This window comes from Megalobrama amblycephala, linkage group LG1 (assembly GCF_018812025.1).
Source record: "Megalobrama amblycephala isolate DHTTF-2021 linkage group LG1, ASM1881202v1, whole genome shotgun sequence".
NCBI lineage: Eukaryota > Metazoa > Chordata > Actinopteri > Cypriniformes > Xenocyprididae > Megalobrama > Megalobrama amblycephala.
The window spans coordinates 33,579,089-33,642,376 of NC_063044.1; the positions used below are offsets into that span (position 1 = coordinate 33,579,089).

The 63,288-nt window shown below is 37.0% G+C and overlaps 2 protein-coding genes across 6 annotated transcripts; both read right to left on the reverse strand.

The window, feature by feature from the left end:
- Positions 1-27,085: 27,085 nt before the first annotated feature.
- Positions 27,086-40,727, reverse strand: LOC125268294 (zinc-activated ligand-gated ion channel-like). 3 transcript variants are annotated; one of them, XM_048190376.1, is made up of 10 exons: positions 40,654-40,727; positions 40,484-40,546; positions 40,184-40,317; positions 39,633-39,677; positions 39,175-39,281; positions 35,985-36,157; positions 35,731-35,855; positions 33,885-34,095; positions 28,156-28,311; positions 27,086-28,068 (listed from the first exon to the last, which is right to left on the reverse strand). In XM_048190376.1, exons 2-10 carry the CDS (start codon positions 40,536-40,538, stop codon positions 27,890-27,892), a joined length of 1,185 nt encoding a protein of 394 aa, XP_048046333.1. In that variant the 5' UTR covers positions 40,539-40,546; positions 40,654-40,727; the 3' UTR covers positions 27,086-27,889. The 3 variants fall into 3 exon arrangements, with proteins under 3 accessions (XP_048046333.1, XP_048046341.1, XP_048046323.1); XM_048190384.1 differs by having other exon boundaries at positions 27,086-28,065; positions 40,184-40,320; positions 40,654-40,725; XM_048190366.1 differs by having other exon boundaries at positions 40,184-40,320; positions 40,654-40,725.
- A 3,524-nt stretch (positions 40,728-44,251) lies between these two features.
- Positions 44,252-60,272, reverse strand: LOC125268310 (5-hydroxytryptamine receptor 3A). 3 transcript variants are annotated; one of them, XM_048190411.1, is made up of 11 exons: positions 59,683-60,267; positions 58,345-58,403; positions 58,197-58,259; positions 57,409-57,560; positions 57,262-57,306; positions 56,682-56,788; positions 55,287-55,456; positions 54,826-54,944; positions 50,370-50,580; positions 49,780-49,947; positions 44,252-45,818 (listed from the first exon to the last, which is right to left on the reverse strand). In XM_048190411.1, exons 3-11 carry the CDS (start codon positions 58,249-58,251, stop codon positions 45,520-45,522), a joined length of 1,326 nt encoding a protein of 441 aa, XP_048046368.1. In that variant the 5' UTR covers positions 58,252-58,259; positions 58,345-58,403; positions 59,683-60,267; the 3' UTR covers positions 44,252-45,519. The 3 variants fall into 3 exon arrangements, with proteins under 3 accessions (XP_048046368.1, XP_048046360.1, XP_048046354.1); XM_048190403.1 differs by having other exon boundaries at positions 59,641-60,266; XM_048190397.1 differs by lacking the exon at positions 58,345-58,403 and having other exon boundaries at positions 59,641-60,272.
- Between the last annotated feature and the right edge of the window lie 3,016 nt (positions 60,273-63,288).

Sequence of the window (63,288 nt, forward strand, 5' to 3'; positions counted from 1 at the left end):
GGCAAAGTCCAGAAATTCCACGAACGACCCTCGGGGTCCATTGGCGAGTAAACTGTTCTTTAGTGGTTCGTTTAATCCATATGCAAAGAAGTCAATGAGGGCACAGTCCGGCAGATCAGATAAATAAGCAATATCCAGAAACTTCTGAATGTGGTCCTCCAGGGTACTATTACCTTGACGAAGGCGGATGAGACGTATAGCTGGGTCCATGCTGATGCTGGATGTGACAGAAACACTCACAAAAGCTGCTGGATCTTGGTTTGGTGAAGTCTTCTGTAACGAAGTGGGACTCAGGCAGGGATCCAAGTGCAAAGCTTTTATTAAAGTGAGCGTAGTCGTACAGGCAGGGTCAATCAGGAGCAAACAGGAACAGCGAGGGACAGGCAGAATCGTGGTCAAGATACAGGCAGAAGATCAGGGCTGGCAGATATCATTCACAGAACAGGATGGCAAGGCAAGGGTCAAAGGCAGGAACAGGAACAGACAGGGAAACAGGATAAACACAGGGAAACAGGATAAAAACAGGGAAACAGGATAAAAACAGGGAAACAGGATAAAAACAGGGAAACAGGATAAAAACAGGGAAACAGGATAAAAACAGGGAAACAGGATAAAAACAGGGAAACAGGATAAACACAGGGAAATAGGATAAACACAGGGAAATAGGATAAACACAGGGAAACAGGATAAACACAGGGAAACGCTTAGAATTGACACACAGGGTAATCAAGACTTCGCGGTGAGGTGATGTGTGTGACAGTCCTTTATAGTCCTGGTAATGAGCTGCAGCTGGGTGTGGTGATTAGTGTAGTGATTGGTGGAGTGAGTGCAGGTGATTGGCAGAGAGGATTATGGGGAATGTAGTCCGGGAAGTGACAGGAGCAGACGGTGATCGTGACAACATGTAACAGTATCAGACTATTCATGCAGAATAAATAATTTTAAATCTTATCCCGAAACACACCATACATACAAGCAGTTTGAAAAAATGGAAGGTCTGGTCACAAGACAAAAGTCAAACAGCAAAAAGTCTTATTCTGTAATACATCTTTGGCTTTAATCCACTGGTAGTGTAGGAGATAACTTCAAGTCTAGTACAGTTAAAGGTTTAAAATATAAAAATTAATACCTAAACAGGAATGTGTTTGAAGTGCAAAAATAACATATAAATGTAACTATATGAGGTTAAGTTTACTTTTAAAAAAAAAAAATCTAAATAATGCACAAATGTTCAAAGACAATATAAAATCTAATTCTGTAGATCCAAATCACCAAGCTGAATTGTGCAAAAAAGAATTCATAACCTTCAAAATTCATAACCTTCTGTGTTGTCAATATAAACCATCAACCAAATGAAAGTAAAAAATCTCTGTTCTGGTGACACTGACAAAAATGATTTAAATTATGTCAATGAGGAAAAAAAAAAAGAAAAAAAAAAAAAAAGAGAGAAACATATTTTGTCCAAGTGGTATACAAAAGCCTCATTGCCATTTGCCACTTGCTCTTTGTGGTTAATGTTTTCCAAAAATTTTGTATTCTCTTACCTTCATACATTTGTGTTTTTGATGTTTTTTTTGAGCATTTACAAGATAGGAATCTTTCATCTAATGTCAGACGTGTCAGCACAATAGACATCACCATGCTCAGCACCAGATTGACCAGACAGAAGCAGAAGTGATAATCTTTGGAGCAAAATACAGAGCAAATAATAATTTACCTGTGCAAAAAATTGTACATGAATAAAAAATAAATTGTACAATATTACTGTCACATGTCTGTTTGTTTTGATTCTCTGTTTTTCATTAGTCAAATGTTTTCCTTTGTTCAGTTTTTCCTGCCACTCTTTAGTTGTCATAGAATATATTTGAGTTTCTGTTCAGGTGTGTCTTTTAATTATCTTGTATTTATACCCTATGTTCTCCCTCAGTCTCTGTTGGTTCTTGTTTATAGTTCTGTGGTTTTCTTCTGTGTTATTCCTGTTTCTGAGTATTTTGTGATTAAAGTCTGCCTTCCAGTATTCTTCCTCATCATGAAAGTTTCTATACCATGTTATGTAACAGAAGAATCGACCAAACAATGATCTTGGCTGAGGACCATCTTTGGAGCCTGCGGCAAAATGATTGGCCTTTGGAGAGGTATGTGGAGGATTTTCTTGAGTTTTCCCATCAGGTGAGCTGGCCTGATGCCTCCCTCAGTGCGTGTTTTCGGATGGGACTGGATGGGTACACAATTCGTTATAGCGAGCCAGCTAGTTATTTCTCTTTAGTCAAGTCGATAAATCTCATTCTCTATTTCAAAGGTTCAAATTTTGAAGTAGAAGAAGTTAAAGTAAAGGAGTGTCTTCTTCATCCAGCCTCACCCAATTGGCCTCACCAAACACACTTGGCCTCACCAGCTCACCCCACCCCATGCCCTCCACATAGAGCTCCAATAGATTCGTCCAATCCTGCCCTCCTGTGTTTCCCGTGTCCAAAAATGGGTTTCTAACAGCGCTAAGTCCACTTCACTTCCTCTGACTACAGCTCCTAAGGCCATCCCAGTCCTCAGCCCAGTGAAAATGCAGGCTGCATCGCTCGCTAGCCCACAGGCCACACTTCCAGAGTCTCGTCCTGTCATAGCTGCCGCCATTCCAGAGTCTCTTCCCAACATGGCTGCTACCATTCCAGAGCCTCGTCCCAAGATGACCGCCATTCGTGAGTCTCGTCCCATCATCAGCCCTCGAGTTCGTTACAGAGTCCGCTCCAGGGGTCTCATTTATAAAGCGTGGCGTACGCACAAAATGGGGCTGGAAACGTGCGTACGCCACGCTTTATAAATGAGACCCCTGGAGCGGACTCTGTAACGAACTCGAGGGCTGTAGCCATCAATTGACTCTGGTCAGGGGCTGGAGCGGACTCAGGGGCTGGAGCTATATCTGGGCTCCAAGACATCCCCTCATACTCCACCAATACTCCTAGGGGCACATGCATGGCTGCCATGATGGGACGAGACTCACGAATGGCGGTCATCTTGGGACGAGGCTCTGTGCCAGTTCCCACGCAAAGGTTGTGATCTATAAAAAACAAACTTGACGGGAGAATGTGCGCACCTTTAAGCAAACTTTGAGCCGTGCGTACGCACATTCTGGAGACAAAGGGAATTGGCGACACCGATGGTGAGCTGAGGGACTGACGGCAGATGAAGGAAAACCACTTTAAATCCTCATTATGAATCAAAATCATAAATACAGTGCATGTTCACAATAACAGTTTAAATAAATAAAATAATTATTTAAACTCGCATGGAAACTCACGTTTTCCTTTTGATATACACATTTATATTACACTTTCACTATTGCTGATAAGCACTGAAATTACATTACGCAGTCATTACAGAGAAGTTAAACAAAAATTATATGAATTTAGATAGTAGATGTGCTATTTTCGATCACTTTTCCTGTGACACTCTGCTTTAATGACAGCGAGGAGCGCTAGGAGCACAACATCTGCAGTTTAGTTTAAAGAGGAATTATTCTAAAATATTTCAGCAAAACAACGATCAGTGATGCACACTTAACTTCGATATTATGGAAGACACTGCTGGATTCGGTGGTCGAACAGTCCATTGTCCAGTTTGAAGAGATCCAATGATAATAGCTTACTACATAACCGCAGCTGCACGGAGGTGTTGATGTCGTGTGAAGGATCTTCAAACAATTATCACTGTATTTGAAGGATATAATTTGAGGAAAATGGCAAGATTTGCACGCTTCCTTTTTTAAAATACTTTGTCAGTGACGCGCTGAGACAGACAGTTGTATTTACACTGCAATAAATAAGTGGGACGATCTGTTTCTACTACAAATAGCCTATAAACATCCTAAAAGATATATTCACCTTATCAGTAAAACTGCATACATTTGATTTGAATTGTTTAAAACTATTAAAATACTATTTGGTCAGTGGAAATGAATGAAACAACTCTATTCTAAAACCTTTATCTGAAGCATTTGATACAATTTTGTTTTTATGGATATTTTGATATATTTATTCTAAAACATAAAGAGGATATTGGATGATTTTTATCACTGTAGTGTATTGCACAAATGGCATTTTTAGTCCATATCTAATATTTTCCAATGTCTTGTACCTTTGACGGTGTTAACCATGGTGTCACGTGGTTGGGAACGTGTATGGAAATGTTATGCAGATGAAAAACTAATGATATGCATAGTAAAACTAGGCGTCATAAGCTCCATATATGGTGATTTCGGGGAGGAGACGGGGTGGAGAAGCACGTACACACAATCTTCCGCTGACTGGGATTTATAAAAGGATTTGTGCGCAGGTTCTGGCGTACGCATGGTTTTATAAATCTGAATTTTTTTGTGTGTACGCAGAATCTATATAAATGAGACCACAGATGGTTCTCCAGAGTCCGCTCCAGACTCCCTCCAGGTCTACAACTGACTAGCTTCTCCCGGCTCTGCCCTGGAGGCTTCATACCTGTCTGCACCTCCACTCTCACCATCCTGTCAAGACACCAGGATGCCCTGGTGCCTTTTCATCAGGGACACTACAGTGCACTGTCTGACAGTGCTAGATCTCAGTGCTGCTTTTGACATTATCGACCACAATATTCTTTTGCATAGACTTGAAAATTATGTTGGCATTAGTGGAATTGCATTGGCATGGTGTAAATCTTACTTGTCTACTTAATGTTATCAATTTGTAGTCATAAATGAAGAGATGTCATATCAATCACAAGTTCAATATGGAGTACTGCAAGGCTCAGTACTAGGACCGTTGCTTTTCACTCTGTACATGCTACCCTTGGGAGATATCATTAGGAAATATGGCGTTAGTTTTCACTGTTAAGCTGATGATACTCAGCTCTATATTTCTTCACGCCCTGACGAAACTTACCAGTTCACAAAATTAACGGAAAGCATAGCTGATTTAAAAAAAATGGATGACCAGTAATTTCTTACTACTAAATTCAGAAAAAACAGAGATTCTAATTACTGGACCATAAACTTTTTCACGTAATAACCTTGAATACTGTCTAACACTTGATGGCTGCTCTGTTAAGTCTCTGTCATCAGTTAGGAACCTGGGTGTGCTCTTTGATACCAATCTTTCATCAGCCACATTTCTAGCATTTTTTAAAACCACATTTTTCCATCTTAAAAATATATCTAAACTATGACATATGCTCTCAATGACAAATGCAGAACAGTTAGTTCATGCGTTCATGACCTCAAGGCTAGATTACTGTAATGCTCTACTGGGTGGTTGCACTGCTTGATAAATAAACTACAGCTCATACAAAATGCAGCAGCTAGAGTTCTTACAAGAACCAGGAAGTATGATATTAGCCCATATTAGCCCGGTTCTGTCAACACTGCATTGGCTTCCTGTTAAAAATCGTATAGATTTTAAAATCTTGCTAAGTACTTACAAAGCACTAAATGGTTTAGCTCCCCAGTACCTGAGCGAGCTCTTAACTCATTATAGTCCTTCACATCTATTGCGATCTCAGATTTGAGGTCACTTGATAATACCTAGAATATCTAAATCAACCGCAGGCGGTAGATCCTTCTCCTATTTGGCACCTAAACTCTGGAACAATCTTCCTAGCATTGTTCGGGAAACAGACACACTCTGTCAGTTTAAATCTAGATTAAAAACGCATCTTTTTAACCTGGAACACACAACACATTATCAATTTATGTTTTCAAATCCGTTAAAGGATTGTTAGGCTGCATAAATTAGGTCAGCCGAAACCGGGAAGACTTCCTATAACACCAGATGTACTTGTTAAATCAGAAGAAGAATAGCATTTACGCTAATATTAGTCTCTCTCTTTATCCTAAGGTTTTCCGTAGTCAGCCGGATCCGGGCCGTATCCAGGTGAGATAGAGGACCTGCGCCTAGACACAACAACAACGCAGCCCTGAAGTGTCAGTAGAGATTTTGTCAACTAGATCATCCCCTGCGAAGGCCTCATCGACACGACAGCCAGTGGCACAGATCCTCAACAAACCATTCCATACCAGAGTGATGAATATGATCCTCAACTAGATGGAACTGGAATCTAGTGCGCATTAGAACTGAAAGCTGCCTGAATCATAATCATGCACTGTTCGCTGTTGGCCAGAGGAGAACTGGCCCTCCGACTGAGCCTGGTTCGCCACCTGATGTCTCCTGTTGTAGTTGGGGTTCCTTGCCGCCATCGCCTTTTTCTTGCTTAGTTGGGGACACTTGACATTTGATATTCAACAATGTTTTAATCTGCCTGCATTGACACCTTTTATGCAAACTGAACTGAGCTGGATGATGCACATTGCTGTAAGCATCACATAAAGTATTGAATGAAAATGTCTCTGAAACGTGTATTAGTCAAATATTGCATTTATTTCACTTCAGCTGTGATAAAGTATGCAAACGCAGCATGAGCGTCACTACGGGAAGCAGAATGTGTCCGACTTTACTTCTCCATTTTCAGCTCCTCCCCGCTTGCATGCAGCTACTCTCGCCAATCAGTTGCATCCAGCCGCAGCTGATGTCAAACTTTATGCTTAATCCAGGAGCCATCTTAATTTAAGGAGTCACATGGATACATATATCACATGATCAAGCAAACCAGACTATAGCAAATAATCCCAACAAAATATTTTACAACATGCTACATGAAAATATTTCACATTGTAACAGTTTTTGTTAGAATCACCACCTCTTTTTGAACTAGTCAGTCTCTGAAAACCACAAAATCTCATGCCAGTAAGCTTGTGGCCAGCATCTGCAAAATGTCTGGCCACAGGAGAATGAATATGTCTGTCTTACAGAACTCCTGTGCTCATTGATGTGGGTCTTCAGCTGACGGTTGGTCTTACCAATATATTGTAGACCACATGGACACATGATAAGATAAATAACAAAAGACGATGAGCAAAAAAAAGTCTCTCTGATTTTGTATGTTTTCTCAGTAGTGGTGCTCATAAAAGAGTCAGTTTTGATGGCATTTTCACAAGCTGAGCAAATCTTATATGAAAAAAAAAAAACAATAGAGTGGTCCGAAGTTACATATTTGTTCTCCTTGATGAAAGTGTCCGAATTGACCAGATAATCATTTATATTAAGTCCCCTATAATATGAAAAAAACTTGAAGTAATAATTTTCTGTATGACAGTATCAGTCTCTCACATCATTGTGGAGGAATTTTGGCCCATTCTTCTTTACAACATTGCTTCATTTCTTTGAGGTTTACGGGCATTTGTTTATGCACAGCTCTCTGAAGGTCCTGCCACAGCATTTCAATCTGGTTGAGGTCTGGACTTTGACTGGGCCATTGAAACACCTTGATTATTTTCTTTTACAGTTATTCTGCTGTAGATTTGGTGTTCTTAGGATCATTATCCAGTTGCATGGCCCAATATCGGCCAAGCTTGAGCTGTTGAACAGATCGTCTCACATTTGACTCTAGAATACTTTGGTATACAGAGGAGTACATGGTCGACTCAGTGACTTTGAGGTGCCCAGGTCATGTGACTACAAAAAAAGCCAAAGATCTTCAACCCTCCACCAGCGTGATGGACAGTTGGTATGAGGTGTTTGTGCTGATATGATATGTTTGGTTTTCTGTACATTATGGCCAAACATCTCCACTTTGGTCTTTTCTGTCCAAAGGACTTTGTTCCAGAAGTCTCGTGGTTTGTTCAGATGCAACTTTGCAAACCTAAGCCATGCTGCCATGTTCTTTTTAGAGGGAAGAGGCTCTCTCCTGGAAACCCTTCCAAGCATGGCATACTTGTCCCATCTTTTTCTAATTGTACTGTCTTGAAATTTATCATTTAACATGTTAACTGAGGCCTCTAGAGACTGAGGTGTAGTTCTTGGGTGTTTTGCGATTTGTCTGAGCATTGCACTGTCTGATCTTGGGGTTAATTTGCTGGGACGTCCACTCATGGGAAGATTAGCAACTGTCTTGAATGTTTTCCACTTGTGAATAATCTTCCTCACTGTAGAACAGTGGTCTCAAACTGCCGGCCCGCGGGCCATTTACGGCCCGCCCACCCCCTCTACCCGGCCCGCAACTGATCTCAAAAATAAAACATAATCCGGCCCGCTAAATTATTATTATTATTATTCTCTAGTTGCTACTTGTCTGATATGCAAAGAAAAAGTCGCAGTTCTAAGGGGCCGTTCACACAGAACGCGTCTTTGCGTCTAAAAACGCGAGACGCGGCGCTCAAGAGTGGTTTTAAAAAAAGCACAGCGTAGAACGCGAGGGTCTGGAGACGCGCTTTTGAGACGTGAGGCAATCCGGTTGTTAAGTCTGACGTCACGCGGCAGCACTTCCGGGTCCAAACGCTCTATCTCATACCACAAGAAAACAACAAATCGTGCTAATATACACACGTAATACTACAAAAACATATATAATTATAACCTTTATCTCCATACCAATATTCCAGATGGCCAGACAATGATTCATCTTTTATAAATCGTTAAAATATTAATAACTTTGACGCTGTGAGCACGGAGACTGTTGTGTAGACTGTAAGTATTTAAAATGTTTAACTTTTTAAAATGATTGATGTTTAATTTCAATAAATATCGCTCATAAACGGCCGTCGATGGCATTTGCCAGTGAAACGAGTTGAGGCTTGGACCCGGAAACGGCGTCACGACTTAACAAGCGGATAACGACAATAACGGAAATAATAGAAATAGGCAAACAGCAGAATTGACAGATAGAAGTTTTGACATAGAAAAAAAGAAAATAAGATAATAATGAACACCTACTCTGCCATGTTGCAGTCATATAAAAACAGTTGTCATGCCAACTTGCTACTGCAAACAGAAGCTCGCAACGCTTGCCCCGCCTCCGAGTTCTTCTGATTGGTCCACTGTTTTGGAACTGACATTGATGAGCGGCGCTGCGTGTAAAAGTTGAAATTCTTTTACAGTTTTTCTCAGTCGCTTTGGTGCATTTCTCACATCACTATTTACATTTGCACAACAGTTAGTTCAATCTCCACAACATTTAGTCATTTGTGCACATCATAGTAGCAGTTTCTCATTCCTTCGAACAAATTGCAAATGCTTTTGGACATGCATCAATTGCTTTCATACAACTCTCTGCTGTTTTATAACATTATCATTTGCTTATGTCATGTCAGTCAAAATTAACTATACTTGTGAATGCTGAATAGTCATTCCATATAAAACTAATAGTCCTCATTTAATTGCTTGAGTCATTACATACAAAAATGTTGAACTAGTTGTCAAAATCTGTCAAGCAAATTTTACACATTTTTTAAAAATCTTTTTTTCCTGAAAATGTCTCCTAAATTGAACAATTTCTCTCAAGTGAATCTCAACTTTCACTGATGAGAAGGGGTGTGTGAAGCATTTGTTGCAACCAATGATAAGCCACTTCTCTACAATCACTGTCAGAGGTGAATCCCATAAACCCCCATTTTACAAGCATATACGAACCAAGCAGGACATAGTGTGTACCATTTCTACAATACTGTGACACAGAAGTGGAAGGTCAGCCTCATGGAAGAGGGGTAAGGGTGCGGGGAAGAAGGGGAAGGGGACAAAACAGGGGAAGAGGAAGAAGAGGCCAATAGGCAGATTCCTGATGAAATCAGGGCTACAATTGTGGATCATGTTGTCAATCACGTCCTCACAATGGCTGAGGCTGGTCGAAGGGTGCAGCCAAATGTTGGGAGAACCACTGTAAATTCAGTTATTCAAACATTTCGTTGGGAGAACAGGTGTGTATAAATGGACAGTAATTCAGCACTAAACAATCTGCACTGCACTGCACTCATCGTGTCATACATGAAGCTTGCAGTGGGACAAGAACTTGTCACTGTACATTTTACATTTAGACGTACAGCTTTACTGCATCACACATTTAGTGTATTGTAGTGTACAGTAGTGTTACAGTAAAGATTTGCCATATGTACTGCAATATTGTTTACAGTTGTGCACAGCTCTACCCAAAGGGAGTTTGTTTGTTGCAAATAAGGGTGTATTTTTTCTTTTGCACAATGCTGTGAACAAATTAGAATTGCAAAGAGCATATGCAGTAAAATGTGAAACATACATATTCAGTGTCTTGTACTCAGTTACCTCACTAAATACATTATTGTGTAACTTTTACTGTATTTTTCAAATGGCTGTGCAAATAGTATATAGTGCTGTCTTGAGCATTTTCAGGTAGTGTCACCAAGATCTGACTTTTTTGCAATGGAAAACATTGACAGAGTAAACTGTCATAATGAAAACATGACAAAGCCATTTGACTATCTTGTTCATAAACAATGGTGTCAGGACTTTTCATCTTGAAGACACTGACACTTTCATTGACACGAATACTTGCTTTTGAGGAATGACCTATCCATTTTGAGCAAGTGACACGCTTTTGCAGGTTATCAACTAGGTTTTGCAGTTTGTACTAATTGTTTTGAGAACTGCATTAACTGTTGTGCAAATGTAAATAGTGATGTGAGAAATGCACCAAAGCGACTGAGAAAAACTGTAACTTGACACGGCGTCCTAAAAACGCGGCGCTCATGTGCGAGGCGCTGCAAAAGACGCGAGATGCGAGCGTAACGGTCGTGTACGTCCGTCAAGCGCGTGTTTAAATAGAAAAACAATGGGAAAGTAGCGCATTGGAATAGAAAAACGCGTTCTGTGTGAACGGCCCCTAAGGGGCATTCACATATCGCGTCACATAAGCGGCCGCGTCGCATTCTTCTTTCCAGTGCGCTTTTGCTCCAGTGGCGTCTGTCGTTGCTATGCAACCATGAGCCGCGCTCTCAATCGCTTCTATTATGAGCGCGCTTGCCTAAATTACAGTAAAAGCACTCGACTTTAAGTCACAAGCGCCGATTTAAACCACCAAAACGCGTCCGATGCAACCATTAAACGTTACCGATGCTCAAACGGTATCTTGGACAAATGTGTCTCAGCTGTGTGAGCACAAGCCCTGCAGGTGTCTGTCAAGAAACAGAGGAGTGTATAAATGCATTCAGGGATTGTATTTGTTCAGTACAGTGCTGTTCAGTGCAAGATTTTAATGTTATTTAAGCTAACATAAAGTAAGGGAAAATACTTCCACTAGATGTTAAAAACTAATAATGAATGTAACAATGATATATAGCTCCAGTTTTTTTTGTTTATTTCTGACCCCTCCACGCCACAAGTGTTGCTGGTTTTGTTTCTAAATTACTGATTTTTTATTCCATGCATCTTGTTGGATGTGAGAAGTCGCACCAGACTATTTCAATTAATAGTATTATATTAGTAATATTATGTTAGTTTATTAGTAGTATATTAGTAATAGTATTATATAATTATATTACACTCTGTAACAATGAGAGAGACACTGCTGTTTACATTTAGTATGGTAAATAAGATATTTACACTATAGGTATAAAAATATTTTAGTAGGCCTAATGAAATTTGAAGTAAATGAGAAATAATGCAAAGGAAAGTAAATTTTCTGAAATGTTGCGCTTTCTTGTGCTTGAAGGTTAATATGGCCCTCCTATGAGGTGTCAATCACAGAAACGGCCCCCTGCCAATTTGAGTTTGAGACCCCTGCTGTAGAATGATGGACTTCAAATTGTTTGGAAATGGCTGTATAACCCCTCTCAGATTGATGGCAGTGACAACTGCTTCAGGGTCATTGATGATGTCTTTCCTCCTTGGCAATGTGTTAACACACGACTGAAGTCTCCAGACTAGAAAATTGCCAAACTTCTGCTTTTATAGAGGTGATCACACTTGCTGATGATCAATTAATCAAGGGCATTTGATTAACAATGCCTGACTGCTACTTACCCTCTTTATTCCTATTGAAGCAGTAAGAGTGTACTTAGTTTTTCACACATGGCTTCTCCATTTTGGCCTAGTTTTTGTTAAATAACCATGACATGGTGTAATATGTCAAGTTGTTGTTTATCTGAGGTTGTATTTACCTAATTTTAAGACCTGCCAAGGACCAGATGATTTTTTGTTATGTTCTGATACATAAAACCATAGAATTCAAAAGGGTGTCCTTTCTTTTTCATATGACTGTATTCATTTAGCAGAGTCTTTTATCCAAAGCAGCTTACATATGAGGGACATCAGATGAGTAGAACAGAGGTGAAAATGCAGAAATGTTTTTTTTTTTCTCAGTTTTTTTCAATTGCTGACATACTTTTGTCCAATCTGTAGTCAAATTTTCAAAACTCTAAACACATTTAGCAGAACATCCATCTGTTGTGGCCATACTATTAACACAATTAATGTCATTTTCACACAAAATGCAGTCAATTAACACGTTTCTAAAATGCTTACATTTTCTTTTCATGTAAGCTTACCCCATACCAAAATCATGGATCTTTCTGATCCGCAAATGCTTAAACACAGCAAGTCAGACCTAATACAATCTTTAAATATAGGATAAAACCTATACTTTTGCAACAACAGCAGTACTGGAAAACAATATAAAACAAAAAACTAAAACAATTGATAAGCATTTTTAATTAGTAGATCACTTAAATGTTGAGAAATAGCAGGTTCCAATCTCAGTTGGAGGCATAGTCAGGTGTTGAATTTATTTTCATTACATGGACACACAGTAAAATCCATATGCCGTCCATACCGGCGTGATGAATATGATCCTCAACTGGATGAACTGAAATAAATACTTTGAATGTTGCAATCCTATCAGACTTATGATAGCAACCTGAATCGTAACAAAGCACTGTTCGCCAGAGGAGAACTGGCCCCCCGACTAAGCCTGGTTTCTCCCAAGGTTTTTTTTTTTCTCCATTTTAACACCTATTTGCCACCTGTTTGCCACCTGATGTCACCTGTTGGAGTTTTGGTTCATTGCCGCTGTCGCCTTTGGCTTGCTTAGTTGGGGACACTTGACATTTGATATTCAACAGTATTCTTGACATTTATTCAACAGTGCTTTGATCTGCCTGCATTGACACTATTCTTTAAGAGCTGCTGTGCAGCCAAAATTATGTACCAGTTATCAATGTAAAGCTGCTTTGACACAATCTGCATTGTAAAAAAGCGCTATATGAATAAAGGTGACTTGACTTAAAATAGGACTCTTTGAATTGGATTTGTTCAGTGTATGAAGAAAACACAGAGGAGCAGAGAGAAAATAATATCTAAGGGAGAGGAATAGATGTAGGAGAGGAGAAGTTGGATCAGGACAAGGCAGAAGAAGAGGTATGGGAGAGGAGTAAGAATGTGTGCTGGATTGTGCATCTCTATGGTTTTCCCCCTCACACATGTAGTCAAGTCAAGTCAAATTTATTTATATAGCGCTTTTTACAATTTGTAATTGTTTCAAAGCAGCTTTACATATTAGGAGCACAGAAAAAAGAGAAATGGTTAAAAATAAGCTGTACAAGCAAGCGTGGTAATATGTAACATATACAAGATGGTGCTACATTAAGCCAATGTCGGCTGACTCCCAGGGGTGGAAAAAACCCCCTAGGAGAAAAACCCAGCGTGCTAGCACTGGGAAAAAAGTCCTAGGAGGGAAAAACCCCTTGGAAGATATATATAATATATGTAAATGGATATGGAGATCAAAATCTGAATTATACATTTTTATTATAGAGATTAAAAATAGATTATATATAAATATATGTAAGCGGATACGGAGATTTAAAAATCTGAATTATAGATGCAGCCAGAACTGGATCTGTAGGCCCATTGTCTCCTGGGCTACGTTGTAGTCAGGTCCAGACACAGGTTCTCCATCTGATCTGGATACGGCCTGGATCCAGCACCCGGAAAACCTCAGGATAAGCAGAGAGACAGATATTAGCGTAGATGCCACTCTTATTCTGATGTACAGGTATATCTAGTGTTATAGGAAATGTTCTCGGTTCCGGCCGACCTAATTATTGCAGCGTAACAATCCTTTAACGGATTTGAAAAATGTTAATGTATTGATAATGTGTTATGTGTATGCAAGAGCAAAGAGATGTGTTTTTAGTCTAGATTTAAACTGACAGAGTGTGTCTGCTTCCCGAACAATGCTAGGAAGATTGTTCCAGAGTTTAGGTGCTAAATAGGAAAAGGATCTGCCGCCTTCAGTTGATTTTGATATTCTGGGTATTATCAACTGGCCTGAATTCTGAGATCGCAATAGACGTGAAGGACTATAATGCACCAAGAGCTCGCTTAGATATTGGGGAGCTAAACCATTTAGAGCTTTATAAGTAAGTAGCAAGATTTAAAGTCTATACGATGTTTAATAGGGAGCCAATGTAATGTTGACAGAACTGGGCTAATATGGTCATACTTTCTGGTTCTAGTAAGAACTCTAGCTGCCGCATTTTGGACCAACTGTAGTCTGTTTAAAAGCCGAGCAGAACAACCACCCAGTAGAGCGTTACAGTAATCTAGTCTTGAGGTCATGAATGCATGAACCAACTGTTCCGCATTTGTCATTGAGAGCATATGTCGTAATTTAGATATATTTTTTAGATGGAAGAAGGCGGTTTTACAGATACTAGAAACATGACTTTCAAATGAAAGATTGGTATCAAAGAGCACACCCAGGTTCCTAACTGAGGACGAAGATTTAATGGAGCACCCGTCAAGTGTTAGAGAGTATTCAAGGTTTTTTCGTGAGGAAGTTTTTGGTCCAAAGATTAGGATATCAGTTTTTTCTGAATTTAATAATAAGAAATTTCTTGTCATCCAGTTTTTAATGTCAGCTATGCATTCTGTTAGTTTTGTGAATTTGTAGGTTTCGTCAGGGCGCGAGGAAATATAGAGCTGAGTATCGTCAGCGTAGCAGTGAAAACTAACACCATGCTTCCTAATTATCTCTCCTAAGGGCAGCATGTACAGAGTGAAAAGCAACGGTCCTAGTACTGAGCCTTGTGGTACTCCATATTGAACTTGTGATCGATACGACATCTCTTCATTAACTACTACAGACTGATAACGGTCAGATAAGTAAGATTTGAACCATGCCAAAGCAATTCCACTAATGCCAATATAGTTTTCAAGTCTTTTTAAAAGAATGTTGTGATCGATAGTGTCAAAAGCAGCACTGAGATCTAATAACACTAATAGAGAAATACAGCCACGATCGGATGATAAGAGTAGATCGTTTGTAACTCTAACGAGAGCAGTCTCAGTACTATGGTATGGTCTAAATCCTGACTGGAAATCCTCACAGATTCCATTTCTTTCTAAAAAGGAGCACAGTTGTGTTGAAACTGCCTTTTCTAGTATCTTTGACAGAAAAGGTAGATTCGAGATTGGCCTGTAATTTACTAAATCTCTCGGATCTAGTTGAGGTTTTTTAATAAGAGGTTTAATAATAGCCTGCTTAAAAGTTTTTGGCACGTATCCTAGTGTTAACGATGAATTAATTATATCAAGAAGTGGACCTACGACCTCTGGAAGCATTTCTTTCAGTAGTTTAGTCGGCATTGGGTCTAACATACATGTTGTTGATTTTGATGATTTGATAAGTTTAGATAATTCTTCCTCTCCTATAGCGGCGAATGATTCTAGTTTTACCTCAGGGACACTACAGTGCACTGTCTGAAGCGAAACTGTAGACGGTTGCATGTTTATAATTTTCTCTCTAATATTGTCAATCTTGCAAGTAAAGAAGTTCATAAAGTCATTACTGCTGTGCTCTTTGGAAACGTCAGCAGTTGAACCTCTGTTTCTAGTTAATTTAGCCACTGTGTCAAATAAGTACCTAGGATTATGTTTGTTTTCTATTAAGAGATTTGAAAAATAAGTAGATCTAGCATTTCTTATAGCCGTTCTGTACTCAATCATTTTTTCTTTCCACGAAAGGCGAAAAACTTCTAGTTTTGTTTTCTTCCAACTACGTTCAGCTTTTCTCACAGCTCGTTTTAGAGCCCGAGTGTGCTCATCATACCACGGCGTTGGATTAGTTTCCTTAATCTTCTTTAGACGTAAAGGAGCGACTGCATCTAATGTGCTGGAAAAGAGAGAGCCAACCTTAGAACCTATGAAAGCTTATTTCTGCCATGAATAGAAAATAAAAAAGGTAATTGTGACTTTTTATCTCACAATTATGACTTTTTTTCTCTCAATTCCTAATTTATACCTCACGATTCTGAGGGAAAAAAGTCAGAATTATGAGATGTAAACTCACAATTGCAAAATAAAAAATATTTTTGACAAAAAAGTCACAATTACCTTTTATGCTTTTTTATTCTGTGGTGGAAAAAAAGCTTCCATAATAACCAAAGATCAATGATCAAGCAATTTCATGTTTTCATTTCAGTAAAAACGATTCCACTACCACTGTTCCATATTTACAAAATATCTGCATAGGGCATGGATCGCGGAACTTACCGAAAGAAGGGGGGGCCCGAGGGGTGGGGGTGGTCAGAGGTGATAGAGGGGCGTGATTTGCAGAACTTCGCACATTGGATGAGAAGAGACACGATTTAAATAAGAAAAAAAAAATCATAATCCTCCATTATTATGCATTTGAATTGCCCTAAATCATTGTTAATGTAGGCTATAAAGACTTCATCTTAGTCTGTATTGTACATTTTACATCCTGGTCTGTAATACTTTTTTACAGTTTTTCTCAATTGTTTACACACAAATATTGGTACTTGAGACACAATGACCACAACATGTAACTCATGCACCAACCCCCTGAACCAATTCTGCTAAACTACAAGCACAATTCCTGCTTTACAGTCACATTTCAGTTCTAAAACACACTTTTTTCAAAACACTACACACAATTCTCTGCATTTGGCACAATTTTCGGGCAGAAGAATCTCTTGTTTTCACAAGGAACACACTGCCATTCAAATATGCACACTGACTCATCACATGGGCAAACACCTGTCACACATTTTTACAATTAGCAAACAGAGCTTTAGCATAAAAGGGCAACAGGTGAGCTTTTCTGTTTTGGAGCAATGGATGCCAACAATGGAAACAGAGGCAGAGCAGCATAGTTTTTTTTTACTGTAACTGTATACAGTAAATTCTTCTGTTGTTTTGTACTGTATGTGCAACTTTGCGTTGGTTGGGATGTGCACTGCACATTTTTTTTGTTGGAAAAATAAAATATATTTGTTACCGTGTATTTGTGTGTTCTGACTATAAAAAACTATTATATATATATATATATATATATATATATATATATATACTACAAATATTTTACAACACACTTATGTATGTACTGTCTGTAGTAAATGTAACACTGAACCAAATAAAGACCAAAGTCATTATGATGAATGGAGAAGTGTTTTCCAATCATCATAGTGTTTTACATAGAGCACATCAGTGTTCAACTGGTTCTTATAAATGTCTATTCATATGATGGTCTGTGTGTGTCATTTGAAAACAAAATACCATTTTGAGAAGAAATAACATTGTTTTGAATGTAAAGTTTCATTTTCCAGGAGAATTGAGGAGTTTTGCCCATTGTGTGTGTGTTTTTTGATTTGTGTGTAGAGTCCTGAGAATATGAGGCAATCAAGAAAAACTGTAATATTAGTGCTAATAGTGACCTACTATAAATGGATGCCAGATATATTTTCTTTTAAGCTTAATTTAAGACTGGATAATCCGTATTTTTTAGAGATAGATAGAGATCTCGGTTCTCCCATGATTCTGAAAAAAAAAAGGGGGTTCTGACAAAATGTTCTTTTAACGTTATAAATGAGTCGATTTATAAATGTCTATAAACATTATGAGTCTATTAAAAATATTTATTAATTTAAATAAATTATGTAAAATCCTTTGAAATTAATGAATGAAGACTTGTTTCATTCAGAATTTTTGAACAAATTTCATCATATAGCTAGTTATATTTCATCAGTATACAATATTACAAGTTGTCAGTGTTTTATTTGTTACACAATACCGAGAACTACCCAAAAATGTTCCCACTCAAATGAGGGAAACATATTTCATTCAAATGAATATGACTTTTCCAAAAGAAAAATATAAAGGCTTATTTTCGATTTGTTTTTGTTATTTGGAAAATTGTGTATTCATCAAAATAAATGGAGTGACTCTAAACCCAATTTTGCTCATTTCCAAATATGTAAAGATTTTTTAAAAATTGAAAAGCCCAAACAACTGTGAAAATAAGCAGGACAGCCTGAAATCTGCCCCAATGGCTCACAATTACATCGCGCTGCAGTTCCATTTTTCACCACAGATTTACATTGGAAAATTGTGGGGCGCTGTAAAGCTAGGGAGGGCTCAGAGACTGGCTGCCCCACTTATCATAATACATTCCTGCCGGAGACATAGCCTACGTTAAATTGTAATATCTGGCCCGGGCGGCCCCCCCGGTTCCACGATCCGTGGCGTAGGGCACTAGCTACCAAGGGGACACCACCCCACCCTCTATGGGGGCAACATCAACTCCACACACCCACCCCCAGAGAGAGATTTCAACCAAGGGGGCAACTGAAGTTCTGCATAGGGGATTCATTTGACCAGTAGCTGCCCTGAGCAATTCTGTTACTTTCTTCTTCTGTTTCTGCTGCACATTCTATAAAATATTGTCTCATTTCTGTTGCCAAGAATGCACACATTCAACACTCAACCAAAAATGTAGAATGGCTTACATGCATTATACTATTACTGCAGTAAAAGGAAACTGAATTTTAAAAACTATGGATTTCATATTTTCTGCAGGTAGAACTGAAACATGACAAGTAATGCAGTTTTCATAATGCCATCAACTGTTAGCATTTTGACAGTCATTGCGCTTTGACTATATGTTCATATTGGATAGAAAACTAGTGCTATGTTTTGACAGAACGACTCGATTTTGAATCAGGTTTCCTGTGTTTTGATAGAGTTAGTATTTGTTGAAAAAGGTTTTTAGCATTTTGAAATGTAGAGTTTGTGTAACAAAATATGGTTTTGGGCAGAAAAATAACTATTTGGCTATGCTGTGTGTGATGCTGTGTTAAGAGTTTGTTAGCAGTTGGAAAAAAAACTAAATAGGAGTTAGCGAGAGTTTAATGATTGTGGACGTTTTCAGTACTTTTTGTCATGTCTTCTCTAAAAAAAAAAAAAAGTTAATTTAAGTGTGCTGTTAGAATACTTCTTTAAACATACATACGTGTACATAAGTCTCTTTGGACTATATTTGTATATATATATTTTTTTTTTTTAAAAAGCACAGTATTATGACATTTTCAAAGTATACTTGGCTTTGTGTTTACTCTTTTGATATAGTACACTATTAAATACCTTTTTCACACAATGGTGTCTTTGAGGTAATACTCCAGCATATGTTTAAAGCCGAGTTCAGACTGCACGATTTTCAAAGTAGTCGGGTCACTGTTCTTTTCACACTGCATGACTATCTTGGCCAGCATTCAGTCGCTGCTGTGTTCAAACTGCACGATGGATCGGCGACAGAAGGTTTCACACTGCATGACTTTACAATAGGAAGAATCGCCGACAACTCTGTCTGGCACGCAAACTACGTTTCACAGCCAAACACACGCGAGATGTGACAAGGACAACGCAATATCACGCAAGACCGGAGTTATTATTATTATTATTATTAAAAACGGTAGCCGGCAAAAGCTTGCAATATGAATTGCCGGTGCGCTGATTTGCAGCGAAAACAAGAAAAAGAAAAAGAGAATATGGGGGAGGAAATGGTTGGGGAGACTGTGGATTGTGTGTTCTGCAACGAGAGTTGGAGGTAAATACATAACTTTTCAATGTGCTGCTGTTGCGGATGGTCAAGCAAATGTTTGTGCTTTGTTTCTGTTTGATAGAATTGTAATGTTTATCTGAAACGAAGCCATGCTTGCTGATATTGTGGTCTATAACTCCTCCCCGAACTCCCCGCTGCTCTGTATCTTGCTCTCTCATTGGCTGTCGGTCATTGTCGATGTAGTTTTCAGTCAGAACACTTTTCACACAGCAGGATTTTGAATCGCCGACAGGTCCAGATATTTAGCATGCCAAATATCTCACGGGTGTCGGCGACTCGTCGGCGATTCTCTCAGATTGCGTCTTTGCTCATTCACACTGCGTGATTGTCACTCGCATGAATGAGCTCCGATTTGCTTGTGATTTCGGGCATTTGTTGGCGATTTCTCAAAACCTGTCGGCGAGCCAAAATCGGGGCTAAAATCGTGCAGTCTGAACTCGGCTTAAGTTCAAGTTTAGAGTAACAGGTTAATTTAATTCAATGTGCAAGTATTGTAACAGACTTTATTCACACTGACTTCTTTTAAAAGTCAGTGCCAAAATACAGGTCCTTCTCAAAAAATTAGCATATTGTGATAAAAGTTCATTATTTTCCATAATGTAATGATAAAAATTAAACTTTCATATATTTTAGATTCATTGCACACCAACTGAAATATTTCAGGTCTTTTATTGTTTTAATACTGATGATTTTGGCATACAGCTCATGAAAACCCAAAATCTCAAAAAATTAGCATATCATGAAAAGGTTCTCTGAACGAGCTATTAACCTAATCATCTGAATCAACTAATTAACTCTAAACACCTGCAAAAGATTCCTGAGGCTTTTAAAAACTCCCAGCCTGGTTCATTACTCAAAACCGCAATCATGGATAAGACTGCCGACCTGACTGCTGTCCAGAAGGCCATCATTGACACCCTCAAGCGAGAGGGTAAGACACAGAAAGAAATTTCTGAACGAATAGGCTGTTCCCAGAGTGCTGTATCAAGGCACCTCAGTGGGAAGTCTGTGGGAAGGAAAAAGTGTGGCAAAAAACGCTGCACAACGAAAAGAGGTGACCGGACCCTGAGGAAGATTGTGGAGAAGGACCGATTCCAGACCTTGGGGGACCTGCGGAAGCAGTGGACTGAGTCTGGAGTAGAAACATCCAGAGCCACCGTGCACAGGCGTGTGCAGGAAATGGGCTACAGGTGCCGCATTCCCCAGGTCAAGCCACTTTTGAACCAGAAACAGCGGCAGAAGCGCCTGACCTGGGCTACAGAGAAGCAGCACTGGACTGTTGCTCAGTTTTGCATGTCATTCGGAAATCAAGGTGCCAGAGTCTGGAGGAAGACTGGGGAGAAGGAAATGCCAAAATGCCTGAAGTCCAGTGTCAAGTACCCACAGTCAGTGATGGTCTGGGGTGCCATGTCAGCTGCTGGTGTTGGTCCACTGTGTTTTATCAAGGGCAGGGTCAATGCAGCTAGCTATCAGGAGATTTTGGAGCACTTCATGCTTCCATCTGCTGAAAAGCTTTATGGAGATGAAGATTTCGTTTTTCAGCACGACCTGGCACCTGCTCACAGTGCCAAAACCACTGGTAAATGGTTTACTGACCATGGTATTACTGTGCTCAATTGGCCTGCCAACTCTCCTGACCTGAACCCCATAGAGAATCTGTGGGATATTGTGAAGAGAAAGTTGAGAGACGCAAGACCCAACACTCTGGATGAGCTTAAGGCCGCTATCGAAGCATCCTGGGCCTCCATAACACCTCAGCAGTGCCACAGGCTGATTGCCTCCATGCCACGCCGCATTGAAGCAGTCATTTCTGCAAAAGGATTCCCGACCAAGTATTGAGTGCATAACTGAACATAATTATTTGAAGGTTGACTTTTTTTGTATTAAAAACACTTTTCTTTTATTGGTCGGATGAAATATGTTAATTTTTTGGAATTTTGGGTTTTCATGAGCTGTATGCCAAAATCATCAGTATTAAAACAATAAAAGACCTGAAATATTTCAGTTGGTGTGCAATGAATCTAAAATATAGGAAAGTTTAATTTTTATCATTACATTATGGAAAATAATGAACTTTTATCACAATATGCTAATTTTTTGAGAAGGACCTGTAAATCATATAAACAAAACCCTCATAAGATAAGCGGTTTGGAAAATAGATTAAAAAAAAAAAACAAAAAAAAAAAAAAACTAAATGGGAACCTAACAAAAAAAAAAAAAAAAAAAACCTATTTAACTTGTTTGCTGAGAGTATACTTCAAAGTGTACTTTCATAAACTAAAAATATTATATAAATCAGAAGGAGATTTATTCACCATGTGTGCAAACACAAGGAATGTGCTTTTTTTTTTTTTTTTTTCCAGGAGCTATTGGTACATAAATACACACGACATGAGAACAAAAATAAATTTGAAATAAGTAAAAAATAAAAAAAATAATGTGACCACATCTGGAACAGAAGACTTAGGACAGTAATTAAACAGTAGTTTCACAAAGAAAAGCGTTTTTAAAAACTTGGGCTGCTCGGAGGCAGAAAACTCAGCGAACTTGGTCTTCCTCCTTCTCTTTGGTCGTCTGGACCCAGCAGAGGGTTGTGGGTCCGGCAGGACACAGGGGAAAAGCTCATTGGAGGGGCATGCGGAGGAAGATGGAGATTGACTGGCCAGGCCGCCCGTGTTTCTGAGGGAGTTGGACGAGAATTGCACGCTATTTCCGGAACCTCTTTGATAACCAACTTAGACGATATCATTAATTTGTTTTTGTTTTTGTATTTTTGTATTTAAATGGTTCTAAGGATAAATGATCGGCAGGTTCATCAAAACGGATCGTGCTCTCGTCCAGCCCCTCCAGAAAAAGGGCGTTTAAACAAGCATCTGGCAAATTCGCCACATAAGCCAACTCAAACTCCTCCACATACCTCTCCAGTGAACGTCCCTCCTGCAGGAGCCCAACGAGGCGATCCGCGGCAGAAGCTAGCGGGTGAGATACGGGAAGACTAGGAACCTCTGACACGAGAAATAAGCTCATCCCGAGTCGTGGATCTCCAGCGGTCTTGGTCTGTTCTTTTGTTACTGTTGTATGCTGAAGGGATGAGGCGAGTACGGAGATCCACAGTACAAAGTAGTGATGACCGTCTGACACCGATGCTCCGACACAAGCTTCGAACTCGGAGCAGCATTTTTCTTGAACTACTGCTTCGGAGCTTGCTTTGGTGCGGAAAAACACACGTGACCGATGACGTCCGAAGCAGCAACTGCTTCAGTTCTCTAAGTGAATCACGTGAGTGGTTCAGACCAGTCGATACTGCTTCGCATCGCGAGAGGCTTCATGACGCGAGACTTTGCTGCGCGCACGCTTCAGCAGCTTTTTAGGTGCGTAATAGGACTATATAGACACCCAAAATGATGCACAAGATGTGGGTTTGTTGTATTAGGAGTTTGCATAGTTGTTATTATCACTGCATTGTTTGATCATCATCATGGAGCCAGCTAGGAAGAGAACCTGTTCTCCAATGTGGGAACATTTTTATCTGATCAGTCCTAATAAGGTGCTTTATTATACCTTGGTTACCCTACTGCACCTGGCTTATTTATTTTGTGGCTGGTTTATTTACATCATTCACACAAACCCTAGTTACACTTATACAGACATTATATTGCTATCTACAATTTCGCCACTAGATGTCACTGAAACGAAGCTTTGAATGAATGAACCCATTTTCAAAACAATTGATGAAGTGGTTCAATACTGATTCGTTGCTTCATTTGGACATCACTAGTACAAAGGTTTTATTCACAATAAGGAGCACACAAACAACATATACGGCTAAGCAAACAATAGAACAGATAAGGAGTACAGCGAAAGTGTCCAACTTAAAGGGAGTGCTGACGAGGAACAACAGGTGCAGGGAATCCGGGGAGATGGCGGGAAGACTTGATGATGTGAGTGAAGACAGGTGCGCGGAACAGGAGGATTCTGGGAAATGGAGTTCGGGACAGACGTGGATGTAACAGTATGTTTGTACTGTACTGAAGGGTTCTTTTGTTTTTCTTTGTTCTCTGACAATCAGATACCCATGAATGTGTTTAACGTGAGTAATTTTATCATGGACCAACAGGTGGGTTTATATATATATTATATATAGGTCAAAATGACCTGCTTGGAGAGTGTTTACTTAAAGAGTTTATATCTTAAGTGGACATGAACAGCTGGGAGAAAATCTGATATGTTAATATCTATTGTCTGCATAGAGACAGCAGTCACCATTGTGCTATCCATATTAATCAAACAACAAAATGCAAAGACACAGCACTTAATCTGAATATTGTTAACTTTAATAAGCATTAATCTATTAATTTATACTGTCAAAACCATGCAGTGTTATTTCACATTCAGTTACTTAGATTTGTTTTATTGGCTATATTAGCTACTTACCTGAACAATAACATTTGACCGTCATGAAATGAAAGCACTGTTTATTTAATTTGTATCTTTGTTTTATTGTATTTGTCAGTTTGTTTTACTTTGTTTATTTGTGTATGTTCTTAATGTATCTATAAAACCCTAAAAATGCCTGCACACTTGGTGCATTTACAAATTGATGTTTTATATTAATTTCATTTAATGATATTCATTTTACATTTCAGAATATAAAGCAATGTTCATTAAGCTCTTAATTTGTTATAAGCAAGTGTAATACCATTAAAGCCTTAAAGGGTTAGTTCACCCAAAAATGAAAATAATGCCATTTATTACTCACCCTCATGTTGTTCTACACCCGTAAGACCTTGGTTCATCTTCGGAACACAAATTAAGATATTGCTGATGAAATCTGATGGCTCAGTGAGACCTCTATTGAGAGCAAAGCCATTGAAACTCTCAATATCCAAAAAGGTACTAAAAACATATTTAAAACAGTTCATGTGAGTACAGTGGTTCAATCTTAATGTTATAAAGTGACAAGAATACTTTTTGTGCACCAACAAAAACGCAAAATAACGACTTTTCAACAATATCTAGTGATGTGCCGATTTCAAAACACTACTTCATGAAGCTTCTGAACTTTATGAATCTTTTGTTTCAAATTAGTGATTCGGATCTCCTATCAAACGGCTAAACTGCTGAAATCACGTGACTTTGACGCTCCGATTCACTGATTCAATTCGTAAAGCTCAGAAGAAGTGTTTTGAAATCGGTCATCACTATATATTTTTGAAAAGTAGTTATTTTGGTTTTTTGGCGCACAAAAAGTATTCTTGTCACTTTATAATATTAAGGTAGAACCACTGTACTCATGAACTGTTTCAAATATGTTTTTACTACCTTTATGGACCTTGAGTTTGAATGGCTTTGCTCTCAATAGAGGCCTCACTGAGCCATTGGATTTCAACTAAAATATATTAATTTGTGTTCCGAAGATGAACGAAGGTCTTACGGGTGTGGAACAACATGAGGGTAGGTAATAAATTACATTATTTTCATTTTTGGGTGAACTAACCCTTTAACGATACCCATCCCTAGTTGTACCCCAGTGAAGTCCACTATGGAGAAAAATCCTGTAATGTTTTCCTCAAAAATAATTTATTTTTGACTGAAGAAAGAAAGACATCTTGGATGACACGGGGGTGAGTAAATGGTTAGGAAATTTGAATTCTGAAGTGAACTAATCCTTTAAAGGGTTAGTTCACCCAAAAATGAAAATAATGTCATTTATTACTCACCCTCATGCCGTTTCACACCCGTAAGACCTTCGTTCAACTTTGGAACACAAATTAAGATATTTTTGTTGAAGTCCAATGGCTCAGTGAGGCCTCCATAGGGAGCAATGACATTTCCTCTCTCAAGATCCATTAATGTACTAAAAACATATTTAAATCAGTTCATGTCATTCAATATTAATATTATAAAGCGACGATAACATTTTTGGTGCACCAAAAAAACAAAATAATGACTTATATAGTGATGGCCGATTTCAAAACACTGCTTCAGGAAGCTTTGGAGCGTTATGAGTCGAATCATGATTCGGATCGCGTGTCAAACCGCCAAACTGCTGAAATCACGTGACTTTGGTGCTCCGAACCACTGATTCAACACAAAAGATTCATAACGCTCCGAAGTTTTTTTTTGGCGCACCAAAAATGTTATCGTCACTTTATAATATTAACATTGAACCACTGTACTCGCATGAACTGATTTAAATATGTTTTTAGTACATTAATGGATCTTGAGAGAGGAAATGTCATTGCTGGATATGCCTCACTGAGCCATCGGATTTCAACAAAAATATCTTAATTTGTGTTCCGAAGATTAACGAAGGTCTTACGGGTGTGGAACGGCATGAGGGTGAGTAATAAATGACATTATTTTCATTTTTTGGGTGAACTAACCCTTTAATAACTCATTGCAGCTAGCAGTGGATCAATTACAGTTAGTCAACACTCACTGTTGGTGTGTAGTAGTCACCTAAATCAAGAGAGATCACATCAGGTAATGCACATGTCTCTTTATTTTAAACACTGCATGCCAAAACACGTTCTCTCTTCCTCTTCCATGCATACCTATTCCCCACATAATTCAATAACTCCCCCTAGTGGGCATTTACCAATCATCAGCGCATTACCCGAACACAACAACTGTATGACTTCCTGATTCAAACAACCTATGTCCTAGTTGAAAATGAATTGTTGGATTTTCTTAAAAAATAAGTGTCAAGTGGTTCCACGCAATAATATTGAGTAATTTGTACAAAAAACTATTTAGTTGAATGAACAAAAGAAATTCAAATAAAGCTGACAAAATTTCTTTGAGTAAATACAAATCATTTGAATGTCACTGTTACATAATATTTATATGTGCAGTTTACTTAATAATGATATGTTGATTACATAAGGTGAACACATTTTTTTTTTTTTTTTTTGAATAATCATTTAAATAGAAAGGATACAACATTCACCCCAAAATGCACTCAAAAAATAACTAATTGAACAAACTCAATTGAATTGAGAGCAGGAATTTCATCCTATAAACATGTGTATATGAGTGTGCACAGCCTAAACACAGGCGACACTCTTCTGCATAATGGTAACCACAAAATTCAAAAACATTACAGAAACTACTCTAAATGTCCAACATAACTGAACATTAAACACTAACATAAACTAACAACATCTTTCCCTTTACTGAAAAAAACACATAAAATAACACTTTAATCCCTAAATTTACTCTCCTAATGCAGTCCCTTGCAAAGCATGCTGGGAACTACGGATCCACTGCACAGTTAGTTATGTCAACAATAATGTGTGCGTTTCACACAGCAATGTTAAGTTGACTGAACAAACACTTACTAAGTAAAGCTGACAATACTCAATTTTAGTAGAAACAACGCAGTTAAATTACGTTCATGTAGTAATGTGAACAAGGATGGTTTGAGTGAAACTAACAACAGTGAAAGTTAATTTTTTTGAGTATGCTTCATACAATTCTTTTATATTGCATTTTACACAATACGCGAAATAAATAAAATTCCACTCAACTGGCCTAAAAAAATATGATGATAAAAAATGGAAAGGGTTAAATTGAATGCGAAAATTTAGGCTAAATGAACACAAATAATAATGATAATAATAATAAAGGCTCCAGCAACAACATGATACTAGGAGCCTTCTACCCCAAATCCCCTATTAACATATGACAACATATGGATTTTTAATGTTCAACGCTAAAACTAAATAAAACTAAATCTCCCAGTTATAGCCTTTATTAATGACATGGTTAATGAAATTCCTCAAATGTGTAAATGAATTTGTACAATACAGTATATTATTAAAAATCTAAAACAAAGGTTTAAAGACAATATAAAATCTAATTCTGTTTCATGTACATCACATACAGAAATGTTGTAGATCAAAATCGCCTATGGGAGTTGTGCAAAAAACAAATCATGATATGTTCTTTAATAATTATTTATAAAGGTCTTTAATATTCTGTGTCATTAAAAAAATAATGATAATAATAATAATGATAATTTTGATGATAATAATAAAGATCAGTATAATTAATAGAATAATCTTTCGTATCCCAGAAAACTTTCTTTTTTTCTTTGCACAAATCTGTTCTCGTGACAATGACAACAATGATGATATAAATGATGTCAATGAATAAAAAAAAAACAGAAACAGATTTTGTCCAAGCGATCTACAAAAGCCACGTTGCTGTTTGCCACTTGCTCTTTTTGGTCGATGTTTTCCAAAAAGTTCACTATTTTTTGGAGGGAAGCCACCTCTGAAGGCAGATCACTAGACTTTGTTATTGCAATCACACCAGCATCTGCTAATAAAGATTTTTACATATATGCATGAACACATTACAAGTATCAAGCTAGTAACTCTTTATTTTTGCTGTATTCTAAATTCTTACCTTCATCCTGACGCAGACTGGCAGTTCTGTGGGGGGGGTTGAGGTTCTTTGAGCATTTACAAGGCAGGAATCTTTCATCTAATGTCAGGCGTGTCAACAGAATAGACATCACCATGCTCAGCACCAGATTGACCAGACAGAAACAGAAGTGATAATCTTTGGAGCAAAATACAGAGCAAACAATAATTTACCTGTGCATTGCATAATTGTAGATGGAAAAAAAACAAAAAACTGTACAATATTATAAATTATAAATTAATTATAAATTAACACCCCTCAATGTTAAAATAATGAAGAAAAAAAAAGTGTTGAAGTTAATTAGATTAAATAAGTGATCAATTGCAGGCGGTAGATCCTTTTCCTATTTTGCACCCAAATTCTGGTATAGTCTTCCTAGCATTGTTCGGGAAGCAGACACACTCTGTCTGTTTAAATCTAGACTAAAAACTAGAGCCGTCAACGTTAACGCATGTAATTAATCCAAAAAAATGTACGCATTATTTTTTTTAAACGCAAATTAATCATAATCATTGATCAAGTTTGATCCCAACAACTTCCCGTTATCGCAGCGCAGATGGTTACCTAGCTTTGTGAGATAAGGGCACGGCAAATGTGAGTAATACAATGACTGAGTAGGCCTGTCGCAATAATCAATATATCAACTTATCGCACAATAAATGTGCATGACCTCAATAATTTTTGGTGACGCAATATGTCGGCCATTATGTTTACATGATAATGAATGTCACCAACATTTTGCCAATCATGCTGTCATCTACAGGGACAGCAAATTTGAGGGCGTTTTAGCTAAGTACCATAAAATTGTCAGACAATTCAGACACAGTCCCACAAACACAGCAGAGCTGAAAGCTCAGCAAGCATCTCATGGACTAATAGAGGAGTCGCTCGTCCAGGATGTACTGATGTGCTGGAATTCAATTCTTGAGATGATAAGGTGGATTCATCACAATAAAGATTCACTGAAAGCAGCGCTGGCACAGCAGAAGCACAACTTAGCCATGCTAACCTCAGCTGAATATGATAAGGTGGCAAAGTTGAAAACGTTGCTGGAGCCCTGATGGTAATGTGATTTCTGTCTTCTCCAATTTTATAAAAATAAGTAATATGTACGTCATATAGCCATAATTTAAGGCCTATATTTAAGGCCTACATTGTGTACATCTCCTGTACACAATGGAGGTCTCTGATGTTGACCCTGCCTACATAGCGTGCTTCAAGGCTGCATTTACTAAGGACCTCAACGGGTGAAAGGATAACTCAAACCTGTGGTGGTTAAAGGTAGCAACTGCTCTAGATCCTAGGTTCAAGGACCTTAGGTGCTTGCCCAGAGCAGAGAGGGGAAAGGTGTAGCAAAAGCTGAGCTAGATGCTGAAGGATGCCAGAGCCAGGCCAGGTGAAAGCCACCAAAAAAGAAGATGGCCCTCCTACTGATGGGATCAGAATCAGAGTCTGGTGATGAGGCACTGTCCACAGATAAATCTCTAGAGAGGTACAATGCAGAGTCCTGTGTCAGCATAGACACATGTTCACCACAGTGGTGGTCATCACATGCAGGTGCACATGGTAATCTGGGGCCGGTTGCACCAGCTGGACGTACACCCGATCGTAAGACTAAGCTTAAAAACACATCTCTTTAACCTGGCATACACATAACACATTATCAATTTATATAATTCACATCTGTTAAAGGATTGTTTGGCTGCATAAACTAGGGCAACCATATTAGTCTGTCTGTATCCCATGGTAACTATAGTCAGCCAGATCCTGTCCATATCCAGATAGTGGACCTGCACCTAGACACGACCAAAATGGCAGAGATTGTGTCTACTAGACAACCTGTGAAGGCCTCGTTGACATGACAGCCATCGGGACAGATCCTCAGCATTTTTGACAAAAGCCAAAAAGAGAGATCATATTACACCAGTATTAAAGTCATTACACTGGTTACCTGTTAGTTTTCGTATTGATTTTAAAAATTCTTTTATTAGTTTATAAGGCATTGGACGGACTTGCTCCAGACTATCTTTCAAATATGATTACAGTATATGAACCGAGAAGGACTCTTAGATGTTCTGATTCTTTTCTTCTAAAGATACCTCATAGTAGAACTAAAAAATTCAGTGATGCTGCTTTTAGCTGTTATGCTCCTCACCTCAGGAACAACCTTGAAGAGAACATAAGATGTGCTGAAAACATTAATAGCTTTAAATCTAAATTAAAAACGTATCTTTTTAGTCTGGCCTTCCTGTAAAATCTTATAAAACCTCTTTATATTTTGTGTTTTGCTTTGTTTGTAATGTTGTATTTTATTTTTCACATTTTGATTTTTATAAACTCTATTCTTATTATGTTATGGGTCTATTTTACTTTTTAATTGTTCTTTTTATTGATCTGATCATTTTATTAATTTCTGTATCTATTGGTTCCTTGTCAAGCACTTTGAATTGCATTAATTTGTTTAGAAAAGTGCTATATAAATAAAATTTGCTTGCTTTGCTTTCTTGCTTGCTCAGCAAAGACCACAAGAACCAGACAGGTCCTCTGCACAGACCCTATGGCCAGATTTGGCTCCATATTAGCATGAGGAATGTGATCCTCAAGCATTAGGAACTGGATGAATATTTGAATGCTACCGATTCCAATCTGATTTATGACCTGTAATGCTGCCTGAATCATAATCATGCACTGTTCATTGTTGACCAGAGGAGAACTGGCCCCCCGACTGAGCCTGGTTTCTCACAAGGTTTTTTTCTCCATTCTGTTACCTGATGGAGTTTGGTTTCCACTTCCTTGCCATCTTCCTTCCTTGGGGACACTTATATTATTGATCTGCCTGCATTGACACCATTGTAACTGAACTGAGCTGAACGATGACATCTTTGTTTTCTCCAGAGCTGCTGTATAGATAAATGAACTAAAGTAATTAATGATTTTTACAATGGAATGAATCAATACTGAACTTGCTTAAGCTGGACAATGACACCACTTTCTTCTAGAGCCGCTGTGCAGCCAAAATTATGTTTCCTGTTATCATTGTAAAGCTGCTTTGAAACAAACTGCATTGTAAAAAATGCTATATAAATAAAGGTGACTTGACTTGATGATTTTGCATTAGTGTTAACAAGCAGAATTACTGAAGGAAAGAAGAACAAAAGAAAAAAAAAAAAAAAAAAAGATGAGCAGAAACACAAGAACTGATTTCCAGCCACAGCCTTAGATGAAATCATCTGAAGATAAAAGACATTAAATCTCTCAAGATCTCAGCAGAGGATGATTAAACAACTCCACAAGCAGCATTATCAGCTTCACTTATTCACTAACTAGACTTACTTTATTTCTGTCATACATCTACAGAAGTTCTTATTGAGAATTAACAGAGATTTAGATGTTGATGTTTTATTTGAAGTCACCATTATAGTGTCACTACTTTAGTTTTTATTTTAGTGTTTACTTTAATTATTTTCCAGGCTTCTCTTTCAGCCTTTTACTTTTTTATTTTGCTTAGCATATTTTAGTTATTTACTTTTATTTAATTTTATTTAATTTACTTATTTCCCTTTATTGTTGTTTTAAGTAACTTGAGTCAAGTGTCAGGTTTTACAGTATTGCTCTGCATTGCATTGTTTACACAAGGTATTAGCATGTGATTGGATCACTACAATCACACACGGGGTAGTCAAAAATGAATTTGATCACATTGTATTTGTTTTGGAAATGTAAACTGTCCTGAATGTGTTTTGGACAGCAGTAAAACTACTGCCTACTCGCCTGCCCACTCTCCCAACAATAATTTCTATGGTACATATTATGAGGAAACACACCAAAACAAGGAATTTAAACTTTGCTGCTTTGTACCAAGATGCATTACGAGTGAAATGGCAGTTGGCCTCCTTATTTCCTTTTCATTCAAAAGTTGCATAACATACAGTAGCTTTGTTCAATCATGTTTGTCGATGACACTCGGCCCTCGAACAAAAAAGGATGTAGGTTAGGATGAAATGAGATGAAAGCCTTGACAAAATCTGATCACGTTTTCACAAGAGATGCAGTTTATTTAGTTAAATAAGACTTAGATAAGTTTCTCTATGAAATGCGTTACTGCCAGTCAAACGTGTGGAGTAATTATGATTTTTTTTTTATGTTTTTGAAAGAAGTCTCTTCTGCTCACCAAGGCTGCACTTATTTGATCAAAAATACAGTAAAAACAGTAATATTGTGAAATCTTACTACAATTTAAAATAATTGTTTTCTGTTTGAATATATTGTAAATTGTAATTTATTCCTGTGATCAAAGCTGAATTTTCAGCATCATTACTCCAGTCTTCAGAGTCACATAATCCTTCTTAATTCATTCTAATATGCTGATTTCCTGCTCAATAAATGTTTCTGATCGCTATCAATGTTGAAAACAGTTGTGCTGCTTCATATTTTTGTGATAATTTTTTCAGGATGATGAATAGAGAATTTAAAAGAAAAGCATTTAAAACTACAATTTGAAATATAATTTTTGTTATAAAATTATAAATGTATTTACTGTCACTTTTAATTAATTTACTACATCCTTGCTCGATGTATAAAAGTATATATTTCTTTTTCTTTCTTTCTTTTTTTATCTTGCTTATCCCACACTTTTAAAAGGTAGTGTATCATGGTTTCAACAAAAATAATATAGCTGCAAGCAGCAATTATCGGGACCAAGCACAAAAAAAGCACAATGAGTTATGCCACCATGGCTGGGAGCCTCAGAGCAACTGCACTGCAACAATGAGTAACTAAAGAAATTTTTAGATTATTTAATCAAAATGGCTGAAAAATCACAAATACAATCACATGTAATATGATTAAATTGCTTATCACTTTTGACCAATAGGTGGCGCTGTTACCAAATTGATGATGTGTGGTCAGTGTGAGCAGACAATGACACATACAAAGTTTGGTGTCAATATGGCAAAGCGTTGCAGTGTAACAGCCTCAGAATCAGTTTGGCACCATGCCATCAAACTTGTTGATCCGTTATTCAATGGTTTGGACAATCAAAAAGATTTTTGGCCAAACCATTCAGAAGTTATAAGCAAAAATGCACTATGCCGAAACTGTACCTCAAGGTCATGGTTGTCATAACACACACCAAGTTTGGTCAGAATACGCTAAAGCATTGCAGAGATACAGCCATTCACGTACACTTTGGCGTGCCCTTCGTCAAATTCGTTTGCACATTATTCAAGAATGGTTTGACGGATCAACTTGAATTCCATATGTTTTTGTCAGCATGGTCTGAAGATGATCTGGTTCAATTTTCATGAAAATCGGAGCAACAGCCTAGGAGGAGTTCGAAAAAGTTGTTTTTTTTTTTTTTGGAAAATTCAAAATGGCGGAAAAAATTTTCATGATGGAAAATTACATCATAGAGTGCAATCGAATCATCTTGGGCCAAGGAATCAGTGAGAAAAAATTGTTTCTAGCCCTTACGGTTCAAAAGTTATTAGCATAAACATGAGTGCAACTTTGGACAGTTGGTGGTGCTAAAGGGATTGAGTTAGAGACTCCTTCATTTTATGCTAACGTTAAGTATGTTCAACACAACGTGCAAACTTGCGTAAAGTATGTGTAAAGGTAATTTCTGTTGTACTGCATCACAATATGACTATGTTACTCAGGGCTACACTGACAGGTGTACAAGAGGCCAGTTGTTTTGTTCTTTCACTTACGGAGGATAGGGCTACATCGTCCACCACTGCCCAGGTGATCATTGAGGATGAGGAGGAACATGGTGAAGCTCAGGACCAGGGTGACCTTAAGGTTGTTGCGTTCTCCTCCTTGAACTGGCAGAGCAAAGGTCACCAGGTCAGCCAGCATTATTAGTACACTGGGCAGGATCAGGGTCACAACAGCACTGAAAGGACTGACGGATAAAGAGACCTGTTAACACATGACAGGAGAAAGAATATGTACCAATTTAATATTTATGTCTTCTACATAGACACAGATGAACACCTACAAATATTCTGTGTACTGAATTAAAAAATAAAAAATAAATTTTAATAATCAAAATTTCCTCTGCAGACCAATAACAACATTTTTTTTTTTTTTTTTTGGTAACACTTTACAATAAGGTTAATTTCTTAACATTAGTTAATGTATTAACTAACATGCCGGAGTTCTTATCCTTGTTTGTTACCATGGTTTCTAATTAGTGTACACCTGTTCCTTTTTTTTATATAATTATTCACTGTGTTTATAAGCTCTTAGCTTTCCCAGTTATGTTTGTCATTAATAGTAAATCTGTAGTGTGTTTTGTGTTCTTGGTGTTCATTAAAGTATCTGTACTTCCTGTTCATAGAGACGTCCAGAGACCAGCCAGACTTTAGTCATGCCCACCACAGACCTTGAGCCAGAGTCCACTGCAGACTCAAAGAACGAGCCCATCTCAAAGCCATTAAGCTTCGGAGCGTTATGAATCTTTTGTGTCCAATCATGATTCGGATCGCGTGTCAAACCGCCAAACTGCTGAAATCACGTGACTTTGGCGCTCCGAACCGCTGATTCAACACAAAAGATTCATAACGCTCTGAAGCTTCCTGAAGCAGTGTTTTGAAATGGGCCATCGCTAAATAAGTCGTTACTTTGTTTTTTGGCGCACCAAAAATATTCTCGTCGCTTTATAATATTAATATTGATTTCACGAGTTCGTTTCCTCATAAAATCTTTAAGCTAATAAGGTTAAGCGTATTTGGCTTGCTGTCCGCTGTGGAGGGGCTCGAGGAAGCAGCTTCAACACGAGCTTGGATATACCCCCCAGGGACTACTAGTGCATGAAAGAGGAGTACGATAGATGAGATGCTTAATTTATGTGGTGGAGTTGGGGAGGTGGAGGGATATCGAAACAACTGATGCCAGAGCAGGGTGAGTAGCTGCTTATATGCTCTGGATGTAATTGAAAGATTAGGGTTCCCTCCTCTTGAGATTATGTTTGAGTTTCACTAATTGAAAGATTAGATGGGTTCACTCCTCCCGAAATTACGTTGTGAACTTCACTTAAATCTGATTTAACTGATTTAAATATGTTTTTAGTATATTAATGGATCTTGAGAGAGGAAATGTCATTGCTGGCTATGCAGGCCTCACTAAGCCATCAGATTTCATCAAAAATATCTTAATTTGTGTTCCGAAGATTAACGAAGGTAATAAATGACATTATTTTCATTTTTGGCTGAACTAACCCTTTAAGACGGTAAATAAGGTATTTCATGTCATGTTGCTTTTAAGAGTTTAAGGTAATCCTGACATTTATACACTGGACAGGGCTTAGATTAAGCCAGGATTAGGTTCAATTAAGACATTTAATTAGCTTTTATAAACATGCCTTAGAATAAAAAAATAAAATAAAAAAAAACATTACTGGTGTGAATCTTGAGACAAAACAAATGGCACTGACATATTTTAAGATGTGTCAGTGCAAAATGTTTTCTGTTAAAACATGCATTTTAGTCTGGCCTAAGCCTTGTCTGTGAAACTGGGCAAAGAAGTAAGAATCTGAATGAAGTCAGTAGTTACCAAGAGTTGTTTGCGGTTTTTAGCCGTTTCATTTTGTTCTACCGTCACGCTCACAGTCTCCCACTCTCCTTGAATGCCTCCAACATTAGTTATGTTAGTAGGTTGGGTGAGATTAAGCGCACAATCTAGATCAGCACAAATAAAAGAATATTTAGCAGTTATTCAGATATCTTGTTGTCCTTATAAATTCCAGAAGAATGTCCCTGGTTAAGAACAAATGATCAATTTCTGTTCACTTAAAAATGTCATCTTACAGCTTTGGTTCCATCCATTGATGGCCACAGAACATTCTCCTTTCACAAAGGGGTAGCTGAAAAGGTTGATATCATTACAGCTCACTGATATGAACAAGATCACGGCATAGTCCACTATTCCATTCCTCGTCACCTGAACATCATTATTGTACGGCTTCACGGTTACATCTATCCTGAATGCATAAAGAGAAAGAATGTGACATTCACCCGAGTAGGGAACCAATCATGAGTCCTAAGTTGTCATGTTTAGCTCCACTTCATTTTTTCACCCCTAAGTAAACTTTAACAAAATTCTTATTAATATTTTTATTTACATTATTTTTTATTTATTTTATTTGAGCAATAAGAGTCAAATAAACATGCACAGACAAATCCAAATTAAACTCTGCGGCTCGTGACGACACATTGATGTCCTAAGACACGAAACGATCGGTTTGTGCGAGAAACCGAACAGTATTTATATCATTTTTTACCTCGAAAACACCACTATGTTCAACTGCATTCAGCATTCGATTAGTGAGGTCTGATCGCGCTCTGATGTCTCGCGCATATACTTCAAAGAGTGCTAGACATCACTGCCGTTGTCAGAGCGCGATCAGACATCACTAACCGAATGCTGAACGCAGTTGGACATAGTGGTATTTTAGAGGTAAAAAAATTATATAAATATCAATTAATTTGGATTTGTCTGTGCATGTTTTTTTTTTACTCTTATTGTTGGTGTTCCCATTCACTCCCATTATTTGACTGACAGACGGCAACAGTTGGAGTTAAAAATCATCATTTGTGTTCTACTGAAGAAACAAAGTCACCTACATCTTTGATGCCCTGGGGATAATTTTTAGGTGAACTATCCCTTTCAGCTTCCGTTTGTCTAAATTGGATGCTGCAAACATTGTTTATTTAATTAATTAAACATTGTTAAATTAATAATTGTTTCATTATGGGATACTCAGGTGAAGAATTTGGGTTTTGATTTTTATTTTTTACCCATTTATATTGAAGTGCTGATTAATACAGAAATCCTGCTTGTGATCAAACAATTGGCATCAACCAAGAAAACAACTGTAATCTAATGCTAAATGCTAAATGCTAATTTGCTTGAACTAACATAAAAACATATTTTTTGTTTGTTTTTTTCAACAGGAGAATAAACTTGAAGGCCACACAAATGAAATAATGAGGTTGGTGGTTAGTCACAATCCCGCAGTTGAGGAGGACCCACCAGATGTGGAATGAGCTGTCTGTACTTTTTTGCACTTAAAGGGTTAGTTCACCCAAAAATGAAAATAATGTCATTTATTACTTACCCTCATGCCGTTCCACACCCGTAAGACCTTCGTTAATCTTCAGAACACTAATTAAGGTATTTTAGTTGAAATCCGATGGCTCCGTGAGGCCTACATAGGGAGCAATGACATTTCCTCTCTCAAGATCCAATAATGTACTAAAAACATATTTAAATCAGCTCATGTGAGTACAGTGGTTCAATATTAATATTATAAAGCCACAAGAATATTTTTGGTGCACCAAAAAAACAAAATAACGACTTGTATAGTGATGGCCGATTTCAAAACACTGATTCACAATGCTCCGATGCTTTCTGAATCAGTGTCGAATCTGCAGTTCAGAGCGCCAAAGTCACGTGATTTCAGCCGTTTGCCGGGTTTGACTCGCGATCCGATTCATGATTCGATACACTGATTCATAATGATCCGATGCTTCCTGGAGCATTGTTTTGAAATCGGCCATCACTCTATAAGTCGTTATTTAGTTTTTTTGCCGCACCAAAAATATTCTCGTCATTTTATAATATTAATATTGAACCACTGTACTCACATGAACTGATTTAAATATGTTTTTAATACATTAATGGATCTTGAGAGAGGAAATGTCATTGCTCCCTATGGCCTCACGGAGCCATCGGATTTCAACTAAAATTTCAACTTAATTTGTGTTCAGAAAATCAACGAAGGTCTTACGGGTGTGGAACGACATGAAGGTAAGTAATAAATGACAGAATTTTCATTTTTGGGTAAACTAACCCTTTAATTAGTTTTAAATGAAGTTTAAATGTTTGTATCAATATAGAATGCTAGTCTTTTGAGGTAAATGAGATCAGTTTCTCCTCTCATTTTAGCCTCCTTTTATTTTCTAGAGTTGCAAGTATTGTAGCCACACATTAAATCTAAACACATATTGTTTGAAATGATAACATGAAGAAACAGTATTTGAGTCTTGCTTCTAATGTATGTTTTGACATCTAATTTTTGAATGGAATATGTTCAAAATGATTTATGCTACATTATGATGTTGTATTTCACTTGAAATTTATTGTAAGGGATATTTTGTGCTTTAATTAGTTTTAAATGTTTAAAAATACAAAATGTTATTTGATCAATAAAAAAAGCAATTGATGCAATCTCCTGCGTCTGACCATTTTTATATAAATTCAACCTTCCCTGAATAAGTAATGTTTAATTTTTCCTTTTGGCTAAACATTATTAATAATAATTTAGTAGATGAACTGTTGCTTGCTTACAATAGGGTTAATATTACTCATTTTTTATAAGTAATTAGTTATGTGATATAATGAGAAATATTAGGTAGACCTTACCTAATTTTTTTTAGTTTACCATGGCTGTTAAATTTAGGTATACTTTACTCAAATATATAAGATAGAATCTACCCAAACAAAGTGAGTGCAAATTGTTACCTCAATTTTATTGAGTAGATTCTATAGGTTGTTTTTTACAATGTACCTGAATGACTTCTATTCAGGCATATGAATATTTACATATTTAATATTTTAATTGAAGATATGTAATAATAGCAACACTATTCAAATTTAATTATTTTACTCAATGAGCCTATAGGTTTTAATGAATGTGACCACAAATCCCTCATTTACAAAAAACTTTGAAATTCAACCTAATACAATCTCACAGATTACTATTTTCAAAAATAAAACAAAACTAGATTAGTTAGCCTCATCTCACAAATGTTGATATCAGATGAAGTAACAAAATTCCTCAAAAAGGAATTCATCAAAAGTGCAGGGATGAGATCTTCTCCTGTCTTTGGTCAAGAGCAAAAAATAAAGTGTGGGTGGGGGGGACATCTTACCCTCTATACTAAACAGACAATTGCATGCCATGCCACAAAAAAAAAGAAAAGAAAAGTCACTTACACATTGTCCAAAACTAACTCAGGAGTCCAGATTTTGTCAACCGGTAACATAACAGCTGTAGCATTAGATGTTGTGTCATTCCACGCTAGATCACGATCAATCCATATCTATGGAGAGAAAATATACATTTTAGACTGACTATAAGTAACGTTACAACTACATGTCAACTTATTCTACTGACCCGAACCTAACACCTTCTGTAACAGTCTACTAATACTCTAATGAGAGTTAGTTGACATGTAGTTGCAAAGTTTCTTATAGTCAATAGAATGTATTGGACCATCAAAATAAAGTGTAACCAAATATACTTCTAAAAACACGTTCACTGAGGTAACATTTTGCACTGTAAAATCAATTAATTGTGAACATTTGGTAGAAGTTCATGTACTGCTTTATGAGTTATGAGTTGTTGTTTGTTTTCTTTTGAAAGTGAACATCATAAATGTATCAATACTTACCATGTTTATCTTGACACGGCTGCTCATTTGCATGTTTTTCGTATCCTTAAACATGGTGACAGAATTATTAAGTTTTGTGCATGTGAAAATTATTACATTGAAAAAAAAAAGTATAGTAAGATTTACTATTTATGTTAATTGTATAATAAGTAAAATCTACTTTTTATGTCATATGGAACAAAAGCAAGTAGTTCTTAAAGTGTTTGAGTTTACTTTATTTCAATGGTCCACTTTAGACATTCTACTAACTATAAGTAAATCTGCAACTACATGTCAATTAACTCTTAGAGCATTTGACTGTTAGGTTAAGGTTAGGTTAGGGTTCAGGTTAGTAGAATAAGTTGACGTGTTGCAATGTTATAGTTAGTAGAATGTCTAAAGTGGACCACTGAAATAAAGTGTTATATATATATATATATATATATATATATATATATATATATATATATATATATATATATATATATATATATATATATTGTTAACAGCAGTTATGTCAAGCATGAAAAAAGACAGAAATGATAAAATGATAATAACACTCTGATACTTACAAAAGACAGTGTCTCATATTGCATTGAAGTGATGGTTACATTGACAGTACAATTATTAGCCTGTGGTGCACTCTTGATTTTCTTAGCAATTATTGTATTTGCCAGACATCGACTGTTACATGAATCTGTCAACACTGCTAGAACAGATAAACATGTTAGAAACATTACTTTTAAATGAAAAGGCATTGCAGAAATCAACAACACATTTGAGAATCCTTAATACTTTTCGAAGAATTGTACAATTTTAACCAAGCCACATAATGTCAAAATTACAATAGAAAGTGCATAGAAGTAGATTACCAATCAGACATGAAAAGATGAGGAACAACAATGAGATCCTGTGTTGAAGAACCATTTCAGACCCTACAAAATAAATAAATAAATAACTTATTCTCTTATAATCAAATGTATCTTATGCATACCTTATGTATGTATTTATGACAAACATTTAAGAATCTGATAAACTTTACCTTTGCAAGCCAATTTGAATGAACTATTAAATTCTCCCAAAACAGGGAGCTGTCAGCTCAGCTGTCACCTTTTGTAGTTTACATGAACAAGCATCAGTTGGCTTTTTAAAGGCTAGGAGCTCTTTGAACATACTACGTCAAAGTACAGAAAAACAAACAAAATTGAGCCAGCTCATATTAAATTTCATCCCATGCACATTTTGTGTAAACTTTAGCTTTTTTTAAATTCTGATAAGCCTTCGATTGGGCTTCAAGGCTATGAGTACAAAAGCAGTTTGCAATGCAGCGTCAACTACCTCCAGGCCCTTCATTTGCCTCAAAGCCTAAACAGAACCTCAATCTATAAGCCGCTTCATAAAGGAAAACACATGCAGCATATGCAGAAGTGTCTGTAATCCTCATTTGCAAGCTCTTTGTTTCCCTGAGGTTTTACATGTGCCTTATAGTAACAAAGACTATAATCACTGAGCCATACTTGTACATATACACAACTGTTTTTAAAAGTAAAAAAAGGTTTAAGTAGCTGAAGATGCTTTAATTGCCTGATGAACATACGTAGATTACATGGAGTGCAGATTTTTTTTTCTCCACATTTGGTAAATCTACAGGAATTAAAGAGGTAGTTCACCCAAAAATGAACATTTGATGTTTATCACCTCTAATACACCACTATGTCCAACTGCCCTCCACATCCGGTTAGTGAGGTCAAAAAACGCGTTCTGATGATGGAATTGATCTCTTCGCGCTTTGCTTCAATGAGTGCGAGATATCACTTCCGTTGTCAGAGCGCGTTTAGACCTCACTAACCGGATGTGCAGGGCAGTTGGACATAGTGGTGTATTAGAGGTGAAAAATGATATAAATACTTGTTCGGTTTCTCATACAAACCTATCGTTTCGTGTCTTAGGACATCAATGTGTCGTCACGAGCCACAGGGTTTGAACTATCCCTTTAATGCAGGACAAATGAGAAGTACATTAACTAATCATTAGTTAATTTTGATGACTTGAGTAAGTAACACTTACAGTGGATTCAGAAGCCTCATATATGGAATTTCTGCTTCATTTCAGTGAAGTCTTGTGATTCTTTAGAGTTTAATATATCACACAAACATTATTAATGCAAATGTGTTGAAACATTCTGTATAAGCAATAGCTAATCTATGTCCACGTGAAGTATGCTCAACTTTGCACACTTCAGGTTAATGCATGCAGGCTATAATTAAAATAAACAACCTTTTGCATATTTGTGCAGTTTAATTATAGATTAATTATATTCTTAATCTTAATTTTTACCACATCAATGTCTCATAGGTCAATGCTGGTAGTTTCAGGTCTCTGTTAAAGGAATATTTCACCTAAAGTTCTGTCATCCCTCATGTTGTTCCAAACCTGAATGTCCAGTGCAAAAGGAGAAATGTTGTCCCTATTCATTATAACTGCAAAGGAAAAAAAATTCTTTAAAAAAATCTCGGTTTGCATTTCTAAATGAAAGTCATAAGTTTGGAATGACATATGGGTGAGTAAATCATGTTTTTACAGCAAATGCTGACCATATCAAAGTCCAGCAGCTGCAGTTTCCTCAGGCCATCAAACAGAACAGGTTCACAGGAAAGAACAGAACAGGTGATTGACATTTGCTAACTCTTTGTGTCAGTGATATTTTTCCTGTGTGTGGTGATAATGAAGGGGAACAATAGTGCATTTAATCTTGTTGTGATAGCTGCTTGGAGAACAACAGTCTCAGATTACACACACCCTCACTACTTTCCTGGGTAAGAAAACATACCCATCATTGGAGAGTTGTGTAAATTAGATTTTGCCTCAAGCATGTTCTGTCCAGTGGCAATGGAGCTACGATCAACTTAAGTTTACGATGCTTCTGGGAAACGCTGCCCAGAGCGTTTCATGTCAGCTTAATGATATACATGCAATGAAATTATGTCTAAATGGTAAATTGTGTGTGCGTATATATATATATATATATATATATATATATATACAGTGCCCTCCACAATTATTGGCACCCTTAGTAATTATGAGCAAAAGCAGCTGTGAAAATAAATCTGCACTGTTTATCCTTTTGATCTTTCATCCAAAAAATTCACAAAATTATAACCTTTCATTTAAGAAAAATATTTGAAAGTGGGGAGAAACTTACATTATAAAATAAATGTTTTTCTCCAAAACACATTGGCCACAATTATTGGCACCCTTTTATTCAAAACTTTTTGCAACCTCCTTTTGCCAAGATAACAGCTCTGAGTCTTCACCTATAATGCCTGATGAGTTTGTAGAACACCTGAGAAGAGATCAGAGACCATTCCTTCATGCAGAATCTCTCCAGATCCTTCAGATTCCAGCTCCATGTTGGTGCTTCTTCTCTTCAGTTCACTCCACTCATTTTCTTTAGGGTTCAGGTCAATGGACTGAGATGACCATGGCAGAAGCTTCATTTTGTGCTCAGTGACACATTTTTGTGTTGGTTTTGATGTTTGTTTTGGATCATTGTCCTGATGGAAGATCCAACCACGGCCCATTAAGCCGTCAGGTTTTGATTTTTTTATCTGTTAGTATTTGATAGAATACATGATACCATGTATCTGAACAAGATGTCCAGGACCTCCAGAAGAAAAAAAGGCCCACAACATTAAAGATCCAGCAGTATATTTAACCGTGGGCATGGGGTACTTTTTATCCATGTGTGAACCAAATCCATCTCGTGGGTTTGCTGCCAAAAAGCTCTTTTTTTAGTTTCACCTGACCATAGAAGCCGGTCCCGTTTGAAGTTCCAGTCTTGTCTGACAACTGAATATGCTGGAGATTGTTTCTGGATGAGAGCAGAGGATTTTTCTTGAAACTCTCCCTAAACAACTTGTGGGGATGTAGATGCTGTTTGATCCTTTTTTTAGGCTTTCTGAGATTCAAGACTCAACTAATCTCTGCAATTCTCCAGCTGTGATCCTTGGAGAGTCTTTGTCCACTCAAACTTTCCTCCTCACTTCACATTAGGACGATTTAGACACACGTCCTCTTCCAGGCAGATTTGTAACATGTTTAGTTGATTGGACCTTCTTAATTATTGCCCTGATAGTGGAAATGGGGATTTTCAATGTTTTAGGTATTTTCTTACAGCCACTTTCTATTTTGTGAAGCTCAACAATCTTTTGCTGCACATCAGAACTATATTCTTTGGTTTTACTCATTGTAATGAATGATTACGGGAATTTGGCCTTTGTGTTTCCTCGTGTTTATATTCCTGTGGAACAGTCATGGCTGGACAATTTCATGCTCCTAGTAAAAAAAAATTAAATATGAATGGGAATATACTTCAGAGATATTTTACTCATAAGAATTTCTAGGGGTGCCAATAATTGTGGCCAACATGTATTGGAGAAAAAACATTTATTTCATAATATGAGTTTCTCCCCACTTTCAACTGTTTTCCTTCAATGAAAGGTTAGAATTTTGTGAATTTTTTTAATGAAAGATCAAAAGGATAAACAATGCAGATTTATTTTCACATCCACCTTTGCTCATATTTACGAAGGGTGCCAATAATTGTGGAGGGCACTGTATATATAATGTCATATATATATATATATAAAATGTCCTCAGTTTATTGAAATGAGTTCATTTAGAGCGAGAGAAAAATCAAACAAAGAAGCTTTCTACACCCACAATTAGGCTAATTACACAATTACTTCCCACAGCCCACCAGAAACCACTGTAGGATAGAGAACGATAAGCCATAACAGCTCACAAGTAAGTGGAAATGTGGGCCAATTTTAAATGCCTGTAAAAATAAATTTGCATGGCACCTCAGTGATGAAACTCATGCATGGCGGACTGAGTTTAGTGATCTTTCGAACCTGTATTGATAAGTTTAGGATTAGGTGTGGGGTTAGGATTAGGCAATCAGATAGCGACTTCAATGATGGGGGTAATAAGTGGCAGGGAGTCGAAATTCAGCACAACACCTGGAACGCACTGCTCGTGTGGTCACATGATTGACTGCTCTAAATAAAATGTCATATGCTTTCATTTAATAATAGGAAAAGAATAACTTATTTATCATTTGATTATTTAAATATCTTCTGTTTAAAAAAAAAAGAAAAGAAGATAGACACGCTATAGTGGTTTTCTGTCTTGTGTTGTATCTCAAAATAAAGGATGTCATTTAAACATGTGGAAATTAGCAGAAGTAAGTTAATACATTCTCTTATTTGGCTACATGAGGTAAACAGAAATCTGCTTGGTTTATATTTTAGTGTATATAATTGCTGCCATAATAACAGACCATTTCAAATGTTTATGTGGTTTTCTTCTCCTCCTTTGTGCGGTGAAGAAATATTGTAATTGTAAAAAAGCATTTAGTAATAAAAGTGTATGCATCTGAATTAAAGTGAAGTGCAACAGTCATCGTATAGTGCTCTGCAGTGGTCAAAAAGGATTTAAACAGTGCTTTTTATATTGATCTCTTCTTGAAAAATCGGACAGCAATTGACGTATCAGTAGCAAGTCAAATGACACCATTTCCTCATGCCATTTTAGATTAAGACACATTAATAATAGTTTGAAGAGGGGGTCATCAAAACAATATTTGTATTTGTTACAATTAATGCTTCTATCCTTGAATATAGTGGTTTAATACAATTAAAATAGCACCTCATCTAGCATGCAGAAAGTCTAATTACAGATTTAATTGGGCAGTGACAATTACAATTCTGTTAATAATCTTATAAATATGAATATATATTTAATATTATTCCAGTCATTACCTTGTACAGCGTGCTACAGTTGATATGCACCAAACAGAGCAGATCTAAGAGGCTCTGTTGAAACTACAGTGAAGTGAAGAAGGTGACTATGGGTATGAGTACGAGTAGTCATAGTTGTTATCTCCATGGTCAGAATCATCCCAGAAGTCTAGATTATTAACCTTACAAATATCTGTTTGGGTGATACTAACAATAATTATGACATAAAGTATGTAGATGCTTAGAAAAAAGCCAAAGAAGAATTTGTCCAGGCGGTAGGCAAAGGCCACTTTACGCTCTGTCTCCTTTTCTCCTTTATCGAAGTTCTCCAAAAGGTTCACTATTTTCTGGAGTGAAGACATCTCTGAAGCCAGATCACCAGACATTGTTGTAATCGCACCAGTATCTGTGAATGCATACCACATTATTTATGTTATTGCAATGTTAAAGGTTGTGTGTTTCATTTGTGCAACTACTGCCATCAAAAGGAGTAGAACAAATAACTCACTAAGCAGTTGCACCAATTTTGCATGCAGTATTTCAGTGCAAAAACCTGGGACTTTATCACAAACCCGTCCCAATGTAACCAAGCACTATGTGCTCTAGTATAGTGCTGCACCACGCATTTCTGAATAAAGTCATTGTCATTCTTTCAAGCACAAAGACACCTTTCTATAAACTCTTTTACACTCTCTGGCCAAGCAGATCTGTTGGTGGGTAATAGTAGTATTTCCAGTAGAACACAGACTGGTATGATTACAAAGCCCTGTCTTAAAACTGAATGTTTGTTTCCTTACATGCATGAACAATACACTCTTAAAAAAAAAAGTGCTATATAGCACTAAAGGTGGTTCTTGGCTCGTTATCATAGAGGAACCACTTTTGGTGTTATGTAGCACCGTTTCTTTAAAGGTGCTCTACAGCACATTTGTCAAATGGTGCTATGTAGAACCCATAAGAGGTGCAATATCACATTTTATTTCTTCAACAAAAATGGTGCTAAACAGCACCAACAGTGGTTCTTTGACTTGTAAAGAAGCTTTAAAGGGGCTTAACAGGTTCTTTGTATGGCAGTGGTGCTTTATAGCACCTTGCATGCCAAAGAACCACTGAAGAACCGCTGAAGAACCATACAGGGGCTCAACAGGTTCTGTATACGGTATCGGTGCTATATAGCACCTCAGTCATCCCAAAGAACCGGTGAAGAACCACTGAAGAACACAAGAAGATTTGGTGCTATAAAGCACTTAAAGTGGTTCCCCTATGATTACGAGCCAAAGAACCACTTTTAGTACTATATAGAACCATTTTTGTGTAGTGTACCTGGACAAGCCTAAAAAAAAATTTTTTTTTGTTTGTGATTTGAGCTGAATAAACACAATTCATGATTGTTGTTAGATTTTAATCCTGATTTTAAGTGTTTTACTGATACATAATTTTGTCAATCAGTTGTGCAGGTTTTGGTCAATTTCCCTATTTAAACAGATAAAAGACTTACTGGCATGGAAATGTCCTGACCAGAAACAGGACAAATTACTGAGGTAGAATGGGTCGCAAATGGCAATACATGTTGACTTCAAGCCAGGATAAGAAGAAAGTCATCATGAAAAAGAAGTTGCGATAGTGTTTTCTTCCCTGTTGTGACGGATATCTAAGTGGAACGGCTTCTCGAATGAGAACAAATGTAGAGCGGGTCTTGATTTTGTCCATGGGGAATTGATTAGATCATTGGATGGGTGTGGTTTGCTATGGCTGTGATGTCATGTGAGTGACAGGTTGCCCCGCCCTCACACCAGTAAACAAGAAAAAAATGGACAATTCTTGTTTCGTTTTTGTTGATAACGTTGATCATCTTTTAATTAATTACACTATTTAACACTACACGTTATAGGGCTGCTATACCAATAAAATGAAACCAGTGTCAACAAAATCCATCTTACCATGGATCAAAATTCATTTACACTGCAATTACAATTGCCTAAAAATAACGAAGATAGAGAAATATAAAATGTAGGGGAAAAAATTAAATATCAAATGAAACTAAAACCGCCAGTAGGTGGCGGCAAGTCGTAATAAGTGAATCATAGAATCATTCATTCAACCGATTTGTTCAAACTGGTTGATTCATTCATGAAACAAGCAATCTCAATGTATGTACTATAGCCACCCCATCTGCCCTAAATAGTATTTAAATTACTAATGTCACATACTATTCAGGATTGTTAGTTTGCACATTGGGATGCAAGTCTACTGACTTTATAAATGGGTCACTGAATCATTGATTCATTCAAAAACGGTGAATAATTCAAGAATGAAACACTGCTGTGTGTTGCTGATAGATGCAACTCTTCTGCTTTGTTTGGAACTATTTTTGTTGGCAAAATAGAGAAAAAAAAAAAGGCAAAATTGACAATGTTGTGTCTAAAAATGGTCAAGTCATGCAATCAACTTATTGTTTATTGAACTGTTGTATAAAATGTTGTAAGACTTAGTTTTCCTGCTCAGATAAACACTGAGATCAAGCGATCTCAAAGAAGTGCAAAGGACAACGCTTTGCCCTAAACCCCCACACACACCCTCCTTCCCTTCCCCCTGACTGAAAGTTCTTCAAGACATATAATGTAACTTGTGTATCTATTGTTTTTCCCTTTTTATGTTTGGTATCATTTTAAATTATACCAATTTCACAGCAGTCACTGGTATTATGAAGAAGATTGAAAACTAAGGAGAATTCTGTCCTCTTTTTGGGTGGTGCCTTTTATGAAACCCACTCCTCTCCCCCCAAAACAGGTGTTGGTGTAATAAATATTTACAACCCTTTTGTTCTGGTCTGTATATAAGGTAAAGTGCAAAGCAGTCAGGGGGGATTTTCTGTAGCCAGAGGCCCCCACACAGTGATGGACAAGTGTCTTCAAACACTAATCCACCACTGTGTGCATGTGCACAATTGATGTTATGTATTTATTATTTCTGAATTGGCTTCTAATTGTCTAACTGTAATGTAACTGGCATGATAAATTTTTACTTCATTATTTCTAGCGGATTAAAGCGAAGGTATTACCGCAAATCTGTGTTCAGGATTGTTCATACGGAAGGTTTAATAGATGGAGCATAGGGCACATCAATTAAGTCCATTTCGATTTCTGACTATCGCTGCCTTAAATAAGTTGCAGTTTTCGTAAATATATAAAAACTATGCTTTTTGTTATGAGTAAGCAGAGAGCGACCGACTTAAAGGTAGATATTTACCCTGCATCCAATGTTTAAGGTCAGAACTGACAAGTTTGTGTCCGGGAAGAGCATTCAGTCGGCCGAAGTGACTTTTCTAAAGCGATACCGGGACCGCAGTGAACGAATAATTGAAGATATAAGGTAATCAGAATAATCAAAAATCTAAATTAATGCATAACCAATGATTAATTTCTAATTGGAAACACAACCTAAAACAAAAAACAAACACACGTTAATCTTCGCCCAGGCGGTCGGATTTCGTTTTTGGGCCGATGCGGGGTTCCTTACAATGTATATCAAATTTTGCAATCATGCTGATATTCGAGAAAATAGCACTCTTGCTTGTGTGATATTGCTTAACTATTTATAATACAAAAATTCATACAAGGGCAATTTGTAATTGGTGGCATTTCCGACCTTGCACAATGTTATTTTACGTCAACGCCAGATTAGTTTACTTGTTAAGCCTAATGGAGGGCTACTGCCTATGTTAGGCTGGCTGTATTGAGAAGTGTTAATAGTGGTTTAATTTCACAGTGGTAACAAACAATGCCGAAGTTTAGGGCATCTGTTACTGGCTGTCACCAGTGAAAGCAGGTCTGGGAGACGTGGATGCTGAGAACTGATTGAGAATTAATGCCACAGGCCAAATTTTAACAAAAACTAAACTAAAATATATATAAAAAAAGGGCCCTTATCTAATCAGAGTCCAAAGGGCAGGTGCTTGAGCACCACTGTACACGTGCCTGTAAATGAATGATCCGTGCACATCATTTTGCTAAATTCATGTGCCCTCGTAATATTTAATCAAAGTAACTTCCCTACCTTTTGCATGTGTTTACTGGAGTGAGGGCGGGGTAACCTGTCAATCACATGATTTCGGCCAATAGCAAGCCACAACCATCCACTCAGTTCCCCACAAAATCAAGCCCCGCTCTACATTTGTTCTTGTTCCAGAAGCCGTTTCCTTCAGATACACATTACAATAGGGAAGAAAAAAACTATTGCATCATCCGTTTCATTCCAACTTTAAACTTTTGCACTTTTTGTTTGTTTCAAAACTTGATCATAAAACTTAAATGATATAACAAACTCAATGAAGCAAAGTAGCCTTTCTGTTTACGGTCATCTGTTACCTTTCTCCTGATCCAGGCAGTCATTTTGTGTTTTGCTGTTGTTTGATGGATGGACCTTGGCGGAGCGTCTACACACCAGGAAGCTGTCCTCTACAGACAGACGCGTCAGCACTATGGAAATCAGCATACTCAGGACCAGACAGACCAGGCAGAAGCTGAAGTGATAGTCTTTTAAGAAGAAAACGAAAAAAAAAAAAAAAAAAGCCATTTATATCATGATCTAATACTAGTCTATTGAAAAATGTCCTTTCCAAAGTATGCTGTAATGCTGTATGTATAGGCAGTATAAACAAATTTCTCATAAATTCAGGGAGCAAAGTTTTTTGGGAGAGGGAAAGGGAGGGTGCGACCTTCATAATTAAGTCCCCATAACAGACATTTATTAAAATTTAACTCTACATACTACACAAATGTTTTCCACAGTAATGCTGTCTTGGCTGCCTGAGTGCTTTTCATTAGGATCTAACATTAGGACTAAACATAAGTGCTGTCAATATCAACTTAACAAATACAGTATACCACCAAAAATCTGTAGTGTTTAAGATGGAGCATATTTTTTTCCCTCTCTCTCTTTCTGTTGTTTCACTTACGGAGGAGAGGGCTGCATTTGCCACCATTAGGCAGGTGATCATTGAGGATGAGGAGGAACATGGTGAAGCTCAGGACCAAGGTGACTTTAAAAGAGTTGCGTTCTCCTCCTTCAAATGGCAGTGCAAAGCTCACCAGGTCAGCCAGCATTATTAGTGCACTGGGCAGGATCAGGGTCACAAAAGGACCGAAGAAGTTAATAGACAGAAGGACCTGTTCAAAGACCAAAAGTGATTCATTAAACAATTACAGGTTTATGTCGTCACCTCAAGAGTTAAACCATTTCTGTCTGTTTTCTTATACTGGCATTCCACTAGCAGCTGATTTTTCAGCCTCTTGAAAATAAATGAAAAAGGGTTTTTATTTTATTTTTAAATTGCAATGCCACGGAAGGATCATTATTGGTTCCCAAAAGAACCTTTCAATGATCATTTCATAAAAGAAGTATGAAGAACATTTTAATAATCCAAAGAACCCTTTTCCACCATAAAGAACCTGTTGTGGAATGGAAAGGTCCCGTGAATGTTAAAGGTTCTTCATGGAGCCATTGATGCCAATAATCTTTATCTTTAAGAGTGCAGTTTTTGGAGATTCAGAAGGAGTAGGTGTGTGGTGTCACGTCTCAGTGGGTGAGTGTTATCAAATTCATTTGTTTAAAATTGCTTATGTTCACATGGTACTCATGGTGTTCTTATGAAAGAGACTGTGAGTGTGAAAGAAGAGGGCAAAGCCAAAAACATTTGGCAGATGTGACACCTCTGACCATAACTGAGGCAACTAGTGGGATGCCACCTGGTGGCAAATTAAAGGAAACTTCTGATTTTAAAACAAATTATTTACACTCACATTTGACCCCTTCATAGCAGTGGTTTTCAATCTTTTTGACACATATATTTAAAAATATTCAAAGGCCCACTTATACAAGCCAAAATATTTCCTCTGATATTCCTGCTGTGATTATAACAGAATTGTAAACTGGGATGTCAATATATTTAAATTAAAGGCATAATATGTAAGATTTTTAGATTAAAATATACAAAAACCACTAGAACAATGTTATATATATTTTTTGACTTGTGTACTTGCATTATCCCAAGTGTTTCAAACTATTTTAGGGTTAGGGGTTAGGAGAAGTCAGCAGTTTTAACCAGGACACAGACCATGTCATTGCGTCACCTGTCAATGACGTAATATCCGCGTTACCCTCGATTTCCAGTTGAACTAATATCGATCTAGATTACTGCAAAGTGCAACAATTGTCTCATAGCAGCATCAAGCGAACGCAGTTTTCAGTGCTGCGCTTGTTGTCTTTTGACTTCCAGTTTGTATTTCCACAGCTATCTTTTATATTTATGAATGAACTGCTCATTTTAAAATCTTCCCGGTCTACTGACATTTGTTAAGACATCTGCTTTAAACATAACAATGATAACTTCCATTAACTCTACAACAAGTAAATCCACTTCACCAGCTAATTATTCTTCAACAGAGATGCCATAGAAATATACAGAGCTATCGCAAAACGGAAGTTCAAAGACAATATTCTAAAGATGTTTCATGTTTCGCATGTTTGTAAATGCATGTTTGTAAATGCATGTTTCTCTGGTACATAATGCTGTGTTCCAGGCAGTGTTGGTCACGTTGCTTTAAAAAAGTAATTAGTTATAGTTACTAGTTACTTCTCACAAATAGTAACGGAGTTAGTAACTGAGTTACATCATTATAAAAGTAACTAATTACCAGGGAAAGTAACTATTGCATTACTTTAAAAAAATAAAATAAAAATAAAAATATGCCAAATAAATTGAATGCCCCCAATATTACATATAAGTCTAAGAATAAATTATTCTTGATGCGACTCCTGACTCATGATCCGCTCTTGCTCACGACATGAAATTTCTCTGTACTGTGTTGGTAGCCATTAAAGAAAACGTAGTTTCATATTTATGTTTAAATAGTCCTATGTTATGTTTTAAATCCATTTATTCGATTATGAAAAGTTAGTGAACAGCATGAGTAAGATGCATCATAAGATGCGCAAATATATCGGGAGACATGGAGTGGGTCAGATAAGATTTTGACCACTTCATTAAGTTTTGCTTTGTAGAAAGCCTTTCTTTAAAGTGAATTTCGTTTTGTAAAAATTGTATCTTAATTTTAATCAATGTTTCATCTACCAATTGCTTTGATTTAATATATAACAAGCAAATATAGCAGACAATAAAATCATGACATGGAGGCGCGGGCGCGATCACTGGCGCGTGAACTGGAGCGCGTCTCATAGGCTAAATGAACCGAAACTCAGAGGCTGCTTGCCTCGCAGACATGAGAAATATATCTATAGAATGCTTGAAATATCTACTTTAATGAAAATGAAGTTATTAAAAATGAAAAGAAAGAGGCTACTCTGATTATGTAGCCTAATCCGAATGAAATGTGCATTATCTCTCTAGGCGCGTCCATATGAGCAGATGATCAGCAATGAGAATCAGCAATGTCAGCTTCATCTTTGCAGCCGACACTGATTCAGAAAACATTACTTTATTAATAAACAATTAAAATGTCTCCTTACTGTTTTTGTCACACTCATAATCATTACTTTTGCCGGTTCTTTATGGCAATTATGCGTGCCATTGAGTGCTATATCCTTTATTATGTAAACGCTCCTTATTATGGTTTATTCTCTCCAGTATTTAAGAAATTAAATTAATATAAATGTGATTAGTCAACTAATAGCTTAAATGAACAACTACTAGTCGACTAGAAAAAAACTCATTTCACATATTTTCGATCAAGCATCAAAAAGGGTATTCTGGTTTGAGCTCGCACTTCGCGCGCATGCTCTGACAGACACACACACAGCGCATCGTACATTATTATCAGTTTAAAATTATATTTGTGTATGACTAACCGCAGCACACACCAGAGAAAAAAACTTTGCAGGTCCTATGGCTGAGAGAGAGCTTACTCGGATGAAAACCGCTTCAGAGAGCTCAATTATAGTAACGCGGCATTTTTTTTGTCAGTAACGGTAACAGCGTTGTAACGGGAGAAAAAGTAATTCGTTTGATTACTCGTTACTGAAAAAAGTAACGGCGTTAGTAACGCCGTTTATTTATAATGCCGTTATTCCCATCACTGGTTCCAGGCAGGTTTTTGAGCCCGTAAGTCACGACTTCAAACCACAACTCACAAATTTGTAGCGTTCCAGGCAAGTCACGCTAAACTGCCTGAATGTAAACAAACCAGCATGGCGGATCATACGGGGCTTATGCTCATTTACAATTATTTGTATCACCAAAGGTGCTTACTCCTTGCTTGTTTGAGGGAAACGGAGGAGGTAAACGGCGCATAAGGCAAGAGAAGCTGTTATACCTTTTATTTTACGTTATTTTACCGTGCACTTGCATAAACACCACATCCGTACCGTAGGGGCTGTCATTGTTTTGCGGGCTATGTGACGTCAGAGCGTGGAACTGGGAGTACATCTATCTAGTATGAGTTCATGGGTGGGAAGTCACGGGTTTGACTGCCATTCCAGTGCACTTTCACGGGTAGAAAGTTGGAAAAACACAGGTTATGGGTTGCCTGGAATGCTATACACAAAGAAACGAGCAAAAGATTCAAACGCGATATACTTTTAGATTAAAATTTACTTGATATTATTGAAGTTTATGCACAGTGAAAACGTAAATATTACAAGCAAATACATAATAAGAGTTACTCTTTCCACCTAGTTAATTTATTACTTGTATTAAATGTGTATATATTTCAAATTTACCTTTACTTAGGAAATTCTAGTTCTCTTTTAATTTTACTAAGTAAAAATTGGTTGATGGTTAATTTAATATATATTACTACACCAAAGAGTTAGTTTTTTCAGTGCACCGTAACGTTAATAATACTTTAATACATTCGCTCATCCATGAACCTGATTTCTGCCCGAGTCCATCAGATTCCTTTCCATCGGCTGTTGAGGTGAAGACTATAACACCCATGATTCCACGCTCATTCACGGCGTCAAGTTATGCTTTTTTTTTTTTATAAGAAAATCCACATATTGTGACTTTAACCACAATTATTTTTTTGATTTCATTGAGTTTCTTGATTTGTATGTTCTTCAGTAAAAACAATAGTTGTTGAGGGGGATAAAAGAAATATGATCTTGATTCTATGTTTTTATTAGCATTTTAAATGAGTTTTGTAATATCTATTACTATTATCGATCTATTAATAGATATAATAATATACTGTTTATAATATTAATATAATTGTATTAATAATGATATATTAATTAAAGCTTGCTGAGGACCGCTGGTTGAGAACCATCACATTAAATCCATCAACTTCTGTATAAGTCTATGGATCATTTCAGCTTTGAGGGTTCAAGGTAACACTGACAAGCTCTCTAAATTCAAGACTCTTGATCAGAGGGATAGAATTGAATAAATTAGTTACTTGGAGATAAACACGATCTGATGAATCCTCAGTTTTAATCACGTCCGTAGTCTGCCATTCTCCTCCATTACCGCCAACCAAAGACACATTATCTGCGATCTGGAGTTTGAGTGCACAAGCTAGATCAAACAAACAAGAGGACACATTCTTTAAAAATATAACTTCCATTCACTTAAAATTTGCTCCACCTTAATTCCACCTTAATCAGGCCATGAAATATTTAAATTAAGTCTTTGTCATTCTTATAAATGCAAACATGTCTCCTTTCTAGGTAAACTAGGCTATTATAGACCATATTTACAAAACTCTATTTGCTTGGTGCAAACCATGCAAGACAGGTACTATCAGTGGGCATGGATAATACATAGTCACATCCCCAGAAATGTCTTCATAATATATTGAAGAATATTTCTCCAGTTAAAAACAAATGGTCATAATCTGCTTAACAAGTATTATCTTACATTTCTGGCTCCATCCATTGATGGCCACAGGACATTCTCCTCTCACAAAGGGGTAGTTGAATAGGTTGATTTCACAGCTCACAGTCGTGAACAAAACCACTGCATGGTTCACAGTTCCATCCCTCCTCACCTGTACGTCCTTAGTGTACGGCTCCACCGTGGTTTCTATTCTGAGAGCATATAGAGAGAGATTATGGCATATGAACAGTGGCAGAAATCAACCAGGGCTTGAGGTGGTAATAACACCACAGATTGTTATTCTGCCATCTAACACTTGATATATTTCCAAATACTCTATTCCAGGCCTATCTTAATTCAGGCCATGTTGATTGAAAATTACCCCATGATTTTCTCACTCTCAAGCCATCCTAGGTGTACATCTTCTTTCAGACAAACACAATCTGAGTTATATTAAATAATATTCTAGCCCTTCCAAGCTTTATAATGGCAGTAAATAGAGGATGAGATTTTGAAGCCCATAAAAGTGCATCCATCTATCATAGAAGATATCCACACAGCTCCGGGGGGTAAATAAATTATTCTGAATCGAAGCAATATGTTTGTGTAAATATCCATATTTAAAAAATATCCATATTCAAAACATTAAAAACTATAATAACTAGCTTATGACAGACGGCCGTACGCATTGATTTACAGCGCAAGAGTGAACTCTGACACATGACGCATGACACACTGACAAACATGGAAGCGCAGAGGAAAGAGCAAAACAAAACACCGGTCATGCATTAGTAGTCTAAAATGAGAATTTTTAAAGAGACATGTTGGAGGATTTCGATATAAGAGAAGAGGAGCCTGAGTTTGTTGCCCAGCCCTATTTGCTTATGGTACTTCTACATCGCATCAAGGCCCAGGGGTTAGTCTTTTGGCATAAGTCGATGAGCATACGGGTACGGCCATCTGCCGAAAGCCAGGTATTATAGTTTTCAAAGTTTTAAATAAGGATATTTTTCTTACATAAATGCATCGCTTCGCTTCAGAAGGCCTTTATTAACCTCCCGGAGTATGGATTACTTTTATGAAGGATGGATGTGCTTTTTTGCCTTCAAAATCTCACCCTCTGTTCACAACCATTATAAAGCTTGGAAGATCCAGGACATTATTTAATATAACTCCAATTGTATTCGTCTGAAAGAAGAAAGTCAGATACAACTAGGTTGGCTTGGGGGTGAGTAAATCATGGGGTAATTTAAATTTTTGGGTGAACTATTCCTTTAATATAAGACTCAGCCATAGTTGTTCCGACTGAAAATGTATAATATAAAGATTCAGGTCAGTACTGAACTGAATCAGTCACTGAATGTGTACCTTTTCATTAAAACAGGTCCATTATTAAATATGTGCCATAAATCAGCATCAGTCTCAAGTTCAACTCACGCATTGTCCAAAACAATCCCAGGAATCCAGATTTTATCAACAGGTAAAATAATTGTTGGATATCTATTTCTCTCTTGCATCCATCCAAGATCAGGATCTTTCCATTCCTGTAGGGCAGAACATTTTGTCCAAAAGTTTTAGTGAAATAAACAGACTCTCTACTTTTCTAACACATAAAATTATTTTAAAAAATTTAATGAAATATTGTTTCTATTTATGAATTTACTTTGCAAGTAGCTGTGTAATAGGCAAGATAAATGTAAGGTCAGCCAGCCTTTATCACCGTTTATGCCTGAAATACTCAATACTATTACTCTATAGTTTATAGAACTGCTGAAATTAAGAAATATCACACTCGCAATAATGCCATTGTACTGAATATCAGCACAGCTGCTACTGTGCTAAAACTCAGCATAACAACACTTGTGCTCATGTGATATTTTATACTGTATAATATAGTGTAATAGTATTTAGATAACTGAATGTTTACAGGTGACAATCACTGTACCAAGCTAGGTTTTTTAAGTAGATTGTAGTTATATTCTATAATCGTATTTCATTCAAGAACTTGTCTACTCACCATGTTTAACTTGATACGGCTGGTCATTTCCATGACCTTTGTATCCTAAAACATGATGACAGAATTATGAGATACAGTTCTTATGTACAAGTACATTTGTGCTATTCAAACATAAAATGCGATCAACAAGACAAATGTGACACTTACGAAAGACAATGTCTCATATTGTATGGAAGTGATGTTTACTAGGATGGTACAGTTGTCGTTCTGTGGTGGGCTGAACAGTTCTTTAGAAACCCGAGCATTTGCCAGACAGCGACGATCACAGGCAGCCTCTGTGGAGTTACCAGCAGCGAACACTAGGACCAGATAAACATGTTATGAACCACGTGAAAAAGTCAAGAGACCATGTTGTAAATGAGGGAGTTTGCTCATTTAGACACGCTGTCACAGGACACACAAATCAGATCTGAACAGATGCGATACACAATAATTTTGGATCAGATTCCAATCGGATATGCAAATAATTGGATTTGGACTGACAGTGTGAACGTAGCCTTAAAGCCTTGTTCAGACTGTCAGTCCAAATCCAATTTTTGTGCATATCCAATTGGAATCTGAGTGTGAACAGCAAAAAATAACCTGGAATATGATTTTTACAAATCTGTTTCAAGCTACATGCATATGTCGTTTGAAATCCTTGTTTGTTCAGACTGTCAGTCCAAATCCGATTTTGTTCATATCCGATTGGAATCAGCAAGTGTTAAGGGCACTATTAACCGTTTCACTCCAAATCTTCTACTGATAATAACATTTGTACTGAAAAAATATGCTTTTTCACCTGTGGGTCTAAGATTCACTCTGTATTCATCTATAAAGATCAAGCTCATCGTTTTGAGAAGGCTTATTTCTCTGCATGTGAATTCTAAATATAAGCACATGGTATTTAAATCACCGTAGAAAGTGTATTTCCTACAGCTGGAAAAATAGTTTACCAAGAGATGAAAAGAGAAGCAGCAGCAACAAAGAGATCCTGTGCCAAAGAACCATTTCAGCTCCTACAAACAACAACAAAAATAAGCACTTACACATTCTTTTAGCTATATCCATTTTTATAAGAACGTAAAACTGATAAACGTTTACCTTTGCTAGCAAATGCTGAAAAAACTCCCAGGTCAGCTTCCCACAAACTTCAGCTGTGACTTTATAGTTTTTGAGGGAAACAAGGACATTTGGCTCTTTTAAAGGGTCACAGCTCTTTGAATATGACACAAATGTTGTTACGTAAGGCAAACAAAATAGTCCCAGCTCATTTCTGAACCATCTATAGCCTATTAAATTTGATCCCATATTTTGTGTAAGCTTGTCTTGTTAGTAGGACTATAGATAATGAGATTTTTAAAGATCTCAGCATTCATTGTATTGTTAAACATCACAACAGAGCAGTAATTACTTGAAGGGCTTTGACCCGTCGCACAGTCAAACAGGAGGCCATACATGAGGACAATCACTGCACATCAGCAAACACTTCTACTAGACTAGGGGTTTAATTATATTTGATGGCACAGAGGAAGACAACAGCAGATTATTAAAAGAATAGCCTCACTTTAGAGTGCAGCTATATCATATATCATATATCAGCCTGACATACTCATCATATTTGTGATGAATTGGGTTTCACTAATTACAAATAATAAACCCACAATAATCCCCCACAATCCCAAAATATGAAAGGTCAGAAATCTACATGTGTAGCCTATATCTTTGTGAAATCTTTGCCTCAATCCAATTATAGCCTTTTATTATTAATAATTATATCAGTGTGGTGCTTTGAATTAATAAACACTCTCAATTAGTGTGCCAACATAACTAAATATATAGTCAAAGACATACTGATACAAAAAAAAAGTTCAAAAATGCTGATTCTAAACTATCATAAACTACAGTTTATGATTCTAAATCGTTTGGATTGTCAGTTTGCGATGAGAAATAATGTACGTAAAGCGCCCTCTAGTATTAAAAACAGAGAATCACAAAAATATATATGAAAAGCATAAGCAAACAAAACAAAGCAAACAAAACAATTTCAGAAAACAGACAATTTCAAGAGTGAACATATTACTAGCCTTATCAAATGAGCAATAAGAAACCCTATTATAGTCTAATCAACACATTGTTTTAGCTAGCATTTGCTAATTCAGTTCCACACTACCAGAAATTGTGCAAAGTGAACTACAGTCACCGTAGAAAATTAGGCTTTCTGATTGGCCGAGAGTCTACTAAAGGCTCTACAATAAGGAATAAACTAATGTATAAAATATATATATTTATTTATTTTACAGAATAAGACATTGAAGAGTATTATTCTTATTATTATTATATAGTTTTATAGAATATTCAAGATAGCAATAATAGTGTCACAGTCTCCGTCTGACTCACCTTCCCCGGACTCCATTTCCCAGCATCCCTTTAGTTCCTCACCTGCACTCACTCACCAATCACCTCCACCTGAAAGCCATCACCATCACCATCACTCTTTAGCACACCATAGGCCAATTTCACACTTCCGGGTTTTTGGCTTCCGGAACGATCCACGCAGTGTAAAAGTTTTTCCGGTTACAGTGATAGATAGCCTCGATCAGATCCAGCTCGGGAATCAGAGTCGTTTTACGAATTAAATGTCATGAAAATGTTTGAACGGTCTTGGTGAATTATTGGTGAGACTACAGAGCTCTTATTAAGAGCTAAATTTAATAAATAATTCGAAGTGATGGCGTTAAACTGGTTATATTCTTCGTGTCTGTTTGGCGCGGCTGTGCATTATCGCGCTCCATGTGAGCAAGACGGTGCCTGCATCTAAACGTGCATACTAGCCATCCTAAATAGTAGTCTATGTGTAATATTCAGTACTATTTAGGGTGGATAGGATGTATAGAGTGTTTTTAGCGACGTGCTGGGGAAATGATCAGCTGGCAGCTCCCTTAATTGTCCCGCAAGCCTGATCCTCTGATTCATGAAACAGGACCGCTCGCACCCTGGGTATTTCTGGATATAAACACTTCAGTCTCTCACTCATATTTTCCTGTCATCATCTTAAAGTGTTTTATACACAGTATTATTGTACTGTTGCAACATAAATGCAAAGACTGATAGTTGTGTAACGTTACAGTGTGGTGTTGGAAATTAATTATGTCTTAGTTTAATCATTTTAATCGATCAGGATTAGTTATAACATATGCTTGAATGTGGGATGTGATGCCATATGAGAACATGCTAGGCTATATATTTTAAAACGTATTAAACTCACGACAATATTATGTATCTCACGACTTTATATCCCCCATTAACGAATATATTGGGAGTTCATTTTTTTTATTAATAAATTATATCAATAATGTTTGTCGTGAGTGATACGATCGGGGGAATTGCTGAATGAGTAGCTGCGTAGCCTTTACTGTATGACAGCTGGTAATATAAATCCACCTGCCGGAAAATTCGAGCAACGGTCTGCCGTATAACAAACAAGTAGAAAATAATTTCTTTGTAGATTATACAACAGCAACTTGGAAAACAGACAAAACAGAAAAGGTAAGAAGCGATATTTGAGAAAAGAGCATATCAATCTAATAGCCGTAGATGCATAGCGGAACTAACTTTACCCTGCGTCACGTGATTTCCGATTCTTGTGAAAAAGGCCTATTGCGGAGCTCTGCGCTGAAATCGATCATATGCGCGCTCCCCGTGTATAGAGGGTATTCATTGACGTCACTTTCCCGCCAGAACACGCTCCCTCAGCTGGACTGAGTGGCAAAAGAACTTGCTGCCTGACTGGATTTAATAGATTTAAAACAAACGATTACACTAAAGGTTGGACTCGAAAGTGTTCCTTACAACTTGTCAAATAAACCTAATCCATGGATATTGACATGCAGCTAGGAGTCCTGTTTTCTGACATTTATGTGCCTGATTTCGACGCCAGGGAAACGCGTAAAGCAAATCTGCCTGTGAACGCTTTATATAACTACAATATACATGGGTTTCAAAGACGTCACTTCCGCTATGCCCGCCGCCATATTTGGGACCAGTCACAGCTGCGCGTCCTGTTTAAGTCTATGGTGACAGCAGCTACAAATACCAGAGGAAGGCCAACAAAACGCTCTCAGAAGGTTCACAACAAGTTTACAATATATCTGGGATATGTGGTGCTGTTAGCCGTTTCAACAGTCGTCAGAACTACAAATTTATTTGATTTATTTGAAAATATTGTGAATTCTAGTTGCTGTGTTTCGGCGTGTTGTTACAGGATGAACAAATTCACGACACCAGCTGACTACATTACTTAGTTCAAGTATGCGTGCATGATTTTGTGCAAATATAAGTTGTAATTTTATGTATATCTTGTATAAATATATATGAATTACCATATATAGGATGTGTCCGTTGAGTTAATTAACCTTCTAGCAAAGCGCTTCAGTTTACGGGTGTTCATTCAGTGCGCGCAGCTCAAATAATACTGTTATCAAAATGAGATGATTGAGAAAAAAAAATCTGTTATTGTTCATGATCCTTATTATTAATCAAACTATGTGTTGATGAAAATAATACTAGAACAATATAAGAGCTAGTTATTAAAAATAATGCATTCATTTTCTAAAAGAAATATTAAAGTTTTAATATTACTGTGTAGTAACGTTAAACATTTTAATGACTTAATCATTGCTGTTTGAGCTGCGCACGCTGAAGCTGAAGATAATAAAAAACCCATAAACTGAAAGTTAATTAACTCATCGGAACACATCCTATATAAAATAATCCAGATATTAATACAAAATAAAAATATTACAACTAGCATTTGCACAAAATCACGCACAGATGAACTTGAAGTAACGTCATTGAAACCCCGAAACACAGCAAATAAGCCCAAATAATTCACAACGTTATTTTACAAATATATACGATTATAATATCATGTATAAGAAGAAGACAGTCCCAATCATATTAATGTTTTGTCTTACTTTTTGAGCGCTCGCGCTGAAGCTATAGATGATCATCAGCTCTGTGGGTTATTTACCTCAACGAAACACATCCTTTATGAGAATAATCAGATATTTATACTTAATAAAATTAATAAGTTTTATCTGTACAAAAATGACGCGAATGCACAAGTGAAGTTTGAACAAGTTATGTAATCAATGTAATCAAACTCAGTCGACGCGCTCTTACCACAACAACACGCTGAAACAACAACACAGAGAATTCACAACATTTTATTACAATAGTGTTCTCGTTATAATGTTATGTAAATGACAGTCCCAGCAGTTATTAATGTTGTGCATTGCTGTTTGGCTGCCAGTGGTGTGGTCCCTTCTAAATGAAGCCAATAATTCTGCCGATCTAACTACTTTGGGATCAAATACATTTGTAGTTCTGACGACTGTTGAAACGGCTAACAGCACCACATATCCAAGATATATTATAAACTTGTTGTGAACCTTCTGAGAGTGTTTCGTTGGCCTTCCTCTGGTAATTGTAGCTGCTGTCACCATAGACTTTAACAGGGCGCGCAGCTGTGACCGGTCCCAAATATGGCGGCGATAGAATACAGTGACGTCACATGAAACCCATGTATAGGTAGGTCTGAATCCGAGTGATCACTTATGTCAATGTTATATCGTCATATTGTCCAGACCTAAAAACTTGTATAGTTTTTGCCAGTGTTTATTTAAAAACTCCCAATTATGCAGAAGATAAGATGGTAAATATTTAATTTGAGTTGTCAACACAATAACAATTCAATATATAGGGTATGATTTTTACCAGCTAGGGGCGTTTCCTCCGAGTAGGCAAGAGGCAGTGTCTCCTCAAAAAAATAGGATGAGAAAATAATCCATATTACATATAAAACAACACAAATATTACAAATTATGACATTTAAAAAGAGCGCAAGTCACGCGTAGCCTATTTCTTAAGGAACACTGCCCAACAGCGACACCCGCAGGTAAAGTTACACAGAGGAGTCATGCCTCCCTTTCCTCTCATAGAAAACCATATAAAATCATAAGGCCCCCGGCGTGCGGTGAGTTTTGT

What these genes read in the sequence shown, in the direction of transcription:
- LOC125268294 (XM_048190366.1), bottom strand. Translation starts at nt 40,538, where the DNA reads ATGGTTCTTCAACACAGGATCTCATTGTTGTTCCTCATCTTTTCATGT. An exon ending in CAATGGATGGAACCAAAGCT is followed by an intron (nt 35,856 to 35,984) that starts GTAAGATGACAT and finishes GTGCTGATCTAG; the next exon opens with ATTGTGCGCTTAATCTCACC. An exon ending in AAAACCGCAAACAACTCTTG is followed by an intron (nt 34,096 to 35,730) that starts GTAACTACTGAC and finishes ATGTGTTAACAG; the next exon opens with GTCTCTTTATCCGTCAGTCC.
- LOC125268310 (XM_048190397.1), bottom strand. An exon ending in GCTTCTCTTTTCATCTCTTG is followed by an intron (nt 57,561 to 58,196) that starts GTAAACTATTTT and finishes ATCTGGTCCTAG; the next exon opens with TGTTCGCTGCTGGTAACTCC. An exon ending in GGGATTGTTTTGGACAATGC is followed by an intron (nt 55,457 to 56,681) that starts GTGAGTTGAACT and finishes ATATGCTCTCAG; the next exon opens with AATAGAAACCACGGTGGAGC.